Raw genomic sequence first — 58,281 nt, 5'->3', positions numbered from 1 at the left:
GGCAGACCCTGGTTTTCATCAGCTCTTGGTTATATTGCAGGATGACCCCAGTACACACCCAGTCCTGGACTTTCCCCCAGAAATGTATGTCCTGCCCTGTCCAGCCTTCTCCCAGACAGTCCAAAAATATGAGGTTTGTTATACCTTTATGTGAATAATATACACCAAATTATCATGATAAATGAAGTTACCCAGACACTTTAACTTAAACGCAGTGTGTTTGATAAAACAATAAACAAGTTTATTAACCACAAAGAGAGAGATTTTAAGTGAGTACAAGTAATACAGCATAAAAGTTAGCAATGGTTACAAAAAATAAAGATAAAACACTTACTACTGTCTAACAAACAATATTAGATTCAAGCAAAATTTCTCACTACATGCTTCCAGCAAGATTACTGACCAAACTGTTCAGATCAGGAATCCAATGGCTATTTCCTTTTGTCTTCCTGGGTGCAAAGAACATGACAGGCAGGGAGAGAGAGATGGGGCTCCTTGGGGTGTTTGCCCTTCCTTTTTATAGTTTCAGTACTCCTTTTGAAAATCATTTTCAGCTGAGAACCAGGAGACAAAGAGTCAATGTAAAAGGATATTCCCTGCTGGCTTTTTTCACTTGTTTGAGCTTTCTTTGTTTTCCATTCCCGCTTGATGACTCTATTTACAGCTTAAATGCAAATTAAGGGAAGCACATATTTCTTTGTTTAGAAAAGACCTATTTGCTGACTTCTCTATAGGCAGGGCTGTGGGGTTTGGAATATATTAATTACATCATACAAGGAAATCTTATAACTTCATCCACATAGCTACACATTTTATCAGGACAATACTGACCAGCAAATTATGAGTTTTCAAATGATACCCTAACAAGGCATACCTTGTACAATGATTATTACAATAGAGTGTAGGGTGTGAATATAGGGGTGTATTTTGTCACAATGTCAAACAGCTTGTATGTATTCTCTTGGATCACCGTTGTCCCAATGTCAAGGTATCTGTTATCCTCAAGAGCAGCTCCTATAAGACCATAAAATCGGACAGCTGGTGTCAGGGCTTTAGTGACAGCCTCATCCAGGAACATGGAGGATTCTTTAGGTGGGGAGGGAAATTGGCGTGTCCCTTGAGCCAACTCTGCTTTCTCACTGGGAGGCTCCTCCAGCTCCAGTGATGGTGCTCTGCCTATCAGTGATGACAGCAATTGAGCTCTTCTCTTCTGTTTTTGTTTATTTGTTTTGAAACACAGACCACAGTTCTGGGAACCAGGACTATATGGTTCTATGCCCAGCTATTTCTGGCTTGCTGTATGGTCTTTGGCAAGTCACAAACACCAGAATAATAAAAACACATAAATCATAACATCTGATTACAAAGAAGAATAAATCACAAAGGGCCTGATTCTGTTCCCATTGAAATTAAAGGCAAAACTGCCACTCATGTCAGTGCAAGCAGGATCAAGACCCAAAATATATTTTAATTGTCTTAAACATAATTAAAAGTAAATCAGGAAGCCACTATCTTGACAATTTAATTATCCAAATCTATCCAGACAGATGGATAGAAAATAAAGATTTTAAATTAATTTAACAGTAGGTTTTAAAAAAAGTTAAATTAATTCAATTATTTTTCAAATTGCAGAACTCACACCAGCTTTGAAACTTTGATTTCCAATGTTTTCTAATGGGAAAACCAGTTCTTTCAGTTACATATTACTCTACATCAAAAGGGTGGATGAACCACTGAACTGTGAAGAATCATTAAAATGACAGCCCTTACTACATAAAAACAGACATACTGGGTCAGACTAATGGTCCATCTAGCCCAGTATCCGCTCTTCCAACTGTGGCCAATGCCAGACCCTTCAGAGGGAATGAACAGAACAGGTAATCATCAAGTGATCCATCCCGTTGCCCATTCCCAGCTTCTGGCAAACACTTCAGAGCATGGTTTTGCACCTCCTGCCCATCCTGTCCAATAGCCATTGTTGGACCTATCCTCCATAAACGTATCTAGTTCTTTTCTGAACCCTGTTATAGTCTTGGCCTTCACAACATCCTCTGGCAATGAGTTCCACAGATTGACTGTGTATTGTGTGAAGAAATACTTCCTTTTGTTTATTTTAAACCTGCTGCCTATTAATTGCACCACACCAGTCATGATTTTCTAGATCTCTATCATATCCCCCCTTAGTCATCTCTTTTCCAAGCTGAAAAGTCCCAGTCTTATTAATTTCTCCTATATTCCTAATAATTTTTGTTGCCTATTTCTGTACCTTTTCCAATTCCAATATATCTTTATCGAGATGGGGCGACCAGATCTGCATGCAGTATTCAAGATGTGGGCAAACCACAGATTTATATACAGGCAATATGATATTTTCTGTCTTATTATCTATCCCTTTTCAATGATTCTCAACATTGTTAGCTTTTTTGACCACCGCTGCACATTACTGAAAGAAACTACTGTATGACACATATATAATGGAAAAACTCAGTAATGGAGAAACTCAGGCAGTGACAGGTGCTAAAATTCTACAAACTTTTATATAGATATATAAGCCTTGATCTTATAAACACTTTTGCACATGCTTCAATTTAAGCATGATTAGTCCTACTGAAGTTAATATGACTACTCGTGCTTAAAGTAAAGTAAGCGCATAATATTTGTAGGATTGGAGCCATAAATCAGTGTCTCAATTGTAAGTATGTGTGTGTGTGAACATAACAAATAGATGGAGATGATATGCATTTAAGGAATTGCAGAGCCAAGTGATAAATATGTAATCAATAGTATATGCAACAGAGGGTCCTGTGGCACCTTTAAGACTAACACAAGTATTGGGAGCATAAGCTTTCGTGGGTAAGAACCTCACTTCTTCAGATGCAAGTCTATGCGTAACTGTATGGAGGACATATATTCGCCAAAAAATCTGAGTTATTTTGAACAAGTAAACATCTAAAAAAGATCATTTTTCACTTTTTTTTCAGCAATATGATCCATGCATCATGCGTTATCTACAGTAATATTTTGTACTTACACAGCACTTAAGCTTCACAACACCCTTGTGAGGTAGATAAATTTGATTATTTCCATGTTACAGATGGGGAAAATGCAGGCACAAAAAGATGGAATGACTGACTCATGGACAAACAGCAAGTTAGTAGTTAAGCCATGGGTCGCACCTAGGAGTTTTGACTCTCATTCCTACACTACCACCACCCACATTTGCTCCACTGAAACTGATTAGAATAAAGCCTATGATGGTGACAAGGGTTTAAGCCAGGGGGTAGGCAACCTATGGCACACATGCCAAAGGTGGCAAGCGAGCTGATTTTCAGTGGCACTCACACTGCCTGGGTCCTGGCCACCAGTCCGGGGGGCTCTGCATTTTAATTTAATTTTAAATGAAGCTTCTTAAACATTTTAAAAACCTTATTTACTTTACATACAACAATAGTTTAGTTATATATTATAGACTTATAGAAAGAGACCATTTAAAAACGTTAAAATGTATTACTGGCACACAAAACCTTAAATTAGAGTGAATAAATGAAAATTCGACACACCACTTCTGAAAGGTTGCCGACCTCTGGTTTAAACAATCTGAAGCAGATGGACTTTTTATTTTTTAATATACCAAAGACTACCCATGTCACCAAGAGGTGACTTTGCATAAAAGATATTGTATCTTACCTTTTTATCCTAAAAACACCAGGTCACATGAGCCTTTTATCCCAACCTGCTGTCAAGATGAGATGTAAACTCTTAGGAAACCTTGTATCTGTCGGATTATTTGCCAAGCAAAGCAAAGGCCTACAGTCACAACTTGATGACATTGCTCTGATTGACTATGGACAAAATACATTAGTGCATATTGTATCAATCTTACAAAGCGGGATGGGGATAAATTAGATGACACTGAGGACTTGTCTACAATGAACATTTAATTTGAAGAAAGTTGGGGTGTGAATCTGCCCCACACTAGCTTGCTGCAGACTGTGTGGATCCTGATGATGTAGATTAATAATTTGTTAGTTTGCTTTAATTTAAAGTTCTCTTTGAAATGAGACTAGGTCAAAGAAAACTAACAAACTGTTAATGTGCATCAGTAGGGTCCACACAGTCTGCAGCAAACTAGTGTGGGGTAGATTCACACCCAGCCCGCTGCAAACTAATCGTTCATGCAGACAAGCCACCAGCCTTTTTTATTCTTCCTCTGACTCTAAAATTGATTGTAAGATTATATCCAATCCTGCTGCCCAGAGACCACGTATCCCACACTTCTGAATGGAGGATACCTGGTACTCATCACTGTGTTGCCAGTTGCCCCTGAAAAATGGGCAGATATGGGAATAATAGCAGCTTTGAATTCAATCTCCCAAATAGATTGGAAATAATTTACACTTTAATCCCTGAATGCAAAAGAATAGAGTGAGAGGGCAATAAGTGAATAATCCCCAGAGCCAGGATCTATCTATATCTATATTAAAGCACACAACCACCTGTTTTGGACATGATGGGTTATAGGTTATGCGTGATTTCTTAGTTTAATACTGAATGGCTGGACAGGCGTAACACTTTATAACCACATGGATTTTCTCTTGTAAATTACCATTTTATTCATAAATTTACTCAAATGTTTGTTCGGTAGTTTTACAGAACATGTTAAGAGAAGTATACCACAGCTCAATTCCACTCAATCTTGTATATTATTATAATTAATACCAATTTACTTTTTTGGTGGTTGGAGCAGTTTAGATATGATGACACCAATTTGTAAACCTATATACCAGAAACATATCATATTAGTTAAACTCCAACACCAAGAATATTCAAGACGCATTATGCAAGTGGTATGGTAAGCCTTTCTCCTGAAATGCTACTGAGCAGGATAGATATGTTGCAAGGGATCTCTCTCCCCAGGCTATTACTGCCAGTAAGCATTGTTGGAATGAAGCTGCTGGTGGAACTAATAGTGAGTGTTGACTAATCTTTTCTGTTACTTAAATATCCTTGGAATTTTGCTGGTGTGTGTCATTTACTGTGATTTTGTGGAGGGAATCCATTTTCCAAAATAGCTCATATTTCCCTTATGAAAATGTAGTATAATTTTAATAAACCTGCTATACTTGTATTATGCTATGTGTTTATAAGAGTAATTTATTCTATTTCCTTCAATATAATTTCCCTTAAAACTATTTTCTCTAAATTGTAATTGTCCATGTACTTCCCCAAGCAGTTACAAATACAGTTATTATTAAAGATAAGAATGTATGCTTTGGAAGGAGCTCAGATTAATGTGTTGATCTCAGATGAACTAGGAACTGCGAATGATATAACTCTGAAAGTGCCTCTTGTAAAGATTTCTTTACAGCGGTCTCAAATGATTTCTGATTTGCTAGCTCTTAAACATGCTTTAGATTTTGTTTTTTCTTCTTTGAAAATGTGAGGTAGAAAAATGAAAAAAATCATTTTTTTCATGGCCTGAAATCAATATACTATTTAATTAAATCCTGTGAACCCTAATGCAGATTTTATAATGTGAACTATATAATATTTGACCTGGTTACATGAAGAAAGCTACACCACTGTATATATCATGCCTTTTGTGTGTGTTTCCTTTTAAAAAAATCCACAAAAGGATTGTCCTTATGCACTGAGTGACAGGATCATTATTTAAATACTTGCATGTACTGTATACCTTTGCCTAGTTTAATTTCCATCACCACTAGTCATTGAGATATAGCACCTCCAAATTAATAGGGTGTTTTCCATTAATAGAGATCTCATAATCTTTTCCTGTTTACTTATATGCGTTGTAACATTGTTTTCTGATATAACAATTGTAATTATGCCTGCAAAAGAAGCTATACTCTTTTATTGCACAATGAGGCAATTAATTATTTACTTTACATAGCACTCCTGCTTACTTAATATACCAGTTTAATACTATAGCAGCATCTCCAGCCCTAAAAAATTCCATGCACTGTATTAACAAACTAATTAGCCTGCTTGGTTCACATACAATATTCTACATTAGGGTGGCATAAATATAAACTGTTCACTTAGGCCTAAACTCTAATGTCATAGGCAAAACTGGAATAAAGAGCTTTGGCTGCAGCTATGTGAAGGTTGGGGGTGAGAAATCATCAATCCCAAGCTCTATGAAGTCAGGCTGTAGCTGCTCTTACAGCCAATGGCATGGTCAATGCACATTCTGAAGTGGTTGTATAAAATCATAGAATATCAGGGTTGGAAGGGACCTCAGGAGGTCATCTAGTCTAACTCCCCCTGCTCAAAGCAGGACCAATCCTCAGATAGATTTTTACTCCAGTTCCCTAACTGGCCCCCTCAAGGACTAAACTCACAACCCTGGGTTTAGCAGGCTAAGGTTCAAACCACTGAGCTATCCCTCCCCCTCCAATGGGTCTATGCTTTGAATGAACTCACTGGCCACACCACATTTCCCCTGGCTAGTGAGCCACTGAAACAATCTTATAATGCTTGTATGGCATCAATGCTGCTTGAGCTCCCTTGGCAGGTTTTCAGTCAATTAATCAATCAATAACATACAATGGGATAACCATTTTTATCTGGATTTGTACAGTGCATGGCATGGCAATGTACCTGACTAGGACCTCTGCGCACCATGGTAATACACCATTATAATATAAATGTTAATAATAAAATTTTGTGTTTATAATGGATACTCACACACCAAAAGTGACTTCAACCACAGAAAAGTGATGCCATGTAGTGTAACTATACTTCTCAAAATGGTACTTTTATAAATCTTCTGCATTTGTGAGCTGTAGAATGTAATTGTATCCTAGATTATTAGGAGTTGTAGGCCATGTTATATGCAATTTTCACTATTTTATGCAATTTTCCTTTTATGTCAATTAAGTTTGACATTTGGTGCATGATCTTGACGTCACAACACTATGGCCATTTTTAATATACCTATTCCTCAAATGGATGCATCCACTCCTTTTGTAGTAATTGGCTGATAAATCTCACCTAATGCAGTTACACCCAGTGCTTGCACAGAGCTGGAACTGATTTTGTAAAAGTAATAACACACTTCAAGCCGTGAGCCAACACACAAGAATGGCCAGGCTCTTCTGGTGTCAGCTGTCAGGTCAATCCGCGTGTCATTCTCCTGCCCCACACACAACCCTGGACGTGGTGCACAGCTGGTAAGTGTAATCACATGGTCATCCCTCGTGTTTCACTGCCTGCTCGGTGCACACAGTCACATCTGCGCACAATAATTATTCACCATCCCCTGCCAGTTTCATTACAAACTCACCCTCTGTCTTTCGCAACAACAAACGAACCGGGCGCCTTTCAATGAGCGCCTTGCGAACACGAATCCTCCCTGCTGGGTGCCCGTTCGCCCCCCCCCCGTACAACGAGCGCTCCCAGGAACACGCTCTCCCGCTGCTCCTGCCCAGCCTGCAGCACAGGTCGCTGCCTGGTTTCCGAGGGGGGCGGGGCTGGGTGTCCATGCGCGCCAATGACGAACTGAAGCAAACGCAAAGGCAGGGGCCCCACAGGCTCCCTGACGAGAGCGGTGGGCTCGACTCGCTCTCTGGGATTTGGGCTCCTTCCCGCCCTCCAAGAGGCTCCCCGCTGCCACCAGCCTCTCGCCCCTGCCCCGGGGCCCCTTGTCCACCCGCGCCAGACCTGCACCCACGTGGGATCGCTCGCCCCCCAGTACTTCAAATTCAGCCCGTCCGCACAGAGCCTACTGCGCTGCGCCGCGCCCTCCCGCCTCGCCCTTTTAAGCAGCCGTGCCCCACACGGCTCTTTTAAGAGGTAAGCGCATGCGTGCGGGGAGTGAGCGGAGCGGGCAAAGTCCTTGGTTTAATAAGCTGGCTGCTGATCTCGTGCCTAGACGGGTGCGCACGAGACTCGGACCCGGTGAGTGTTGGCACCCCCGGGCTGCCGGCGCGCGGGCGCTGGGGAGGAGGCTTTTCAGTACCTAACTGACCCCAGCCACGAGTTCCAGTAACCGTCTGTCAGCGCGCGCAGTCGCGCACGTGCGCTGGGCTGGGAGGAGAGAGGAGGCGGGGTCGGCGCCTGTCCGTCTCCGCACCATTCTTCGGTCCATAAACTGCGCTCGTGTCCGAGCCCCCGCCGCAGAGCCCGGGCCAGGTGAAGCGGGCTCGGAGCCGGGCGTGGGGGAGGGGGTGGTGTTTCACTCGGAAATTACCGTTGAGAGGAACGGCCTGACAGTGCAGGGACGGTCCCCGCGGGCCTGGCTGCGCTGCACGTGACAAGGTGGCAGCGCCTTGGTTGGGGTGTAAAGTGACGACGTCCCGTCCCGTGGGAGGGGTCAGAGTCCAATCGCGGTACAGGGTGAAGCCCTGGTGTGGCTCGGTGCCCTCTGGGTTGTGTGTTTGTCATGGGCTGTGGGTGTAGTGCAGTTACCAGGGAAGAGGGGCCCTACTCACTTCTTTCTCTTTATATTGAATAAATGCTGCTGCGAACTTGCATAACAGTGCCACAGTGCACAGCCCTGTGCCCAGGCCTCTGTAGGACTGAGGCCAACAGCTACTGTCTTGTAAAGAATGAACTGAGATAGTTCTACCCTGATTGCAAACATAGCCACCATCATAGCTGTTCAAGTCAGAAGGCACTGTCCTGATAATCTTCTCTCACACATGCTGGTCTCTATTACACAGGTATAAATCCAAACTGAGGGTGGGATCCACAAAGGGACTTAGATGTTGCAACAGTGAGCATCAGGCCACCTAGCAAACCACAAGAATAACACTGCAACCCACAGAGCTGAGTTGTGTGCACCATACAATTACTCCTGGGGAATTTGGTGCCAAAAAAAACCAAAAATTCTGCACACATTTTAAAATTCTGCAAATGTTATTTGTCAAAATAACACTCATGGAAGGGGTGGAGTGGGGGTGGGCCCAGGGACAGAGTGTGGGTTGAGCACCCACATGAAAGAGGGGAAGTAGGCACCTATGCCTCAGAACCCAGGGATCGTAGCCACCAACTTCCCTGCTTTTTCCTGGGTTCTTGACTCCTGCCCTGCCCCCCCACTCCACCCCTTCCATGAGGCCCCACCCCATGCTCTGCCCCCATTCCAACCCCTTCCCCAAATCCCCACCCCAATTCTGCCCCCTCCCTGCCCATATTCCAATGCCTGCCCCAAATCCCTACCTCCTCTCCTGAGTGCACCACGTTCCCGCTCCTTCCTCCCTCCCCAAGCTTGTTAATGCTGCCAAACTGCTGTTTGGTGGCCGCTGGGAGGTAGGCGGAGGAGCGGGGACACGGCGTGCTTTGGGGGGGAGGGAGAGGTGTCCAGACAGCAGGTGTGAAAAATCGGGACAGGGGATGGGGGGTAATAGGAACCTATATAAGAAAAATACCCCAAAATCGGGACTGTCCCTATAAAATCGGGACATCTGGTCACCCTAGGTGAGGGGAGCTTTGCTTCCAGTGGGTGCACCCACTAATTTTTCCCTGTGGATGCTCCAGCCCCAGAGCACCCACAGAATCGGGACCTATGCCAGGGATCCAGAATGGGAAACAGCCTGATGCTCTGTCCTAGGCTTGTGAGGAGTTTCCTGCAGGCCACCATCTCTTTCCCTCAGGGCATGTGGGGAATTGCAGCTGCCTGGAATCCTCTAGCTCCCTCCCCCTCCCCTCGGCAGTGTCTTCTATGTGTGAGGTGGGCTCTGCCAGGTCCAGTGGCTCCTAGTGGTGGCCAGCAGCACGGCAGCCCATTTCGGGGGCAGGGGGAGACATTTTGTGCAAAAAACATTGTTTTCTGAAAAGTTATGTATTTCGCAGTGGCGCAGAATTCCTCCAGGAGTAATACAATAAATGGGGAGACATAGCCTAAGAATGTGATCCACAAAACCAGCATGCTAGGCTGAGAGCTGCCTGAGCCAGCCATGGGAAGGTAGGCCCCACTCTTCTCTTGTAGATAGGCACCTAACTCTGCTAATGATTTATAAACAGGAGCTCACCACCTAGAGTCAGCTGGCTTTAAGAGCCTGTCTTGCTCTACACAAAATGGGAGGGGGAGGAGGTACTCATAACTTTTAGCACAGTGGTTAGAGCAATCATCTGGGACATAGAAACCTTAGGTTCAATTCCTCCTCCTCTACCAGAGGAGGAGAAGGGATTTGAACAGGGGTCTCCCTACAGAGTCATTCTTAAACTCTTGCTGGGCCAGAGATAGTATGTGTGAGAATGATTCTATAGTCCAGTGGTAAGGGCACCCAACTAGGAGGTGGGAGACCCTGGGTCCAGTCATCTTACTCCAGTCATTCTATTATTACTCATCCTAGTGCCAACAGCTTCAACAGGAGAGACTGAGGGAACCCCACATCAAAATATGCCATTGCTCAGTAAATACTTTCTCCCCCCTCTCTGCCAGAAAGGATGGAATTGAACCTGGATTTCCCATGTCCCAGGCAAGTGCTCTAACTACTGTGGTAAAAGTTATAAAGTAGGTAGTAACACCTCCTCTTCTGGCCATTCAATGACAGACCTGTGGGTGGCTATCTTACAACCGAAAAACTTTAAAAACAGACTCCAACGAGAGACTGCTGAGCTGGAATTGATATGCAAACTAGATACAATCAACTCAGGATTGAATAAGGACTGGGAATGGCTGAGCCATTACAAACATTGAATCTATCTCCCCTTGTAAGTATTCTCACACTTCTTATCAAACTGTCTGTACTGGGCTAGCTTGATTATCACTTCAAAGGTTTTTTTCTCTTACTTAATTGGCCTCTCAGAATTGGTAAGACAACTCCCACCTGTTCATGCTCTCTGTATGTGTGTATATATATCTCCTCAATATATGTTCCACTCTATATGCATCCAAAGAAGTGGGCTGTAGTCCATGAAAGCTTATGCTCTAATAAATTTGTTAGTCTCTAAGGTGCCACAAGTACTCCTGTTCTTTTTGCGGATACAGACTAACATGGCTGCTACTCTGAAACCTATCTTCCTCCAGTTTGTGAATCAGTCTGGGGCTTAGGTGGAGATAGGCAACTGAACTGCTAGAGAGAGGCAGCAGTGCCCATGCTGAGGTGCCTAGGTAACTTTTACTTAGAAAACTTAGGTGCCAAGTGAGTTTAGGCGCCTACCTGGTTTGGTGGAAGTTTTGTGAATTGCAGTTTGAGCCAAAATTGCGAGTTAGGCACCTAAACCCCAAATGGAGGTATGTCTACACAGGCAGCAGCAGTCTGTGGCAGCGAACATCTGTACCTGGGTCAACAGACTTGGGCTCATGGTGCCCATGCTGTGGTGCTAAAAATAGCTGTGTAGATAGCGCTTTTAATTTGTCTCAGGCTTGAGCTCTTGCTGTGAAGCCTACCCCTTCCCTAGGCTTTCGATCCCAAGCTCCAACCCAAGCTACAACATCTACACAGCTCTGTTTAGCACGGTAACTCAAGATTGAGTTTGTTGTCTCGGGCTTGGAGGCTTGCTGCTACGGGCTGTATAGATGTACTTTAGGCATCTAAATCTGGGGCTTAGCTGCATACATACTTTTATGGATCTGGGCCTTAGTCCAGCCCACAGTGTCCTTCCCCCAACCAAGTGCTCAAAGAGGGGACCCTCTGCACGTGGATCTCTAAGCTCCTCTGCAGAAAGTACTCCATCATCTCTGCAGCTCTGCCCCAGTTGAATGTTCCCTCTAATTTTTTCCATGTATGTGCAGAAAATTTTTTGTTATGTGCAACAAGGTATGTGCGGATGTGTGCCACCAGTAAAAACAAAAACAAACAAACAAACAAACAAAAAAAGATATTTTTAAAAAGTTACCATAGGGATAATTACTCCAGCCAGGACAGGTTAGGCATTTTAGAATTCACTACTCAAAGAATTAAATTTAAGTGTAAGAGAAATAAAAATTATGAAATGCATAGACCAGTCAAAACACTAAAATAACACACTTTGAAAGAATTAAATTACAGAGGATATATGTGCATTATGGGAAGTACCAAGAAATAACCACAACAATAATACAAGTATGTGTTGGGAGGTGAGTGTGAAAGAGACAGAGACTGTGTGACACAGAGACTGTGTGCGCGCTGGCTGCTGGGGAAGTTTCTGAGAGACTCTGTGCGCTGTCTCTTTAAGGCACTCATTGAAAGCTCTCCTGCTCTGTCCTGAGCCCTGTCTCCCTTCCCCCGCCCTGCGGAGATGGGGTACATGGGCAGGGGGGAGAAAGAGAGAGGGGTTGGTGTGTGTGTGTGTGTGTGTGTGTGTGTGTGAGAGAGAGAGAGAGAGAGAGAGAGAGACTGTGTGAGCTGGCTGCTGGGTAAGTCTCAGAGACTGTGTGCTGTCTCTTTAAGAAAGGCACTCACCGCCCAGAGGCGCCAGTCATTCAGACCACAGAAGTGCTGAGTCCTGAGCCAGGCTGCTCCCTTTCCTCTGCTCTGGGGAGATGGGGTACAGAGGTGCGGGGAGGGAGACACCCTGACATCAGCGCTCCTCTGCCTTCCCCCACTCTGCACAGCCAGCAGGAGGGTCCCAGGAGCCGCTGCAGAAGCAACGTGGCTGCAAAGCGGTAGGAGGGAGAGTCACCTGAACACTGGTGTACGTGTGCGCTCTGCTAATCAACTGGGCAGCACTTGAATCTCACCTGGGTGGCCGCCCAACTGCACAGTTTAGAGGGAACAAAGTACCCCGCCCTCCTGCCTGTAGGGCCTATGCAAGGAGATTTCCTTCCTCTGTGTCCCTTCTGTGAATTTTTCCATAGGAGGTGTTGCGCCAGGCCTATGCTGTTTAAGCCTGTTTTTTTTAATAGGTTTAAAAATTTTATTAAGATGATGTTAAAAAAAAATAGTGAACAGAGTTTGTGCATAGAAGTTTCTGGTTATCAGGGAATAACATACAGATTATCAAGGGTGCAAAGTTTGGTTTAAGATAAGGTGGAATGAGGAATACATAATCTGCAATATCCCCGATTGTGGGTAAAAGGTTGATGGGTCAAAGTACAGACATTGAGATATGAGGGTATGAAGTTCATAAAGTGGCTATGTTTGGGTGTGGATAATAATGAGTGGATATGATGATGAGGATGAGCTAATATGTGGCCCAGTCCTACAAACTCTTATTCACATCAGTTGTCCCATTGATTTCAGTAGGGCTACTCAGGTGAGTTAGAATTTGTAGGATTAGACTGTGGCTTAAAATGTAAGACCTTAATTTCAGTCAGAAAACACCAAACAATTTTCTGCTTATCATTTGTAAAATAAATACATACATACATAATTTTTGGAGATTATTTAGTGAGTGTTTCTCAATATATATTTTACTACACACACAAACTATATTAAAAGAATATCACTAAGGTTGCAAAGTCAAGCTCTCAGAAATGAGGAAATGCCAGAATGAAGATTGCCTGTGCAACTTCAGTTCAGCCTCCTTGTGTCAAATTACAGTATTTAACTGCATGATTACATACTGTTTTCCCCCCGCCTCATTTAGTGCCAAGGACAGATTGTACTCTGGGGATGAATAAGGGTTGTGGAATGAAGAATACTGTTGTCTGTAGGACCCCTGCCTCAGCTGTTGCAGAAGTTGGAAGGTGTGCACATATTGCAGATACTGGGATGGGTAGGCATAGGCCCATCCAAAATTTAAGGCCCCCTGCCTCAAATGAGGGGGAGGAACTCCTCCTGGTCTGATTGATGGGCATCTTGCCAGTGCCAGGAGAAATGCAGTTAGAACCTCAGCAGGTTCTGGAGGAGCTGGAAGAGGGGCTGCAGCCTGACGCTCTCTACACAGATGTATGCCAGGGTCTCTCTTGGTGCAAAAGGGGCAAGTGTCAGGAGACTCTGTGAACCACGCCAACCACATACCCGTGCTCACAGCTCCACAGAGGAGCTGCCAGCTGAATTCCCCGGAAGGCTGAGGAACTAATGTAGAATACAGGCTGGGCCACTGGGGCGCCCAGCCTTCTGCAGGTGGCAATAGCTGCTGCCACTTGGTGTTGGCGCAGGACACAAGAGCAAGGACATGGAGCGTGAAGCATGGACAAGTATAGATGTTTTTGGGCACAGTTCAGCGATGGACTAGCTGAATGGCATTCAGCCTACTTGGGTGATGCATTGGAGGTCTCTAGCAGACTAGTGGGGTTGGAAGATGTGTTGCAAATGAGGCAAGGGGTGCCAGAATGAGAAGAGATGGTCTTATGGTTAAGGCACTTGAATATTGGCCTTGAGAATTAGATTCTATCCCTGTCTCTGCCAAAGTGTTCCTGTGTGTTGCTGGGCAAGTCACTGGGCAAGTCACTTAAACCAGACTTTTCACTGGTGGTCACTAATTGTGTGTCCTCAATTTTTTTATTGTGTGATATTTGAGACCCTGGGGTCTGATCTGAAGAAGTGCTGAGCACTGAGCTGCAACTGAAGATTTGGGAGCTGTGCGTTGAACATATAAAGTGGTTTATAATGTTAAATATTCTGAAGAAAAAAAACAGGTCCCAGTTGTCTCAAGTTTGGCACTCAAAATTAGTGGATTAATTTTGACTTTAATCTCTGTGGCTCAGGCAATCTTAATTCTGGCATTTCCTAACATTTGAGTTCTTGCCTTTGCAATCTTAATAACATTCTTTTAAATATGGTTTTTGTTGCAATTTATTAGGTTTTTAAAAAAGCAAACTGAACAAATAGAAATTCCATCATGTAGCATCATATTGACACCTACATGGTTTATCAGCAGGGTTGGAACCGTAGATCCACACACGGACATTTGTCACTTGAGCTAACTGAATAACTGATAGCAGTAGTAGGTTGTCATCCTCTATGTACACCAGTACTAGATGAAGATGAGACACACACTTTGCTAGTGGGTTGCCACAGATATTTGCTGATAGCAAAGGAATGAGGCTCAGGAATCCTGGATTCCATTCCAGGCTCTGGAGGGATGTGTGCTGTAGTGTGCACACAGACTCTTCTGCCCATTTCACCAAAACTTGACCCCTTCTGCTTTGTCCTCCTGAACCTGTCTATGTCCCATTCCTTTTTCTTCCCCACCCTGGCTCCTCATCCCAGTTCTATTCTCATCTAGCCAGTCCTAGTCTCCGCCTCAAAACACACCATCTGAATTGCAGTTCCTTGTGCATCTCCCTGAGGCTCCTTGTCACAGTTTATTCCTCCCAACTTGGTCTGGCTCTTGTCCCATCTACATTCAGATCAGGCACCCTCCTTCTCCTTGCTGCCTAAGCCCAGCTGGGAGAAGCTTTAAGAGCACAGAAGAGACAGGTTCCGACTCTCAGTTCTTGTGCCCAGTTCTGGCTCTGGCACTGCCTGCAGCAGCCCAGAGTAGCAATTGCAGGGAATGCTCTGCTCAGCTCCAGTAGGAAGCATGCTTAGAGCAGGCAGAATCTTTGGAGACTTTAGCTGTAAAAGTCTAGCATGTCTCCAATAAGCATGTGCATACTGCAATTTTTTTCAAAAACTTATAACTTGGCCAAATTTGGGTAGATTTCCCCAAGAACAGCAAAAGGCATATATCTAATATAAAGGCCCATCCTCTGCCAAATTTCAAGTCCCTGCTCCAAAGCAGGAGGCACTAGCAGAGTCACAAAGAAAGAGTTGCCAGAACTTTTTAACATGGGAAACATGCTTCCCCAGTCTTTTTCTTGGAAACAGCTGAACCTTTTTGGCTGAAACTTTCCAGAAAAAATCAGCTTGAGACAGACACCTAGCATATAAAATTTCAACCCTAGTGGTTAAAGTTTGGCAAAATTATAAGCAATTGAAAGCACCATCTTATAATGGGAAGTGTTGGGAAACCTTAATAATAAATGGTGCTACCAATACAGAAATGAAAACAAAAAAGCATCGACTTTTTTTCCAAAATAAAGCCCACAACATTGTCGTCTTCACTAATGTATTTTAGTCCTTTAAAATCCAGGTAACATTTTTGAAAGGGTTGTTGTATGCCTGTTTGTAAAAGTGGGAAGAGACATGGGGAAAAGTAAAAGTAGGACAGAGAACATAGTTGAGACTCCTCTGGGAATATTGCTGTGACACTCTCTAATGCTGCTGCTGCTGCAGCATGACTCAAATGATCCTGGCATTCAGTCATGGCTGTTTAACCTTGCCGTAATTTATACTCTGAATGTGATAAAAGAACATTCTCAATTAATACACTCAGTCCATTATTATTTGAAAAGTCTAATGTATTAAAGAGTGTAGCATCTTATCCTAAAGAACTGAACCAATTCAATTTTCCTTAGAAATGGCATTCATATTGACATAACACATGTATTCAAGGCAGTAATGTAAATACTGCTCTTTTTTTTTTTTTCACCTTTTAAAGAAAAATATTTTTCCTTTCAGTCCCTCCAAAAGACTCCCATAATCCAATGATGCTAAAACGTGTGATCCTATTTTTTTCTTATGAAGTTTCTATTGCTTTTTAATGTTGGAAGATATTGGTGCTTCATGTTACATTGTGATATTAATGTGTCCAGCATTTTTAACTTGTGTAATGGTTTATTGGCTTGCAGCCTGGAATAAGTGCAGTTGTACTGAGAAATAAATGTCCATCTCCATAATTATCTTTTACTGTGACAGCTGCCATAGAGTGACACTTCAGTCACCAGCTTCCCCCTTACTCTCTCACCACCCACTCACTGTATCAGGGAAGGTCTCCAAATGGCATTGCTGTACAAGTTTATCAACCACAGATCAGTAAGCTCAACTCAGATATTAACAGTATTCCTGTCCCCCAAGAACTTCAGACCTTCAAATAAGTAATCTAAGATTTTACTCCTTAGATGCATCCGTCTCTTTCTCTCATCTTCCTGTGCACTACTGTGAATGTGCTGTTTTCCTGTGTTTTAATATTTTTGTTTGTTAATCAGTGATTTTAAAAAATGCATTGATGCTAAGATGGTAAGAATATGTTTAAATAACTTCAACACTTACTAACACACTGGAATTTCCAGATGGGGCTGAATATTTTGAGGTCTGTACTTACTGCGTGCCACAATACAGAGCAGGTGTTGGGGAGGGTAGAAATACATATATATTTAAGAATTACTAATTGGCCCTTGTTAATACTCTTTCCATTCTCATAATACAATTGCGTAGTGACTTCAGAATTACAAAGATTGTCAAAAGTGTGCACACAAAAACTTAATTTCTCTCTCACTTAGGTCCATATTAAAATAACTACATGATGCCTGTGGATGAAATCCATTACACCTACATAAAACCAGTGTATTTAGGCTTTAAGTGGGTGGAGGTGAAATCCATTCCTTATACTCAAAACCCAGAGCTGTTGAGTGGGGCTGCTGCAGGGACTCCCATGGCTGCTATTTCAGCCTATGGGCTATGAAAGTGACAGCCCTTCATACTAGTTGCATGGGATGTTTAGGCCACTGGATCGGTATAAATGTTGACCCCTTGACTCCTCCTTAGTTCATCCCCATTGAAGTCCTTCATAAAGGTTTATATGCAGTAGTAACATGGAGAACTATTCTGTGGTGCATGGGAACTGTGCATTTACTCTACCTGCAGACACCCGTTTTCCAATTCTATCTAGAGATTAAATGGTGCAGAGAGCCACATCAAGGCAAGTCTGTGGCAGAGTATGGAGTTGAACTGAGCTCTCCCAAGTTCCAGGCTAGTACCCTTGCCACTGGGCTACTGTTCTTCTTCATAGTTTACATCTATATGTTTAGTTAAGAAACTCTGTGGATATTTGAATATTTATGCACCTTCTCATAAATGCTAATCTCTGTACTTTTAAATGTTAAGATTTTAACTGTAACATTATTTGGTAAACTAGCAGCCATAACAAAAGTTACAAAGATTTTATGTGTTATTAACTATACTATGCTAACTTGGTTTTGTTGTGGAGAGCTGTGTGGGTTACCATATACAGTGTAATTATTCATAGATATGACTTGGGTATAATACCAGCGGCTGATAAATCAATATACAAACATTTTAAATAATCTGTAACATTTATGGTGGCAGATCAGCCACCTCCTTCTCCACCCTCAGAGCAGCGAACTGGCTTTAGGGGATGGATCAGTGGTGACCCACAGAGAAAACAAAGGATCAAAAAAGAGGCTTGAAGAGGAGAGACTCTACGGGGGGCCCATAACAACAAGCTCACTAAGCTGGTGTTTAAGAATTCCACATTTCATAGTTTTGCACCACTTGGGAATTGAAATCTCAGAAGAAAACCAGATCTCATGTACTTTTATTCTCATAAACAGCATTTGAAAATATAATGGCAAATAAACATAAATATTACACCTCATGCATATGTCAAATGTAGATAGGCAGCTATGCATTTGGATTTTTTCTTTTTGAGAAGAAGGGAGAGAGACCTGCATATGTTCATTCCTACCCCACTTAGGAGAGGAGATGTGCATATTCTTGTTATGCTCATTCCCACCCCATTTATTTATATATAATACACATACGCACACTTACTTTACTTTTTGTATTTTGTAACATTCAAGAATAAAGACGAACTAGCACTCTAAACTAAACAGATGTGTCCAGAAAGAAAAAATCATCACTAAATCTGATTAGTTGTTCTTATCAACAAAATAAACATTGTGACAGAGATATCAGCTATCATGTTTTATTTTTTAATGTCCTTGATGCTTATGGAGGTTAACGTTTATGGAGCTCAGCTGAGCAAGAAGTATGTATGAAATCCAGGTGTTAGCAATAGGAACATTATTATTTTATTCTTAATCCTAGAAGTCCATGAGATTGTAATTTTCTCTTTATTAATTAAGCTTATATCACATTGATCACTATGGCATTTTCAGTAGCAAAGACTCAATCAGTGTTGGACACAAATTTCCGGTCCTCAATTTTATTCACCTGTTGAAATACAGGGGGAAACCACTCAGGAAAACAGTTCTAGTGGTGTAAAACTCTTCCTCATCCCTGACCCTTCTCAGAAGAAAATGTGCTGCTAACGCAAAAGACCTGATATTTCTTTTCTCCTCTTCATGGAGAGCAATACTTGAGATGCCGTATATTGCTGTCTCTTATCTCATATTGAAAAACATATCTTAAATGGCAGTCTTTAGTGCAATGTAATTATTTTTTATTTATTGCTGTAACTGACATGTCTACCTTTTACTTGACTGTGTCAGACCTACATACATCCCTTCACCTTAGGTTGTTCAATGTAATCAGCTGTCTAATCTTATTTTTCTATATTTAGCTAAATGTTTGTGTTGGGGTGTATGTTTACCGTCCCTTAACATGGATATAATCCATGCTGAAATTAGAATAGGTACCTCGATGCTTTTCATTTTTTTAATAGGGACACTAATATGAGATTATTAAAACAGGGTTTGTGGTTGTTGGATTTTTTTAAATAAATCTAATTTGTTTTTCACTTTTACTGCTGTTTAATTGTCCAAACTGAATGAATGAAGGGTAAAAAGTAAAGCAGACTAAGCTGTTTTACTTCCTGATTTCACATACTGTTATAGTGGTGTTTGGATTTGTGTTGCAATTACTGCAGAGGAATATTTAAATATAAACAAAACCTGTTTCTGTTTTTACAGATTATATTTTATAAAACTTATTTGCAACCCCTATATTTTGTGTCCAAACTACCTGACATTGAGTTGAGTGGGATGATGCACATATGTAATGTGTGTTGGCAGGATTGAGACCTTTAGTTGTCTCCTAAAGCCTTTCCAGAAGGTGCCATTGGGCTACGGGGTGAAATCTTGGCTCTATCAAAGTAGATGACAAAATTCCACTAACTTAAATGGGGTCAGACCTTCACAGCTAATTTTTTTTTTTTTTTAAACTCGCTTTGCTGCTGAAATTTGAATTCATTTTAACAATAGTTTTCTATGGAATGTCAGTTCATGTCAAGAAAAAACAGCTGTGCTGAAAGAGAGTTTTTTTCTAACATATCTGGTATACCTGTCAGCAGAGACAGCTGAAACAGCAGAGACAGAGAAGCATGGGTTTCATTTATAAGTTTAAAGGAACTGGGAGTGAAATCATTACCCTATTGAAGTCAATAATTTTAAAAATAAGTTAATCATTCATTTTGGGTAAATTGTTCTCATTTAGCTCTTTTCCTGCTTCTTTCACACTCTGTATTCCTTAATCAGTTTCCCATCATCATCCTGGCTAACAAAATAGTTGCAGAGCAAATGTGAAGGATGGCAGGCTTCTCCTACCTCAGGAAGCAGAAGATATGCAGCTGTCTGTAGTCAGTTGTGACTTCAACCACAGCCACTGTTTATGAGACCACTTAAATGTTATAATCTCCATTGGACCCACATGTGGAATTTAAATTGTTTTTCTCTGGGTTTCAAATTACTGAATACTTCACCCCCAAAATGTTTCTCAGTATGAAAGTTCTATAAATTTGACATGCATCTCAAACAGCTTTTGCTTTGCAGGGTCACTGACGTACAGTGTGGAATTCCTGCTAAAGTGGTAATGATTATACAAAGAGTGGTGTTGAACTCACGTCCTGGTATGTATTTATTTCCAAGAAAAGATCAGTGTATTTTGTATAATTGCATAATACTCCTAAATGGGGAGGGAAATGGAGGAAAGTAACATGAGATATTTACAGAAAGTAATGTGCAATAGAAAAAGTGGTTTATGATAGATGTGTAGATATTGAGCCTGTATATGCAGTCTTCAAACTTTTAGGCAAGATCATAGAGTTAGGTGTAATATTAGTGACTCAGGGTACATCTACACTACAGCGGGGAGTCGATTTAAGATACGCAATTTCAGCTACGTGAATAGCGTAGCTGAATTCGACATATTGCAGCCGACTTATCCCGTTGTGAGGACGGCAGCAAAATCGACTTCTGCGGCTTTTTGTCGGCGGCGCTTACTACCACGTCCGCTGGTGGAGTTAGAGCGCCGATTCGGGGATCGATTGTCGCGTCCCGTCGGGACGCGATAAATCGATCCCCGAGAGGTCGATTTCTACCCGCCGATTCAGGCGGGTAGTATAGACCAGACCTTAGTGGCAATAGCCAAAGGCACACTATCATTTACAGCTTTTTAGCTTTAAAATTTGTTCTCATTTTACTCTGCTGTTTGTAATTGACTCTGAGATGATTGAAAATAATATGCTTCTCTGCTGACTTTTGTCCTTTTCTTTTGACAAACTTTGAATCTTGGCTTCCTCCCATGTTTCTAAGGAGCTTGAAATTTACATGGCTTTTGTTGTTGTTCGTTGTTTACTTCTTTGCTTATGCACTTGCATCACTCTAGATGTCAGAACAACTCTTGGAATAGTGTTTATTAGTTTGCTGCTGCAGAACCAGTTAAAATGTTGACGTTTTTGGATATTTCTCAGTTTGGAAATAGTTTTTGCAGTTAAAAACGACAGTGGTATCTCCTGTAGATAGGTGTTTCTCTAAAGTGAGTGAAGGATCAATCAGTGACCTAAATTTGTGCAGTTAATGCTAAAAATGGCCCCAATTCTTAGATCTGGCTAAGGTGCACTTAGCACAGACCCTGGAGAGAAGCTCTCCAATCCAGGGAATTACCACAGCATCTGGACTTCTCTAATTTAAGCACAGTTGCTTATGGCCCCAAAGGGCTGTTGTGGCAATGAGGAATATCTAAAACATACTGGCACTCTGGCCACACCATCTTTTCCTCTGGCAAGACTACTGCCTCAAGGCAGGTCACAAAGGGAAGTGGTATAGAGTCCATCTGGCCAGATCCACCAGATTTCTGGAAGTGGCACAGAGAGGCTGTATCAGACCAGAGAAACTGGCCCAATGCCACTGCTGTGTTTTTGAGTGAGGGGCTAATCAGAACCTTGTCACTACGCAAGTATGTCATCGTCTTTGGAAAATAAGAACAACTCAATTTATATGAGCCAAGTTTGGATTCGATCTCTGCTTCATTTTTCTAACCTGCCCTGATAAAACTTTATAGCTCTCTCTGGGGCTGTTCAGAACTTAGGAGTGGTGTTGGTTTGCTAACCTGGTTATCCAGACTGTGATACAGTGACGTGAACTTATACATTATGTGTTTAAATATAAGCATGAATAAATTCTGTCCGAAATTATATGTATACTTCTCAATTATAATTTCATATGTCTTTTAATAAACTATGTTAAATGAATAAAATTAGTGAGTGTGTTTGGGTATTGGGTATTGGTTTTTGTTTGTTTTTTAATTTTTCTCACTTACTTTTGACACTTCCTAATTTCAGAATGAAAAGTATAAAAACAGCATAATTCTCTCGTTACACAGGTGCAATTCAGTAGTATTGCATGTGTGTAACTTAGAGCAAAATTAGGCACCATGGATCTGATTCCTTTCTCACTTACACCAGTGCAAGTCAGGAAAAATTCCATTGCCATAAGTGGAGTTATACTGGTGTAAAGCTAGTGTGAGAGCAGAATTGGGATCAACATTTTTGAAGCATCTCAAATCTAGCTGTCCTTACTTAAGAGCACTGAAATTGTCCTCTGCAGACATTGACATTCACATCCCACTTGAGTGAATGGGGTTGGGGAAAGGAGTGAATTTACCTTTTCTGCGGTTTGTGTGTGGCTGAAGACCATTCTGCAAGGCAAACTGACGGTTATCAAGACTATCTTTGCAACAAAAAAAACCTTAGACATGTTCTTTTTGTTTTGCTTCCTATAGAAACTTAGACTAATTTGGAAAATTGATCTAAGGATAAAATGACTAAGAATAATTCATTTATTAAGGAGGTTAATTTTTTAGCCTCCAATTGGTTAAATGTACCTTCTGTGCAAAGTCATATGCTACATTTTAAAAAATATTCTTGTTAGCCTTTTTGAATGCTAATATGAGACAATGCAAAGCTACATGTGAGCATCATAGTTCAGTCCAAAAGAACTATGGCCGTGATCCTGCAAACACTAACGCATGGGTACTCGAACATAAGAAGTGCTGTATTGCATCACAGCAATGGTCCATCTATCCCAGTATCCTGTCTTCCAAGTGTGAAGTTAAGCGCATGCGTGCATAAGGGTTAGGGTTCTAACCACCCTGTAAGATGAAGCTGTAAGTCAGTTTCTCCCATGCTGAAAAGACCCTTGGAAACATTTACAGGGATTACAGAAAACCTCTTTTATTTCTTTTGTTTCAGATAAATAAATAATCAAGACATACTATGCAAGAATGCTATGTCAAACTGGAATTTTGTGAATTTTAGTCCACTTAATTGTTTGTTATTTACTAAAAAAGGAAGCAGAACATTTAAATAAAAGGCCTCAATTTTTTAAAAATAAAGTTAGATCAAAGGTTTTATCACTGATTTATTTGGAGGTTTTTTTTTTTTGCTTCACTTTAAAATAATTCTAGGTAAAAATGGTGTGCCAGTGGCAGAAAACTTCCGAATGGAAGCGGCCTCCCTACCAGATAAAATCACAGATGGACAGGTACAAGCTCGAACCCTCTACCTCTCTGTGGACCCTTACATGGTAAGTGAAAGAATTGAGGCAATGTCAGATGATTTTCTAAAAATGATTTTACCTCTGTGCCAACCATGATGTTTAGTGTGAACTACACAAACTATGAGCCAAACTTATCCCTGATATAACTCCATTCACTTCTGTGGAATTATATTAGGGGGGAATTTGGCATTAATGTGCCTGTGGCTTATATAGGTTTTTATATATAAGAATGGGGTCATATATATAAATATAAATAAGATATCCAGTCATGGGGTGGGGCAGAAGCAAAAATCAAAATTCCCTGATACTCATAAAAAGCAGTCAGCTAGGCCCAGACCCTCAGAGGTATTTAGGTGCTGAACTCCATGGGAATACAGTGCCTAAATACCTTTGAAGATCTGGGCATTATTTCCAAGCACAAAAATAGTTCACTTAAATTCTATTTAGTTATCCAGTCTTTACTTACATATATGGGGCCAGGTGCTTGTCTGCTCTGAATGGTGTAGGAGGGAGCAAAGAAGAAACAAACAGTCTGTGGAGGGGCCAGTGAGGCTGTCTCATGCTCCCTCACCGTTCTACCAATACCTGCAAAAGCCCTTCCCTATGAACAATATATAGTTGGGAGTGCTGTGGATTTGGGGGTGGAACTAGGCAGAGCCACCCTTAGCAATTTTTGCATGGGCCTGTAAAATAAAATTTTCAAGCTTCATGAAGAAAAGGACTAGACATACACTTTTTTAGAATATAAAGGAAGGATGAGACAACCCTGACATTTCTAGATTCCCCTAATCATAGAGGGCCCACGGTCATGGGCTTCAGAAGCACCACAGTTTTGCTCTGAAACTGAGCAGCAGCTCTAGACAGAATAGTCCCTTGTTAATTTGGCAGAAATTCTAATAGAAAATTCAGCAGAGTTACTACTGACAGACCACCACAGAATCTAGCACAACTATCTGGGCCTTGGGATTCACTCCAGCCTGCACTCTAGGCCTAGGGTGTGGGACAGCAAGAGGCCATGACAGCAACCTGAAGGTCAATCCTACATCTGTGTCATTAAAGGAGGTAGCAGCAGCACCATCACCCACCCAACTAGCTCCCAGAAGAGGCAGATGAGGAATGATGTGGAGGAAGGAGAGATGGGAGGGAAGTGTGAAAGGTGGGGGCATTCCTTTCCCCCAAGATCCCAGCTGCCTTTCCAGCAGCAATTTATGATTCAACATCCACTTTCAATGCTCAATTTCTATTGAAAAAAATAAATAAATGTAGGGTCGATAGGGCAGCTGAACTCAAGTGGCCCAGATGTTTTCACTGAAGGAAGAAGTAGGAAATCCTATTCAAAACGTTACCATGACATTTCATATTAAACCCATAGTATCTTAAACCAACCATTCTGGTGTCTGGGTTGGCGGCCTACTAATAACGATTTGCATGGTTACGTGAGAGTAGGGTTGCCAACCCTCCAGGATTCTCTTGGAGTCTCCAAGAATTAAAGATTAATCTTTAATTAAAGATTGTCATGCGATGAAACCTCTAGGAATACGTCCAACCAAAATTGGCAGTCCTACATAGGAGACCCAGCTTTGATTATTGATCCTTGGCTCTTATTCCCTGGGATAACAGGAGCTATGATTATGCAAGAGAAGTATTCTTGGCCTCTTGTAGTGGAGGAGTATCCCATGTTTCTCTCTAAAGTTCTCTTCATCCAATTAAGTAGTGTTGATTGGATTTGAAGACAATCTCATCAAGTCCCCATTGACTAGAAGTTTGTGTGTGGTGCGGTGCATTTAGGGTGTGTGTTTGTGGTGACACTATTGAGAAAAATAAAATTTCCTCCCTTTGTATCTAAGTGAATGAATGAAAGGAGAAATAAATAATTAAGAAGGTGAAAGTGGAGTACTTACTGAAAGATTTTGGAGTAGCCCTTTGTGCTTTGTTATGAAATGCATCCCACCCATGTTACGGAACATGTAAAGGAAGCTCATGTACATCATCATGCAAGAATCTCCTCATTAGAGCCTTGTCTTTTAGCGCTGCCGCATGAATGAAGACACAGGTTCTGATTACCTCCTGCCCTGGCAGTTGTCTGAAGTGGCTGATGGTGGGGGCATTGGGGTTGTGGAGGAGAGCAAACATGCTAACTTTGCTAAAGGAGACATTGTAACTTCTTTCAACTGGCCCTGGCAGACAAAGGTCATTCTGGATGGAAGACTCCTCCAAAAGGTAACATACTGAACTATAGAAAATTAAGTTAGTGTACACACAATTTTTCTCCATTTTAAAAAAATCTTTTGTTTGCATGTGACAATTGATTGTTATTTTAGAGATATGTCAAGGACAAAGCAGTGCTAATAAAGCAACCAGTTATTACAAAGCAGATCAAATTAAGTTTGGCAAAGTCTACATTAATTTCTCTTTTCCTTGTAAGAAGCAATTAGGAATTCCTTTTCCTGCCACTAAACAATCCAATGTTGATGAAATTGTTAAATTCATCAGCATTTTCTCTGAGGCTGCTGTTAAGGTTTCTCCATTAATCATGCAAACCCCAAATAGAACTTTTGACACCTGATCACCAACATATCTTACTACTATGCTCTTAACACATTTTGTATTAAATGCAAAAAGCATACATTAGTGAAACCTTGTAAAATCTCCAGCACACTCACAAAGGTAAGGCTATTCAAAAATCACAGTTCTGTAATGGCTATAACTTGGCCCCTCTGCACACAGAGTATTTAATATGTATTGCATTTTCACTATAGACCAGGGGTAGGCAACCTATGGCACATGTGCCGAAGGCGGCACGCGAGCTGATTTTCAGTGGCACTCACACTGCCCAGGTCCTGGCCTCTGGTCTGGGGGGCTCTGCATTTTAATTTAAATGAAACTTTTTAAACATTTTAAAAACCTTATTTACTTTACATACAACAATAGTTTGGCTATATATTACAGACTTATAGAAAGAGACCTTCTAAAAACGTTAAAATGTGTTACTGGCACACGAAACCTTAAATTAGAGTGAATAAATGAAGACTCGGCACACCACTTCTGAAAGGTTGCTGACCCCTGCTATAGACAGAAAACTTCTGCAATTTGAGGTAGAACTTTGCTTTCTGGAAACTTTTATTTTAGGACTAATGGTGTCATTGACTCAACTCCTAGATATGGCAACCCTGCTGTAGCATCCGTCAGGCCATTGTGGGTGTAGTTCAACATTGTTAACTATTTTCTGTCTCCGAACCGGTATTTGACCATGGCGTAATTTTACATCTTACCATCTAATTGCTAAAAATCCTTAAGTCTCTTGTGAGTGACTTTTTGTTAAAAGCATTTTGGGAAAAAACAAACAAACCCTATTTGTTTCACTTTTTTGTAAACTTGTTATTGAAGTATTATAGTAGATCTGACAGCTGGTATATAGCAGGCTTCTGAATACTGGTTTATACTTTTGTCTGAACTAAACAGCCTGGGTTATTTTGTACTTGTGTTTATTTAAAATGTGGTCATCCTAAAATTTGCAGTCAACAATAATATTAATCCAAAATCTCACTTTAAATTTTTTTTTCTCGTGTAGCTAGATCCACAACTTGTTGATGGACACCTCTCCTACTTTCTTGGTGCAGCTGGCATTACTGGGCTGACCTCCTTTCTAGGAATAAAAGAGAAGGGACATGTGACTCAGGGTGCCAATCAGACAATGGTTGTCAGTGGGGCTGCTGGTGCCTGTGGTTCTCTGGCTGGTCAGGTAAACAGGTTTAAGATTTGCAAGAGAATGAGCTATTACTTCTAAGTTCTGTCTTGTGAGATGTGCCTTCTTGTAACTCCACTGATTTCACTGGAGTTACACCCACCTGCTTATTTCATCTGTGAATTTGGCTCACCAGTGGGGATCATGCTGAGTGTATTTAAGTGTTGAACTTCAGATTCTTGAAACTGGGAGGGGAAAAGTTGAGTATGATGATTACTTTGTCACTGGCTTGAAAGTAAACAAACTGATTTATATGCATAGTAGTCTGCCCCCAATTTCTAATTGCCTACCTGTTTACTTAATACACTAATTTTCATATAGAAAAATATTTTACTAGATTTTTATAGTGTTTAGTTGTCAGTCTTATGGACTTTGGAACGTTATGATAAGGTACACTCTCACCAAAAGTTGAGGTAGGTACTGGCTGCCACTTCCAGCAGCTCCTATTGGCCTGGAGCAGTGAACCGTGGCCACTGGGAGCCGCGATCGGCCGAACCTGTGGACGCGGCAGGTAAACAAACTGGCCCGGCCCGCCAGGGGCTTTCCCTGCATAATCGGCGGAACAAGTTTGGGAACCACTGTACTAGAGTATTGATGTGTTCATCCGTGCATTAGGATGATATGGCCAGTGAAAAGCATAGTAAATACTTTCATATGTTGCTTTGGATAACATTACATAAGACTTGCCAATCTGGGTCAGACCAATGGTCCATCTACTCCGGTATCCTGCCTTTTGACAGTGGCTGAAGCCTAATGCTTCAGAGAGAATGAACAGAACAGGACAATTATTGAATGATCCATCCCCTGTTGTCCAGTCCCAGTATCTGGCAATCAGAGGCTTAGGGACACCGAGAGCATGGAGTTGTCCCTGACCATCCTGGTTAACAGCCATTGAGGACCTATCCTTTCCTATCCATTCTTTATATTTTATTGGTATGCAGTTCTCTAAAAAGGTAGTATTATTGTTTATCCTCCCAAGCTTTCTAGAGTAAAGTGTATATACACAGCATTCAACAAGTAGACTTAAAACAAGTCAAATTCAAACACGAACTGTCACACCACAACATTTGAACAAATACATCAAATTAGAGTATATTTACATTTTGATTTTCCAGTCTTTTTACTGGAGACCCAATCACTGGAGGGGAAATAGTGCTTGACATTTGGCAGTCTTAAATTGTATTCAGCCTCTAAAGTACTGGTGTCTGTAATTCTGCTGGTTAAAATTCAAGTGATTACAGGGTACTGAAATGTGGGCAGATTGATGGCCTCACTGTTTTGTTTATGGTGTTTCTGCAGATTGGCCGCCTAGAGGGCTGCTCTAGAGTGGTAGGAATCTGTGGTACAGATGAGAAGTGCTCCATTTTGGTCTCAGAAATGGGATTTGATGCGGCTATCAATTACAAGAAGGGGAATGTGGCAGAGCAGCTGCATGAACTCTGCCCAGCTGGCGTGGATGTTTACTTTGATAATGTTGGTGGAGACATCAGTGATGCAGTTATAAATCAGGTACCTATACCAGCTGTCCTGTTTATACCTCCTCCCTCTCCCAAATTCTTCATGCATCTTTTGGAATGAGTGTAATATAAACCAGCCTGCTGAAAGATAGGAAAATCTTCCCTTCCCACATATACCTGACATACTGAATGTGATTGAGTCAAACTGTCCAAACATCAGAGACATAAGCCTATCATGCTGAACTAGCCTGATGGCCTAGCAGTAGCAATTTTGCATTGTGATGCAGGAGTCCTGAGTTTGATTTCTACTTCTGGTGTCTTAATCCCCTAACCAGCAGGGACAAGGGAGTACCTTAGCAACAATGCCTGTCTGAGAGGGCGATTACCGTTGTTTTTCAACTTTGATCATCTCTGGCTTGTTAAGGAGTAACATTGCTGGGCTCTAGTGAGGGACCTAACCAATCCTCTTTGGTAGTAGCACCAGAGTTGGAGGTGGGAAGGGGAGAAAATAGGGACACTTGTCAAGACCTGAGTGAGACAGTCAATGAAACTCTTCTCTCAGGAAAACTCTTATCATGATAATCCAGATCATCAGCTGAATGAGGTTTACGCAGTTTGAGAAATCGGTTATTGTTTGCCCACCTCCTGAAAACATCATTTGGAGTTCCTGGGAAGGGGGAAAACGGATTATTCATTCTTACTCGAGCTTTACTAGAAGAACCTTTCAGAGTATTTGGGCAATCTGAATGCTGCTGGGGTCAATCAAGGAAATAGTTGGAGAGAGTTAATTACAGTTGTTAAATCACTCCTTATACTCACTGTTCCCTCACTGCATATTATGCATTTCCAGGAATCGGTGACTCCTGTCAGCCCTTGAGAGCAGGAACCCTCTGGGATTTGGTGGGCCAGCAGCAGGAGTCAAAGATCTCATTTTTGTTGAGGCTATTCTACTGCTGGGCTAGAGAGCAGGAAAGCTTCTTTTTTTTTTTTTTTTTTTTTTAATTAGTTTAAAACTTGGAATGTGGCAAGGGGGTGTAATATTCTGCACTTCACATGCATAAGTGGTTGAGGGACTCATATTTTCATGAGTGAGAGACTACATTGACACCATCTGCCTTACTCCTGTTTCACAAATTAAAAGAATAGAGTAGAAAACTCACACTTATTAATGGTATAAGACTGCAGAACAGATACATGGAATGGTTTTTATTTTTCATTACACAGCTGGGTATGGGGGGGAAGGGATAGCTTAGTGGTTTGAGCATTGGTTTGCTAAACCCAGGGTTGAGTTCAATCCTTGAGGGGGCCATTTAGGGATCTGGGGCAAAAATCTGTCTGGAGATTGGCCCTGCTTTGAGCAGGGGGGTTGGACTAGATGACCTCCTGAGGTCCCTTCCAACCCTGATATTCTAAGATTTGCAGTGTTCCTCCTTCCACAGTAAATATCCTCACTCAGTAAAATAACAATCCCTCATATTTGTTACCCAGTTAACACCTGGTTGAATTGTACATGTACAGAGGGGTCTTATCCTCCCACTACTGCACTGTTTTTAAACCACCTGCTACACCATTACAAACTGAATGACCACATGTATACAATTCTTCTCCCAATGTCTTCTTCTAAGGAAAATGACTTTGAGAAATATACTTGTTGCATGATTACCACATATAGTCTAATGAACTTCTAATAAGCTTGTGTCTTTTTGAGGGCAAAGAAAGTAGTATTTCTCATTTTGTGTTGTCTCAAACAGATGAATCAGAACAGCCATATCATCCTATGTGGACAGATTTCCCAGTATAATAAAGATGTGCCTTATCCTCCCCCACTGCCTCCTGCAGTAGAAGAAATACAGAAAGCAAGGAATATCACAAGGTATATTTCTCCTTCCCCACCAGCTTCATGGTGCATTGAACACAGAAATTTACATGTGTTGAATTTACATTATCAGTATATTTGATCTCAGGAGAGGGACTCTGGATCCATTGTAGGCATTTTTATGGTAACACTGTGGATTACTGAAAAAAGAGGGAAGGACCTGGTGATTTTGTGTTTTACAGCTGTTTGTATTATAAACATTTGGTGAGGAGGCCACTAAATGGGCAGAGGGGACACTGAGAATTGTGACTTCAAGTGGTACTAACACTGCAGAATTAAAAGCATTTTAATTGGCTGATATATGCCTCACCTGTGGTCACTTGCTTTATTCTTTGGCTGTCTGTCAGTCTTTTTAATATGAGGAAGGTTCTGTTACCAAATGTTCTGTAGCAAGTGTCTTGTCTCTGATTGTAGTTGTGCGTGAGGAGAGAAAATTAAGTAGAATCCTTCTTGGAAGGTATTGTGGTCACTGCATCTTCCACTTTTTAAGCTACTCTTTTTAGTACTAATTTTCTTTATTAGGGAAGAGGATTTCAAATATGACACAATATATATAGGAAAAAGATTCATGAATGTAAATTAATGTGGGGTCTCGGTTAGGCTTACACTAAAATAAGGCAGCAAAGACCAAACTCTACTAGTGCTCAAGGTCCCTCTATACCCACCCGATAATCACAGGAAATTAATAGTGTTTGATATGCCTATCTGATCCTAGAGGATGGTCCTTGCTAGGACCATCCGAACAGATGACTAATGCATCAGGTCTAACTTTTTCAGTCTTTTGTTGACCACTTCCAATCCTTTAATGGATCACCTCCCATCTTATCCCACTAAATCTCCACATTCCTTGGAGCATTCTACACCTGAATGAGCTTCAGAAATAAATAGTGTATATATTGGTTTGAGATCCACTGCTCTCACCTTAAGCATTAATCACAGTTGTATCCTGCACTGAAGTCAGCGCTTTAATGTGGCTGTGTAATCGCGGCACCAGCGCTGGGAGAGAGCTTTTTTGTTTGCTGGTTTTCACTTGGGATGACCAAAAAAAAAAAAGGGTAGAAAATTACCTGCATTTTACAGTCACATATTAAGCTGATCTCTCTAGTACAGGGGTAGGCAAATGTCTGAGTATGGAAATTGTATGGCAAGCAATGAATGCTCACGAAATTGGGCGTTGGGGTGCGGGAGGAGGTGAGGGCTCTGGCTGGGGATGTGGGTTCTGGGGTGGGGCTGGATATGAGGGGTTGGGGGTGCAGGAGGGTGCTCCGGGCTGGGACCGAGGGGGTCAGGGGTGCAGGCTCCGGGCGGTGCTTACCTGAAGCAGCTCCTGGAAGCAGTGGCATGTCCCCCCTATGCCTCCTACGCAGAGGCACTGCCAGGTGGGTCTGCGTGCTTCCCCGTCCGCAGGCGCTGTCCCTGCAGCTCCCATTGGCCTCAATTCCCAGCTAATGGGAGCTGTGGGGGTGGTGCTTAGGACAGGGGCAGCATGCAGAATCCCCTGGCTGCCCCTGTGTGTAGGAGCTAGAGGGGGGACATGCCGTTGCTTCCAGGAGCCGCTTCAGGTGAGTGGGAGCTTGGGGCCGGATTAAAACATCTGAAGGGCCTGATGAGGCCCCCGGGCCATAATTGGCCCACCTCTGCTCTAGTAGCACTCCTTGGCTGCTAGTCCTCCTTTCAATACTGTTTGAAATACAGGCAGGATTACTTGTCTGAGAACACATTGTTTCATCTAAAGCTTCCATTGTACAGAATTGTATGAGCAAGCTTGCCCAGCAGCTGCCTGCACTACATCTAACTATAGCTAATGCTACTAATCTTCTGTTACATTTGCCCACAAAACTGAAAAGATTTCAAAGGCTTTTGAAATATATTGACCAGCCACTCTAGTTATTAAATCATCATCCATTCTTTTCTTTCACAGGGAGAGGTTTCTGGTATTAAACTATATGGACAAACACGAAGCTAGTATTCTACAGCTCTGTCAGTGGATCAAAGAGGGGAAACTGAAGGTAGGAACTGAACTTGTGTATTTTATTTATAGGCATGAGCCTTCTTTCAGGAAGACTAATTTCTTTGCCCATATCAAAATCACTTTGACTGCGGTGCCTCACTTTGGAGAGTGAAATGATAAACACTTGAAGACTTTTTTTATAGCAGCATTGTTTTAGAAAGGGCAGTATAGCTACTTAGAATTTAGTTTTACAGCAATAGAACTGGGTCCTTTAGAAGCACACATAACTGATACCTAGATTCTACCATTCTCAGAGAAAGCCAAATCCTGTTTTTTTGACATGAGGTTCCTAATCCAGACTTGAAAAGTCACTCTTTAGTACTTTATGGGTGGGTAAGTGCCCTGTGTCCAGCTCTTTTCTCCTGAAGCCTACTGATGTTATGTGGTCCCCCAACTGATCTGCTCATCCTCCCTGAACTTCGCATCCATGTACACCCAGAGCTGCAGTAATATTTTATCTTTCATTTAAAGGGTTTATTAACCTACAGGTTTAAAACAATCTACTTGAACAATGTAGCTACTTTCATCTTGACCAAAGGGCAAGGTCCAAAAGGGAGCACCTTCCTCTGTGGAGTAAAAAGATGCCTTTAAAATCTTTGGTCAGTGCTATAGCAATTTTATGGCCCCTTTCAGATAGACACTGATTTTAGAGGGAAAACTAACCAGACCTATTCTTATTGACAGGTCAAAGAGACTGTGGTAAAAGGCCTGGAAAACATTGGCGGTAAGATGTTGCATCATTTTCTAGCATAATCTTTGCTGAAATATAGTTACAACACAACTTTCTCTCTCCTTTCCTCTTCCCCCAGTTCAGATGTTTGTCCCTCTCCTAGAATATGGTTTTAAAATTATTTGCCTAAACAAGGTCAAAATGTCACTTCAAGAGAGGTAAAATAGCCTGCAGCCAGTGGCTAAAAACCACAAGAAACAGTAAAAACAAAACAAAAAAGGGGCTTTGTACACCCAAGCTATAAAGCTAAAGAGCCAGCTCATTCAAAACTTGTGTTTTGAAAACAAGCCTTCTTACAGCAGGTAAGTAATGCTTAAGTAATGCTTTAGTCCTGCAGGGTCAGAGGAAAACCCTTGGGAACAAAACATTAGCTACATCATACAGGTTGGGTTTAATTTCGAACCATTAGCTTACTGCACTTCATGGATTTGTTTTAAAGGGACTTGGCTAACTGGACAGCCATATTTCATATTCGGTTTACTCAGGCTTTGCTTTTTATGTAAAGTTTTCGTGTTTATTTCTGAAGCAATAAATATTTGATAAGCTGCCTCTTCACCCCATGGCCAAAGTTTTAAATAAAAGCCTTTGCTGTAGGCTCGCCAGGTATATGCCCTCCTCTTGTGTCTGCAGTGCATGTTGTCTGCATGGCATATCCTAACAACAGTGCATACAGTAATTAATAAATTAGTTTTAACATTTAAAATGACTGATCAGACCTTTGTTTACAACAATAGCAGTTAATTTTTAAAGTCTTATTATGGTGTTTCAACTTCCTGTGTTGTGGGGGAATTTATGTTTTAAGTCCAAAATTTGATTTCTCTTTACATTGTTATAATCCAGTAAAGGAGGCTTTCAGGATCTTTTTAAAAAAAATTTACTACATGCATAAATGTTTAATTGGTATTATCCTAATAACGTGTATTATTCTTATTCTCTTATAGGGGCTTTCCAGTCCATGATGACCGGAGGCAACACTGGAAAACAGATAGTGTTAATTTCTGAATAAAAATCTTTGCCTCTTCATGTGAATGTGGCCCACCAGGAAAAATAAACTTGACTGCTGAACAAGCATTATTTTATTTAAATTAATCTTCCCTTTTGTTACAGCAGGCACCAACAACTAAAATCCCCCTAAACTTGGATAGCAGAGATTTTTGGACACAAGAATTCATTTGAAAAACTCTTCCACTGAGGCTACGTCTTCACTACCCGCCTGAATCGGCGGGTAGAAATTGATCTCTCGGGGATCAAATTATCGCGTCTCGTCGGGACGCAACAATCAATCCCCGAATCGATGCTTGTTACTCCACCAGTGCAGGTAGGAGTAAGCGCCATCGACGGGGGAGCCGCGGAGGTCGATTTGCCGCCGTCCTCACAGCGGGGTAAGTCGGCTCGGATATGTCTAATTCAGCTATGCTATTCGCCTAGCTGAATTTGCGTATCTTAAATCGACCCTCCCCTCCCTCCCCCCCGTAGTGAAGACGTAGCCTGAGAAACTTAAATTTGTATCTGAAGCCAGGCTGTATAGTACCTGAAATACTTCCATTTCATAGCCTGAAACACTCTTCCGCTGGTCCATTTAGTCCATTTCCTTACATAGTGGCATTTTACATCATGCCTACAAGTCAAGACAAGAGAGCATTATTATATGTATCCTAATTTATCCACACAAAGTGCTGGCCTTTAGTTTGCACACAATTGTGAGTTTCATCAGGGATAAATGCAGCTTTAGATTTAATCTTATGCTTCATCTTTTTTAACTTCTATTTGTTTTTCAGGATTAAAAGAGGGAAAAAATAAAAGGCTTCTTATCAGAGTTCTATATCTCGTCTTTCAATATGCAGATCTGCAAACTCTATCATTCAGCAATGCTGCCGGCTGTCATAGGGCTGCTTAGACCTAGGAGAAATGTTAATCAAGGGAGAAGTTGCCTGGCAACGAATTCACCAGTTAGGGGTCTCTGTTCGCCTGAGGAGGCTGATCAGGAGGTCATCTGATAGAGGTGCTGGAAGATTATAAAAAGCAGAAGCTGTTCAGTTTGTTCTCTCTCTTAAGCCTTCTTCCATCAGTATAAGTTGAGGGAAACTTCTGCAGGAGCCAGAAAAGGTGAGGAGAGAGCACTCTACCTGCTTGAACACAGATGGTCTCCCAGTGACAGGGTGAGCTAGAGTAAGGGGAAATGCATGTAGGATTTATTTATTTTTCATATAGATCTGTGTAATTCTCATGCAATTAAAGAGCAATAATCGATTAGAACTCTAAGTAAGGTGCCTGTATGCTATATGCTGCACCTACCAAATGCCTCTTGAGAGAACTGTCACCCACAAGGCTTACACCTTCGGTGGGATTCTGGGGCCAGGTGTGTTTAAGCTACTGGGGTATTTTGGAGGGATCAGGACTGGATCTGGGTGCCTAGGCAACTGTATTGAGAGGCTCTATTTCCATAAGGGGGTAACAAAGCGAATTGGTGCCCAGAAAATGTGACAGAGAGGCCAGGGGAGGAAACTGTGCTACAATCTGGTGAGTCCTAGGGAAGCTTAAAACACTCAAAGATCAATAGGCTTTGATTTCCTCTCACAGCAGTCTGATGCATGGCTGGCAGGGGGAGCCCAACCGGATCTATAACACTGCTATTAATCCTTAAATGTATAATCTTTTTTTGCTGTACCAGTCACACTAAAGATAGCTTGTGGGTTAGATAGCAGTAGCTGACAATGAGGGATCGGGTTTTCTATGGTGTTCATCTCTATAGTATCTAACCACCTTCCAAACACTAACAAATGTTTCCCTTATAAAAATCCTGTGCTAAACAACTGGGATACAGATGAACAGTAGACACTCAGAGATTCTGATTTATCCAAGATCATGTAGGAAGTTGGTGGTGGAGCTAGGAATGGAATGTAGAATCATAGAATATCAGGGTTGGAGGGGACCTCAGGAGGTCATCTAGTCCAACCCCCTGCTCAAAGCAGGACCAATTCCCAACTAAATCATCCCAGCCAGGGCTTTGTCAAGCCTGACCTTAAAAACTCCTAAGGAAGGAGATTCCACCACCTCCCTAGGTAACCCATTCCAGTGCTTCACCACCCTCCTAGTGAAAAAGTTTTTCCTAGTAGATCTCCTGCATCCTAGTACCTGTACCACAAGGCTGTCCTTCCTTGGAATAGATGTGAGGAGCAAGTCATTATGGCACCAGGATCACCCTAGATCAGGTGTCGGCAACCTTTCTGAAGTGATGTGCCGAGTCTTCATTTATTCACTCTAATTTAAGGTTTTGCGTGCCATTAATACATTTTAATGTTTTTAGAAGGTCTCTTTCTATAAGTCTATAATATATAACTAAACTATTGTATGTAAAGTAAATAAGGTTTTAAAAATGTTTAAGACGCTTCATTTAAAATTAAATTAAAATGCAGAGCCCACCGGACCGGTGACCAGGACCCAGGCAGTGTGAGTGCCACTGAAAATCAGCTCACGTGCCTTGCCTACCCCTGCCCTAGATTCACACATGGAGGGGAACTTCTGTATGTGCACCTACTCATTTACCCTCCCCTCTCCCCTACATGGAAGGAGTTCAGCTGCTCCCACAGCGCCATTCCCCAGGATCCCACTGCAGTTTGGGGATCCATTCAGGGGAAAGGAGCAGAGGTAGGAGGAAAAAACACATAAATACTATCCCTGCCAAGGTTCTTCAGGCTAGGTGGTATAATTGTAAGCAACACCCAAAAGTTGCTGCAGATCCTCCTCCTCAGAGCTACGAGCCCCTACTTCCTGGCAAATGAGATCCCAACTTGCATCATAGGTTTGCAGTAAGGATATGGGACCTTCTAACGGGAAAGAAAAGTCTTATGGGCCAGGAATGTCCCATGTTTTATCTGTGGTTGTAACGTCGTGGCCTCAGTGGGAAGATGTACAGATCCTAAACTACACTTTAGAAATAACTGCTAGGAATTTCATATTGTCAGTATTGCCCAGTCAAATCCATCTATCCTTCATTCTGCATCACAAAAATGAAGGGTGAACTTGACCCCGTAACACTGACAATTTGAAATTTCTAACAGCGCATCCTAAAGACCACTGTTCAAGAGACAGGCCTGTACAAGGTTTCCAAAACCTAGTACATTTATTCTAAATAGGCCTTAGAAGTCTCAGTTAAAAAAAATCGTTAGAATTCACTATAATATCCATTTGCCAGCCAAACCAGTTATTAGTGTTGCAAAAAAAACAACAACTTACAATACCATTTTTAATTTGAAAGCCAGAGAGGAAGTGCAAAACAATAACAAATTTGTAAATAGAGAATCACAAATAGAAATTGAAAATGAAAACATTTGGGTTGAATGGTTAGGCACAGACCTAGAAGCCTTCTCCTACCTGGTCAGATTTAACAGTGCCACAGATCTTAAAAAAACAGGGCAGCAAAGCAGGTAACTTATGCAGTTCTTGTGTCTTGCAGATAGCCAGCTCCATTTCCCAGTGATGCTGTAGCAACCTGCATGGATGGAAGAGCCCAGAGTGCAGGAGGAAAGAGTTTGGAAGAGGGCAGGAGGCACCAGGAAGTGAGCCTGTGTGCACATAGTTGGAATACTGGAATGCAGTTACAGCCCCTCAGCAAATAGTTTTTAATAAAGGGATAATTTAGTTTTAGAAACATGGAGAAACAAGTTATTGCCCCGCATGTGGTTCATGAAATAGACGTGTGAAACTTCCAAAGGGGCACAAATTGGCTTTAATGTACAATATATCTTGGTGAATAGGAGTCTTGATTCTTATGGCCAGGACTCAAATCAAATGCCCTAATCCTATATAAATGTGACAGAATGACACCTCAGTCGTCAAGTGCTGACCACCAGTAAGAGAAATACCAGCATGTCCCTGCGGGGAAACTGATAGCAGCTGAGGCTAAATAGTTAATGGTCCTGAAAATTGCACCAATACTGCATTTTTGTGCAAGAGATTTTAATAAATGCTACTAGTCTAATTTACTTTGCTAGTGAGTTAAAATACCCAGTATCAGTTTTTAAATGGAAGTGGAAGGCTGTCTTACTTGGTCATTTCTATCTAAGAATTTAGTTTGATATGTTACTGAGTGACTTCTACTTTTTTTTTTAGCCATGAGATTTTCCCATTTCTCCCTCTTCTTAAGGATTTGCTTGGTTTTCCACGTATCTTCTAAGGTCCCATATATCAAGTAGCTTGCCCTATAAATGAGAATTTTACATGTCTCTCTTCAGACCCCATTAGCATTGCTCCTAATTTAGCAAAAGGCTTTGCTGCAAAGTTCTTCTTTCTCCTTAAGGTTGAAGATGGGCTGCCTTCATGGGATTGAGGACACACACCCCCCCCCCCCCCCCCGTCACCAGTCATTAGATACCCTAATTTATTCAAAATTCATATTTTATTCAAAAAAGACTTCTCCTAAGGAAACTGTCCTTTACATTTCTGTGGTGTAATTGTAGGAGAGAGACTACAATCATAATAAAACCCCAATTGAAATGCCATGAATGTCTTCTCATTCCTTTTTTCTGCTTCAGAAGTGGAAGGCAAAAATTAATTGTAGCAAAATTACCTTTTTCCGGTTCCCAGAGCTGGATTTGTTTGTCCAAAGTACAAGGCTTGTATTTATGAACTGTGTTTGCCTTAAGACTGTTTCCACAGAGTGAGCTGTTTATCTGGCACTGTGTGAGCTGACACATCTTGCAGCAATAACATTCCTCTGGGAGTCATTTTTTCACATGTGAGATAAAACATAATACAGAAAATCCCCAGTACTACTTGCTTCCCAGCAGCTGCTTAGTAATCTACCTAAGTCACCACCCTATCAATAGGTGATGAAACGAGGGGTGATCCAATGTGAGATCATGCTGCAGTATTGATCCTTTCCCTTCTAAAAAGAAGTTTGGATGCAGCAATATTTCTGCAGTCTGCTAGCCTATAAAGATGCTATCAGACACAAATGGCTAAAGAAGGAAAAACCAAAGAAATGGAAGATTGAAGGAAATCTCAACAGGGTGCCCCAGTTGTATATGGGAGCCTGATAAAGAAACACATTTACATATATGAAGCCTGGTTCTCTCTCTCTCTTGTTTTTAAACAGTACAAGGGAAAAATGTTTAAAGAAAGTGTCCTACATTACAAGCGATTAATACAAATCCAGATGTCTTTATTTTAATTGCATATGACTTACTCTATGGGTTTGCAGTATTGTTGTAGCCATGTTGGTCTACATCTTTTATTGGTCCAACTTTGGTTGGTGAAAGAGACAAGCTTGTAAGCTTCACAGAGCTCTTCTGCAGGTCTCTAACTTACACTAACTATGTGATTCTTCAGCAGCCTATCTTTGCATAGCCCAACATGGGTCTCAGTTAATAAAGGATGACTTAGCACAGATACATAGGACAAATGCAGGACTCAGAGTTAATAACGGCAAAGGGATGAGGATTTCGTCCATGTTGGTTTAACTTAGACTGTGGATGGTGGTCTCTAAGCTCCCACATGAGGGCAGATATAAATTCAAAGTAGTCCTCAAGTCTGTTCACTATACCTGTCTGAGGGTATGAGAGTGATTAGGTTTGGGTTTGTTCGTGCACTCCGTTCCTCCTGTATGTTAGCTCCTTCCTCCTCAGCCCTATTGGTGGCTCTGTAGTGCCAGACAACATGGGTTCATGACTGGAACAGGAACCCTGCAGCCTACACAGAGAAACTGCTCCTGCAGCAGGTATTAGCATTTGCCACAAGAGCAAAGATGGAAGGTGACTGGTTTTCAAAGAGCTGCCTAGTACTTTATTCCATACTTAATATTTAAAGTAAGGGGAAGGGCAAATGCAAGGTTATATAGTTTACCCATTCCTAAATTGCTCTCCTCCATCTCCATTGCCATACTTCTCACCTTAGTCAGGGTCTCTTCAAGTTGGGAAGTGGTGCTTTATACGGTCCATAAACAGAAAAAGAACAGGAGGGGGAATAGGGAATAAACCTACAAAAAAAACTATTATTGTTTTAACACACAAATAGCATCACACTGCCCAGAAGAAAGGTGACACGGGCCGCTGTAAATTCCATAACTAGGAACTATTTAGCTAAAGGCTACTAGAAAACCTTGCCTTAGCCCATGGGTGGGCAAACTTTGTGGGCTGAGGGCCACATCGGGGAATAGAAATTGTATGGTAGGCCATGAATGCTCACAAAATTGGGGTTGGAGTACAGAAGGAGGTGAGGGCTCTGGTTGGGGATCTGGGTTGCAGATGAGGAGTTTGGGGTGTAGGAGGGTGCTCTGGGCTGGGATCAAGGAGTTTGGAGAGCAAGAGGGAGCAGGGCTGGGGCAGGGGGTTGGGGCATGGGGAGAGGCTCAGGGGTGCAGGCTCTGATTGGCGCTTATGTCAAGCGGCTCCTTGAAGCAGTAGCATGTTCCTTCTCCAGCTCCTATGCATGGAGCGGCCCCCAACCCTGCTAGAGTGCTGGAGCAGGGCCATGCGGCTGCTTCCAGGAGCCACGTGGTGCGGCCCCCAACCCAGTACCCCGACTCGAGCGCCAGGGAGGGCCCGAGCCTCATGGTGCAGCCCCTGACCTGGCGTGGGACAAGCCTAAGACCCTGCTCCCCAGCAGAAGCTTGGGGGCTGGCTTAAAACAGCCCGCGGGCTGTAGTTTGCCCACCCCTGCCCTAGCCAGTTGAGGACAGTCACAGCTGAGTGGGTTCCTCCTCTCCCATGAACTTGAGTACTGAGATGGGGAGGCCTCTTTGTGTTTCTATCAGTGAGTTTCCCTCCTGTGAACTGCACAATAACAACACCAGCTCTTCCTAAACCCTTAGCATCTTCCAAAGTCTGCAGCGATAGAGCAAGGGCTTCGTAGGCGCCCTTGACTCAGCCTCAGCATCCCTTTCAAAGGGCTTGATTCTGCCACCTTTTCACAGGGGCTTTGAGTGTGCTATTCAAGGCATATTAGGTGGCAGAATTGGGCGCATAGCAGCCCTCCCTTTTCATCCTACGTGCAGAGTCCTTGTTTCACCGATGTCCTCCTTCCCTATGTTTTTTTTAAATTTACATCCAAGTTACACATGGCAGAGATGGCCATTGTTCCCAAGCTTTTTGAGAGCATGCACCATTTCAAAGGCTCAGCCATGTAAAACTAAACCCAGTTTTCACTGGAATGCTAAAAGGTCCTTCTCAATGAGGGCTATCTCCATTTTGAATTTCAACTTTCACATCCTCCTCCCTGTCTCCCCCTCCACTTACTTCAGATGCAGACTTTCTGCTGACTTTTTTTTTTTAATTACATACATTCTGAACTGAACTACTTCTGCTCAAATTTTCAAAAGAAATCTCTTCTTTATACTGAGACCAACTAAGGAAAATTTCAGTCGGAAAAGTGAAGATTCTGGAAATCTACAAGAAACTGAAAATAGTGTGTGTTAGAATGGAAGCAGTTCTGAAGCCTTAACTATAGCCCTAAATACACAAATACTGCTATAAGAGAGATTAGGACATAAAGAGAATTGAGTATGTGTGACTGGGATACATGATCACCTCATGGATTTTTTTTTAACCAGATGTAACAGCTATACTATAATGCTATACATAATTCATATGGGTTCCAGGTGTCCAGTTTTTGACTGAAACGCCTGGTTGAAAAGGGACCCTGGTGACTCTGGTCATCACTGCTGACCGGGCTGCTAAAAGTCTGGTCAGTGGCACAGGAGGGCTAAGCCAGGCTCCCTGACTGCCCTGGCTCCACATTGCTCCAGAAAGCAGCTAGCATGTTCCTGCAGCCCCTAGGCGCAGGGGCAGCTAGGGAAGCTCTGCGCGCTGTCCCTGCCCTGAGCACTGGCTCTGCAGCTCCCATTGGCTGCGGTTCCCAGACAATGGGAGCTGTGGGTGCCGCACCTGTGGGTGTGGGCAGCATGCAGAGCCCCCTGGTCCCTCCACCCAGGAGCCGGACATGCCGGCCACTTCCGGGAGCCACCTGAGGTAAGCGCTGCCTGGCCAGAGCCTGCACCCCTGCATTCCCTCTTGCACTCCAAAACCCCCCTCATGCCGGCCCCACCCCCAACCAGAGCCTGTACTCTCTCCCACACCCCACCTCCGTGCTCCAGCCCCAACCCCCTCCCGCACCCAAACTCCCTCCCGGAGTCCGCACCCCCCGCCCTCCAGTCCCTCCCACACTCCAACTCCCTGCCCCAGCCTGGAGGACCCTCCTGTACCCCAAATCCCTTATCCCCGGCCCCACCCCAAAGCCCACATCCCCAGCTGGAGCCTTCCTAAACATTCCTTAGTGTTGGCATAGGAGGCTGTGTCTACTCAGCTTGATCAAGGACTGAACTAGCAGGTGTCTCAGGCTGAAGTGCATTGTCTAAGATAGCTGGATAGTTCATACTATGATAGGACCAGCCTTTACTACTCTCCAAGAAAAGAAATAATGAGACGACTCAGCAATATGTTGCAAAGCAGGAAAGGACTTTGCTCCATTAGGGCAAAATGGAATTCCTCCTGAAGTCAATAGGAATCATTTACATTTCATGGGGGCTAAATAGGGCCTTTTCACAGTAGTGGTGAAATCATGACCCCTCTGAAATCAATGACAAAACTCCCATTAACTTAAGCAGGCACCAGTTGTTTTGTGAGAGTGTGCCATGCAAAGAGTACCCAGAAAGGGCCTTTCCCTCCTAGTAGAACACCAGAGTTATGAACTGACCAGTCGATCACACACCTCATTTGGAACTGAAAGTACACAATCAGGCAGTAGCAGAGACACTCCCTCCTCCCCCTCCCCCAAAAGCAAATACAGTGAAGTTTCAAAGCAGTATTAAATCAATGTTCAGTTGTAAACTTTTGAAAGAAAAACCATAACATTTTGTTCAGAGTTATGAACATTTCAGAGTTACAAACAATCTCCATTCCCGAGGTGTTCGTAACTCTGAGGTTCTACTGTACGTTGTGCCATCTGATCTGCTACTTTTATGTAAAGGTTTGTTCACTGAAGAGAGTGGACAATACAGATGACAACTGGTGAAAATTCAAGAAAATTCTGCCCTGCATTTGGCAGTTAGGCCTTTTCTACACACTAAGGTTGTACTACCTGAACTACACCAGTACAGTTCAAGCTGTACAAGCCATAGTGTGGATGCAATTATATCAATATAAAGATGCCCTGTTCAGATATTCCTATACAGGAAGCGGAATAAGTTATGCTAGTAGAAAGCACTTTTCTATGGATAAAATGAGCCTACAGTAGGGGTTGTACCCATTTAACTATTAGAGTGCAAAAAAGCACATACCCCCCACAGCCAAAATAGTTAAACATGCATAGAAAATATGCATAGACCAACCCTTATTCTTATGAAGGGGCGTTTATATTATATTAAAAGATACAGAGTCAACTTGAAAGACACTAACATCTGAAAACGTTGCATCACCTAAGATTACGGAGGCTACTTAGTGAGGAGGAAAATTCTCCATTCAGAGTTTTTGTGCATTTGATGGAATCTATAGTCCACTGACTAACAGAAAAGCCCCTTCATAAACAAATGGGAGCAGAAAAACCACTATACACACTTTTTAAAAAGCCCTTTTAAAAAAAAATTCAGACAATACTATTTAAAAGGTGCTCTCATAAAAAGGATTTTTTTTTAAAAGATCAGTCACTTCGAATTAACATTTTAATCCACAGATCCAAATGCAAGTTAGTGATTACAAAGGGCCAGGCTACCGCCATTCCTCCCTCCTCCACAGTTATTTTTTAAAAATCATAGAATACTGCAATTGAAACATTCACAGGGAAAAATGAGTTTGTCACAGCATGGTATTGATGCCTGCTGGCAATGTGTTAAGACTTAACAGCATGTTTCCATGGTCTGTTTTTTGCTTTGCTCTCTTCCAGTACTTCTGTCCCCTCCTAATGAACAGCTTGGTAAGGATGTTCTTGATTTCAAAAGACTGTTGTATTCTCATGCCTGCCCCAAAACAGCCAAACAATATTATGTTGAAGGAAAAAAGAACTGTTTTACCAATAATGAATGCCAGAAAAAATTTCTTTTGCGCAAGAAAAAAATAAAACCCGTGTAATTCATGAACTGAAGAAAAATCTGTATCATATGCAATGAGGACTGTGTGATCTTATATTGAGCCTGAAGAATGATCAAATGTCTTACAGCAAAATGCCAGGTCCTCCACTCAAGAGAAATGTAGGCTGGTAACAATGATCAAAAGAGCTTAACTCTGAAATGAACTAATTCGCATGGGCAACTTGGGAGGAGGAGGGGCCTGTTAACATTGGGACATCTCACTACAGTCCACTGTGGTTGATTTGCTCCTTTTTCTAGCTAAGATGCTCTTCTTTGTAGGCTGGCTGACTTGTATAACACACAGTAGCCTTTGTATGGATGCCAGTGGGCACAGGTCCACCTACGGAGTTGGTGATGTTCTCTGACAGAGGAATTTCATTAACATTAATATGCACATCATTTATTGTTTTGCTATGGAATATCACATTTCTTATTATTTGTATTGTTGTGGCACAGAGGGGGCTCCAGTCATGGATCCTGGCCATGGATCACAGCTAGGCACTGTATAAACACATCAGAAAAATATGGTCCCTGCCTCAAATAGCTGATAGGCCAATAAGTTCAGTGCAGTATGTGATACTCTTCAATCTCCATGGTAAATTATTGTGATTTTGTTTTAGTAAACCAATTCTCCAGCTTTAGATTTAAGGCAAAATTCATTGTATTCTGATTTTTATATCCTCAGGCATATTTTGCATCTTTAAGATTCAGTACACTATCAGTTACATTCTCCTTAATTTGTACTTCCAGTTGGCTTCTAATTTAGTTGTCAACTTTCTTACAGCTAACTCATATTCAGTCAACGCTTCCAAGAACTTTCAGCCTCAAAAAATGGACTTTTAAGGAACCTTTTTTCAAACTGAGCATTTTAAATTGAACCACTGTATGAACTCTTGCAAGGGGAGTAAATACATTTCTAGTAAGATAGCAATGGACAAGGTGGCGGGGGTAGGAGAATAGCCATAATCCAGATTTCCTGACAGTATCAAGTTTTACTTTTTCGGTCAGGCAATTTAAAACAAACAAACAAACAAAAAAAAGACCCACATCATATCTATTCAGGGGCAGGTGCCAGAGGTGTTTCCTATTCTGAGTCATGGTCCAGGTTTTTAGAATGTGCTCATCACTATGGTATCAGGATAGTGGTGGACCCAGTAGAGCTCATGCCACTTTCCCTCAAAATTCCTTATATCGCTACTCATGTAGGTATTTAATTCACCCTGTCAGCTGCTTTTCTCAGCATCTGATTCTTATCTGGATGTCTTGAACTTGGGATATCAGAGCTATGGAATTCACCTCGGAGTACATAATTCTTTATCACTCAGCAGCACCCCTGCTGGAGTGGCACTTCCAACCAACCAACCCTCAGGAGCTGAAAAGTGAACCAGACACTGGAATATTGAATCCATAAAGGTTTTATTGAGTTGTAATGAAAATAAAAGCAAGGTCAACTCAGAGCAGGGTCTTGCCACAGGATATAGAGCAGAAATGTCATACCACCACTTCCTGTTCTCCCTAATCTGATAATAAAAGTATTAGTTGTGCGGCTTTGCACAATGAGTAAAAAGATCATTAGATTTTCATTATTCCTCATGGTAGGTAGGTTTTGTTTCTGCACCTGTAAACTTTCTTAATTTTGGTGGCTGATTTACATAGCAGCACTGGTGAGCTGTGGTAAACTGTGGAAAGTATGCTGTGGTAAACTGTGGAAAGTATGCTGTAAACTGTGTGCAAAACACCACGTTCCACATGTACAACTGATTCTTCAGATTTCTTTATATTACCTTCTCCCTCCCCTCGGTAGTGCCAATCATTGAGAAAAACATTAAGTGACAGAAAAGTGTCAAGTTTTAGAAATAACCATTCCGTGTTTTTTTAAAAAAAGTGTTTTTCCCCAAATTCTATTAATTATTTTTCTATACATTCTACTTCATTTACTCCTTTTTTTTTTGGTTTGAATTAGGAGATTCTTTAGAGAACACAAGCAAAAAACCTCACACCACCTGTGTAGATGAGATCTGTGCTCTTACTAGTTAGCATATTCAAGTTACTTAAATTTTGCATCTCACAACAGCCCCATGTAAGTATTCTCTCTACTTTAAAGATAGGGAAAAGTGACATGAAGAAGCACAGTGGCTGTCCAAAGACATAAACAAAGGGTCTGTCTACACTTCGAGCTGGGGATATCATTCTAAGCTTGTGGAGACACACCGTGCTAGCTCAATGAGAGCTCGCATGCTTAAAATCAGAGAGGGTAGCCCCTGCCACTGCTCACACTACTGCAGCTACGTTCTATTTTTAAGTGCGCTAGCTCAATAAGAGAGAGCACTAGAATGGCTCCTTGAGCTGGGAATGACATCTCCAGGTGGAAGTGTAGACACATATCCAAAGAGTCAGAGCTGAGATTAGCATTAGGGACTTCCCAAGTCTAATCCTGTACCTACACTATTCTTTCTGATTCCGGGAGGGATGGAGGAAGAAAGGGATAGTCTATAAATATGAAACACTTCATGGTTTTTATCCATAAATCTCAAAGTGTATTATATCCACCAGCTGGAGAAACTGAACAGTAAAGTTCAACAACTTACCCTGGATCACACAGCAGGTCACATAACCAGTTTCCTGACTCCCACTCCTGTGCCTAGTCATTGACCCACACTGCTCCACTTAGATCTTTCATCCCTGAAGAATCCTACCTCCGTTGTTCCCTGCTGTGATTCCCCACTCTGACCATCACAGAGCCTACCTTTAACACCAATCAACACTGCTCTTTCATTAGACAGGTGTTGGGTCACTGTTGGGAGAGAAAAGGCAAAGACAGAGCACACTGCCTCTCTTTAGCACTGTCTGAAGAAGAATAGAGCAGGACTTAGACACACACATTACAATTAGATTTTGAGTTGCTGATATACATTACAGCATTATATACATCAATAAGTGTTTTTAGCACAAACCATAGTGACACCTAGTGTGAAGGCCACGATTGCAGACCTTTGTTATGGTCAATACTGTCTTTAATGACATCCAATCACACTGAGTGGTTTTGTATGCCCATGTGTAAACACTGAAATAAATAAATAGCAGCACAGTTCCAATAACGCATTATAAAGATCCACTCCTGAATTTTTTCCAATGTTATAAAATTAGGAATTTAATCAATTAAAACATTGTTTTCATTCAGTAATCAGGAAATAATTCCATCTGTCAAACACACAGGTCCATTCTGTACCACAGAAAACCCCATTACCACAAAGTTCTGAAGCAATTCAGGGACAGCTTCAGATTTTACCATTTAATTGCTTGGGCTATACTGAAATGCCGCCATACAAACCTGCAGTTCACAGCTTAACTCAAAAGAACTTTGAATACCTTCATCAGGCATCAAGAGCTCTGACAGTTTTTCATTTCCACTATGTAAGTTCTCAGCTCAGAAGAGCTCAGTGTCCAGGATTTATGGATCAGAACTAGAGTCAGCACCACCAACCAGGTCTTCATTGGGGAGAGGAAGAAAGCCAGAGTTCCATAGGTCCGTTGCAGGAAGTAACAGGAATAGATTTGCCAGGCCAGCAGGAGCAGCATGGTTAGGTGGATTGTCACAGCCAGGAAGTGCCTGACATGACGGACATGAGAGCAGAAGCTATGCCCCTGGCATCGTAGCAACAGGCACCAGCACAGGTAAGCCATCAAAGGCAAGTTAAAAAATACCACCTGGAAAGACAAGCAGAGAGAAATGAGAATTTAAATGTGTCAGGAATGTTATACTGAGCAAGTCAGACCGTGGGAAGATACAGGAGGGCACAATAACTATCCCATGGACTGGTCTAGTAGCCAGCAATAGTGTTCCAGAGGGTATAATTCCTGGAGTTAGATTCTTCCACAGAGACTGTTCGTGACAGGGAATATTGGGAAGGCATTAAACTCAGACTGGTGAAAGTATGAGTTTCTCTATTTAACAGTGAAACCTACTGACCAATTTGAAGGGTTTGCAAAAAAATCTTAACCACTCAGTCCTCCTTGGCTGGAGAAAGGCTCGGGTGTGATGCATTGCAGCAAGAGGAAGTGGAAAATCCTTTGCTTCCAACTGGTGTACAGAAGAGTCAAAGGAAAATTAAACAGAGGGAAGGAAAAGAAAGAAAAGGTTGAGAGAGAGATGCAGCATTGCTTTTCCTTTCTGCTCCCTCCCTAAGGCAGAGAAGAGGTAGCGTGAATTAATGATTGCTAACAGGAAGCCAAGATTTACTGATGATATTTAAGAAGGAAAACAAAGGAGCATCAATAAGTCAAAACTTCACAAGGGAGTGGACAAAAATTGATAGAACTCCTCAATGAATGTTCCCCCCTTTTAACATTTGGAGTTTTTTCTTGCCAGTTCTAAACCTTGTTCCTTCCTCCACTTTATCTGGCATGAATGATTTGGATGTGTTACGTGTGTTGAAATATCACCTCTATAATACAGCTAACTAACACTAAGGCAGTGGCAGCTACTCTACTAGATACCAGTTAAAACTGCATTCTGCGTCACATCCACTCTCCCTAGAACCCAGAAGTGTGCATACCCCCATGCACATTTCATCTGAAAATTTTAATCTGTTGTCTATGATTCCTGTTGTCCAACTACACTTTGAAACAGAGCAACAGGTCCACTGGTCTTCCAAATGGAACCAGAAGCCTGTTGAAGGATTCTGTTTTCTTCTGTGGATGAAAGAGGGCAAGGAAGAGGAAGCTGAAGGGAAGAAAAAAGGATTGTAAATTAACCAATGGCCAAAGACTGAAAAAAAAAATAGAATTTAAAAATTAAAAAGAAAGCAAATAAAGTTGAGTTTCTGGAAAAACACTTGGGTAGATGTTCTGTTGAGTTTTGTAGAGGGAAACCCATTCATTTGCATACTATGCTGCCAAGCAGATCTTTTCTATAGTGTTTTTAGTCCCTAAGAAGTTATGTTGTCAGAGGAGGGAAAGGTGAGCTTTCAAATGCCCTTCTAGAAATTCTAATGGCTAGCTGTATTCTGTGTCATGCATGAGTTTCAGCACTGACACACATTGAAAAAAGAGATGCTGGAGTTTTAAGAGTCCCCCTTCGGCAAATACTTGAGGGCAAGGGCAGGTGGGCAAAATTGGGGATCTGGTGTGACAGTTTCTAGGACTCTGATACTGTAAAGGGGAAGGGAGGAAGGAAAATACTTAACTCTAATGAAAGAAATCCTACCTCACACCTGAAGCATAGAAATTTTTTTTTCTAATAATCAGGAAAGGAGGAGCAGCACTGATATAATTAGCTAAACAAACCAACTAGGAAACAATGAACCTTGCTGGCAAAATAGAGGAAATAACAGCACCAACACATTAAGGATGTTTTCCTAAAAGATATGCTCTAGGAATTATTTTGGGGAAGTTCTATGGTCTGTGTTAAAAAGCCTTCTATCTATCCTTAATCTGACATCCAGGTTATAATGCCACCTCTCCTGCAGTATCTCAAATGGCCTCCACATTTGTCAGGTAGAAAGCTCCAGGGTTAGCTCACATTTTTAACTCTTTGACTCCAGGACAACAGATTTCCTGACAGATATCACACTGTCAATAAAGATATGCCCTATAAAACACCTATGTTGAATTGGCTATACAGACAAAGAACAGGAACTACTAAATGTGCTCCATTTAACTTACCAAATTCCACTTAAACCTTGGTCTCAGTTTGAAAGATCAGAGTCTTGACCACCATAATGTCACTTCTCCCATTTGCCACAACCCTCCTCCTCCACTATTTCTAAAATTCAAAGATCTTGAACAAATCTCACAGTTTAAAGCAGCTTGCCAATGTTCATATCTAAATTCTCACCTGTAAAATTCCAACCACGAATGTCAAGCTGCCTTGCAGGAAATGTCCACCAACAATTACCCCAAAGGAAAAACAGATGCCCATCTGGCCATCTATCACCTCGCCAATAAACCAAGGTCCTGTAGGGGAGGAAATAAATTCAATAGCAATAGTAAATACAATAAGAGATGACTTACTCCACCAGCCCAAAGCATAAGCTAGTATTAGGAAAACTACTTGTTTGTCTAGTGAATCACTTTAGAATAAACACCATGTATTGAGCCTGATAAACATTCCTGGGTGAAACTAACAAAGCATAGTGCATCATCAACTGATGCCACCTGACACCCTACAATGAAAATATTTTTATATAAAACGAATCTCTAACAATTCTGATATCACAGAGAAAATTTTGCTGCAGGTAGAAATGGTGTATCCATAGAAACTATCCTTCTGAAACACAGATCTTTCACCAGGGTTACAGTGTGTTTATGCACTAGTCTTTCACATCTTGATTTAAATCTGGCTTCGGTTACAAATGAAAGTGAGCTTGGCACACTCAGTTTTAGTGGATGTTTATTTGTGTTACAAAAGTCACCATATAATTTGGTACCATGTTCTTAGGGAAAGACCAGACTAAGTAAGCAGGGTGTTTCGAGGTCAAAGTTGAGGTGCCTTCGTAAGCTATACTGTGAAATAGATATGCCATATGCTCACACTTTGCCAAGCCATTTATTATTTAAAAGAATAAGTGAGCCCTGAGTTAAACAAAGTGAATTTGTTTTAAATGTTCACAGAATAATTTTAGACGGCAAAGTCATGACATTCTAAGTTTGGAATATATTGTACAAGAATTTTTAAAATCACAACACAACTTTGTAACCCACCTAACTTTTTTATTTTATATATAATCTAAAATTTTTATTGAGAAACCTCTGAACACCTCTGCACATTTTAAAAATTACAATTTACATCCTCTAGTATTCTAAGCTACATACCCAGAGCTGTATACAAACTCAGTATCAGAACAGAGTAATAGAAGGTGTTTGTTTTGCTCAAGACGTGAAGCGAAAAGGAGGTCAGCATTACTAATCCTGGGGGTCCTGAATGAAGGAAGCAGTTGAGAAAAATTATTAATTCAGAGCATAAAGGATACATATAAAAAGTGTCTGTTTAAAACAAATCTACACATTGTTTAAACAGAATATATAAAATAAGAAAAATAAATTAACAGAATATTGAGTAAGTTTTGAGCACCAAAATAAATAAACAGGCAGCTTCTCTAAGAACATAAGAATGATCATAGTGGGTTGGACCAATGGTCCAGCTAGCCCAGTATCCTGTCTTCTGACAGTGGTCAGTGCCAGATGCTTCAGATGGAATGAACAGAACAGGCAATTATGAGTGATCCATCTCTTGTCATCCAGTCTCAGCTTCTGGCAGTTGGAGGTGTAGGGACACCAAGAGCACGTGGTTGTTGTCCCCATCCTGGCTAATAACTATTGGTGGACCTATTCTTCATTAATTTATCTAATTCTTTTTTTAATCCAGTTATATTTTTGGCCTTCACAATATACCCTGGCAATTAGCTCCACAGGTTAACTATACATTGTGTGAAGAAATACTTCTTTTTCTTCGTTTTAAACCTGCCGCCTATTAATATCAATAGGTAACCCCTAGTTTTTGTGTTATGTGAAGGTGTAAATAACACTTCCCTAATCACTTTCTCCATACAATCCATGATTTTACAGACCTCTATCATATCCCCCCCTTCAGTCACCTCTTTTCCAAGCTGAACAGTCCCACCCTTTTAAATCTCCTTGTATGGAAGCTGTTACATACCCCAAATCATTTTTGTTTCCCTTTTCTGTACCTTTTCCAATTCCAGTATTTATTTATTTTTTTTTGGGGGGGGGGCAACCCAAACTGCATGTAGTATCCAAAGTGTGGGCATACCATGGATTTATATAGTGGCATTATGATATTTTCTGTTCTATTATCTATCCTTTTCCTAAAGATTCCTAACATTGTTAGCTTTTTTGACTGCCCCTGCACATTAAGCAGGTATTTTCAGAGAACTATCCATGATGACTCCAAGATCTCTTTCTTGAGTGATAACAGCTAATTTAGATCCCATCATTTTGTATGTATAGTTGGGATTATTTTTTCTAATGTGCATTACTTTTCACATATCGACACTGAATTTCATCTGCCATTTTGTTACGTAGTCACCCGATCTTCTGAAATCCCTTTGTAACTTTTCACAGTCTGCTTTGGACTTAACTATCTTGAGTAATTTTGTATCATCTGCAAATTTTGCCATCTCTCTGTTAACACACTTTTCCAGGTCATTTATGAATATGTTGAACAGCACATGCCCCAGTACAGATCCTTGCAGGACCCTGCTATTTACCACTCTCCACTATGAAAATGGACCATTCACTTGTACCCTTTGTTTCCTATCTTTTAACCAGTTACTGATCCATGAGAGGACTTTCCCTCTTATCCCATTACTGCTTAGTTTGCTTAGGAGCCTGTGATGAGGGACCTTGTCAAAGGCTTTCTGAAAGTCCAAGAACGTTATATCAATTGGATCACCTTTGTTCATATGCTTGTTGACCCCCTCAAAGAATTCTAATAGATTGGTGAGGCATGATTTCCCTTTATAAAAGCCATATTGACTCTTCCTCCAATGTATTGTGTTTATCTGTGTGTCTGATAATTCTGTTCTTTCTGTAGTTTCAACCAATTTGCCTGGTCCTGAAGTTAGGTTCACTGGCCTGTAATTGCCAGAATCGCCTCTAAAGCCTATTTAAAAAAAATCGGCATTACATTAGCTATCCTCCAGTCATCTGTGCAGAGGCTGATTTAAGTGACAGATTATATACCAGGTAACAGTTCCGCAATTTCACATACGAGTTCCTTCAGAACACTTGGGTGAATACCATTTGGTCCTGGACTTATTACTGTTAGTTTATCACTTTGTTCTAAAACAGGTGGGCAAACTAAGGTCCGCGGGCTGGATCCGGCCTGCCAGACATTTTAATCCCATCCTTGAGCTCCCGCTGGGGAGTGGATCTGGGGCTTGCCCCACTCTGATATGCCAGCCAGACAGCAGGGTCGGGGGCCGCACCACACGGTTCCCAGAAGCAGCAGCATGTCCCCCCTCCAGCTCCTATGCGTAGGGGCAGTCGGCTGGCTCTGCTCTGCACGCTGCCCCCGCCCCAATTGCCGTCTCTGCAGCTCCCATTGGCCGGGAACCGCAGCCAATGGGAGCTGTGGGGGCGGCACCTGCGGACGGGGCAGCAAGCAAAGCCCCCTGGCCGCGCCTCCGCGTAGGAGCTAGAGGGGGGACATGCCGCTGCTTCCAGGAGCCGCTTGAGGTAAGTGCTGCCCAGAGCCGGCACCCCTGAGCCACTCCTCCCCCAGCCCCAACCCCTTGTCCCAACCCTGATCCCCCTCCTGCCCTCTGAACCCCTCGGTCCCAGCCTGGAGCCCCCTCCTACACCCCAAATCCCCCAGCCTCACCCCAGAGCCTGCACCTCCAGCCGGAGCCCTCCCCTCACACACACACCTTACCTGCCCTGCCCTAGCCCGGAGCCCCCTCCTGCACCCTGAACTCCTCGTTTCTGGCCCCACCCCAGAGCCCCACCCCCCCAGCCAGAGCCCTCACCCCCTCCCAAACCCGAACCCCAATTTTGTGAGCATTCATGGCCTGCCATACAATTTCTATAGCCAGATGTGGCCCTTGGGCCAAAAAATTTGCCCACCCCTGTTCTAAAACCTCCTCTATTGACACCCCAATCTGGGAGAATTCCTCAGATTTGTCACCTAATGGGTCGCCAGGGCTGAACTTGCTAGGGTCCGGGGCTAAAGCCAAAGCCTGAGACCCACTGCCTGGGACCGAAGCCCAAGCCCTGGGCGGTGGGGCTTAAGTTAAAGGCCGTCGGCCTGGGGCTGCAGCCTTTTGGCTTCGGCTTTGCTCCTCCTCCTCCTCCCACCCCAAGGGTGTTGGGGCTTGAGTGGGTTCAGGCTTCGGTACCCTCTCCTGGGGTCCTGTAGTAATTTTTATTGTCAGAAGGGGGTCGTGGTGCAATGAAGTTTGAGAATCCCTTGACTAGACCATATTTTATTTGACATATCAGAGGTTCTCCGAGCCCTCTTGGAAACAAAATGGCAGCTTCAAGGGACTGAATCAAGCTGAGAGGCGCTACATGCAAAGCTTGCACAGTGAACAGTAGTATAATTATTATTAGGGTTTTTTTTTTTTTGCTGTCTTGATGGCACAGGATAAAATAGTGAATAGAGGGTGGGAAAAAAATCAAAATCCTCTTAAAAAATACAGACAAAACACTGGCTCTTACCTTTGAGTGTTGGCTTTCTAAGGTACCTGAAAATAAGAAGCAAGGTGATCTGAGCAAGAACAGTCAGCCCAAACAGTACTTGAGCCTGAAAACAAGCACAATTATTCCAATAAATCAAAACTTTAAATGGTAGCTATCTTCTTAGTACAGCTGTGTGAAAGTAAGAAAAATAAATGGTTTAATTAAAACAGGTATTTTGAGATTCCTGGTGCCATCACATTTAAAAGTAACAATGAGACTTCAGAAACAGGGGAACTTGAGAAAAGTCAGTAAATTCAGGTTAGTTCTGGTTTCTATCAGAAATACTTTCATAGTGAAACAACACTGACTGTGGTAATACATTTATAATAATTTGCAAATTAGTATAGCTGTTGTAAGAACTACCAGTAATTAAGTTTCCGTATCAAAGCAAAATGGAAGAGGAATTTTGCAGTCAGTTTCATTGGGTTTCCAAGTTATTGGTATCACACACATGCCTTGCTTTCATCAATAAACACAAAAATCAAAATTACATTAAAATATACTTCACATAGGAAGACACTTATCACCATATACATTTTCAGATTGCTGTGCTGATGAAAACTACAGTTTTCTTTTAAGTGACTATGGTGAACATCAGAGTTACAAATTTAGAGAACTAATATCAGAGTTTTGAGAAAGTCACAGGTGCAACATAAAGCTTCCTTCATACAATTCTATTAATACACATTAATTATAAGATTCCATCCTCCTGTTTATTCCAGTTCTGGTCCTTTGTAAGGGTGAAATCCTGTACCTGTTGAAATCAATGGGATTTTCCACTTTAATGGGCCCAGGATTTCATGTTTGGTCTTTAGCTTTGCTAAAGCCAAGCACCACATGAGCAGATGATGTACAAGTTCTTCCTATAATCCTGTTAGTGCACCTCTGTAGTAATCTATTTTCACTACTCTTCTTTAAATTTAGTTTGGCCTTCACTTTTATGCACTTGGTGGCTTCATTTTTGTATAACTGCTCGTACAAAATACATACCTAATTCATGCACAAAACATGCATGTGTGCAAAATGGACAGCTGTGGATGCAAATGTGAGGTTTTTTTGCATGTCTAAGCAGTGCATGTTCATCTCTGATTGGTGCAATGTGGGAGCTGAAGTCTGAAAAGCTCTGTGAAGGTTCTTATATGGCCGCATCACTGTAATATCTGACCAACTCAAACATTAAATAATTTATTCTCAACGTGAGGTAGAAAAATGTCTCCGAAAGTCTCTAGAGAAGGAAAGCACGTATGACAGCTATTTTGGCTGAAAGCACCCACCAGGATGTAGTGGTCTGTAAGGAGAATGAGAGATGACAAGAAGCCAAATCTAAGAGAGAGGTTTTCATTCACAGCAAATGTATGACCTTGAGTGCTGCTCTTCCCAATGGCATCCTGGTTGGGAATAAAACAGAGAAGTAATCAGATGTAAATTGTGCCAAACAAGTGTCTTTCAAACCACTTTCCAGAATAATTCAAAATTTCAGGTTAAGGCTCCTGGCTAGGATTGCTAACTTCTTTGGAAAGATCTGATTAGTATGCACGCAGATTGCTGTACTAAATACATATTATTGCACAGGTATATTCTTTTTAGGTGAATTATGACAATGTAGTTTTATGTTGCAAGTAAATGTTTGGCCAGGAGTTTATAATCAGGAACTGTTGCATTGGAAAGGGACCCTTTAGAGACTCAGCAACTTGTGGAAGGGGGCTACCTTCAGCCATCAGTTGTGTTTTTTTTGCACACTCAACCCTGAAGACCCTCACCTCTGAAACAAGTCTGGGAGCCATGTTGTGTTCCATTTTTGATATTTTCTTTAACTAAACTGTAATTGCTGCACTCTCAACTATAAACCAGAGTATGGTAATGCATTTTCTTCCCAGTACTGCTAGTATATTTATTCAACCTAATTCCATGAGTTTTGTTTGTACATTTGTAGCACTGAGAACCTGTCTCCCAGGACATAATAAATAGGATATTTATCAAATTGTCAGGAGTATGTAGTATGTTTTATAATACAAGTGTGATCACAAAGATTTAAACTTTGAACAGTCCCATAAACTTGTGAATATTAAATATTAGACAAATTAGAAAAAATGAATGAGTATTCACATTTTCTCCAGCTAAATAATCAGAGTTAACACCTGACCTCTCTGCTCCTCCACTGGGATATTAGCTTTTCAGAGTATTCAGTTAGTGGATGTGTTAGTGATGTATGACTGGAGAGGACTGGAAGTTCATTTTTATTCAGCCCCATCCTATTAAAATGGTGGTAAATGCATATATTCGCACACTGTACTACTGGTAGATAGCCAGTCCCACTCAACCCTACTTACATGTTATCTCGTTTTTGTGCTGCTGCATGTGTGTGATGGGGCACAGGTCCCACACTGGCAAGGAGGAGGGTAAATGAAGGCTTGTTGACCCACTTGGCCCCACACAACTACACTTGCAGCAGATATCAGCTGTGGAGTTGGGAGTTAAAAGGAGAAGGCCCAGCTCAGTTCACAACTGGCCAGGAAGAATAGAGTTTGGCTTGTCCCATGCTGAGGGAAGCTTGGTTTCAGCCAAGAGTCCGAGGCAGCTTGCTGCCTGGGCGAATCTCCTGGTTGATGAGACAACAAGGCCCAAGGAGACTGACCAAAAGGACAGAATGCCTGAAGAGAAGTCCTGCGTAGAAGGGTGAGGTCCTGCTGACGACTCATCAGGTGGTTTTGAGTTTGTAGCATTTCTTTATTTTTGGATGCAAGTATTGTGGAAAGGGTGAGGCTCAAGTGTGTTTGTCTTAGTTGAAGGGCTAAAGCACCATTGCAGTGGACGTCATGAGAGATAGCAACCAACTGTTGGAGGTCCTGTGACAGAGTAGTGCTCTATAGTGCCACAAGGGGGTACAGTGGAAATGACCCCTGTAACAATGGTGGTTTTCCCGCTTAATTTGAGAAGAATCAGTTCTGAAATGTTAATGCTTTCTTTAGGAAGAAAAAATAAAAGGTTAAGAACAAGCTAGGATGCCCAACATTAACAGTACAGCAAGTTGACCACAGAAAATCCTTACTGTCCTTATCTTGCTGTGTTACAAAGAGAGAAAGTTACATATATAGATGAGTACACTTATCCAAACCCATTAAAATTTCAGAATCTGAAGTATGACTCCCTTAAAGAAGAGAGTTTTTTCCCCTACAGAAATGCTGTCTGGCTAGGCTATGCATGGTCATGGTGAGACAGAAACTGACTTTCTCAATACTATTGATTTCTATGCATAAACGTATACAAAGATGGAAGAGTTTGTTCAGTTTCTATTAGAGCTTCTTAAAAGGCACAGTACTAAACTACAGCTGCCAAAAGGAGAACTGTTCCTCACAATGTTATATTCAAACAACATAATGTCAATAACGATTTGGTGTTCTGTGATATAAAAAACATGTTAGGTGTTAGCCTTTGACAAATTTTTAGATCAATTCCAAACAAACAAACAATTTACTACAACTTCATCTCCAAGGCCCTCCAGATTTGGATCCTTGCCCTTAGTAGGCAAGGAACTGCCTCTTTCTTAACTGTCTAAAAATTTGCTTGAAGAAACATCACATTAACATACACCTCTACCTCGATATAACGCTGAACTCGGGAGCCAAAAAATCTGACCGTGTTATAGGTGAAACTGCGTTATATTGAACTTGCTTTGATCCACCGGAGTGCACAGCCCCGCCCCCCCAGAGCACTGCTTTACTGCGTTATATCTGAACTCGTATTATATCGGGTCGCGTTATATGGGGGTAGAGGTGTATGTTAATGTGAT

The 58,281-nt window shown here is 41.8% G+C and overlaps 2 protein-coding genes across 10 annotated transcripts in view; one reads left to right on the top strand and one right to left on the bottom strand.

Annotated features, from left to right (window-relative positions):
- The first annotated feature begins 7,535 nt into the window (after positions 1-7,535).
- On the top strand, positions 7,536-35,029 carry PTGR2 (prostaglandin reductase 2). 9 transcript variants are annotated; one of them, XM_034769208.1, is made up of 11 exons: positions 7,822-7,920; positions 20,408-20,484; positions 23,322-23,440; positions 25,442-25,633; positions 26,985-27,155; positions 28,458-28,667; positions 30,367-30,488; positions 32,413-32,500; positions 33,187-33,226; positions 34,174-34,256; positions 35,011-35,029. In XM_034769208.1, exons 2-10 carry the CDS (start codon positions 20,448-20,450, stop codon positions 34,236-34,238), a joined length of 1,044 nt encoding a protein of 347 aa, XP_034625099.1. In that variant the 5' UTR covers positions 7,822-7,920; positions 20,408-20,447; the 3' UTR covers positions 34,239-34,256; positions 35,011-35,029. The 9 variants fall into 9 exon arrangements, with proteins under 9 accessions (XP_034625106.1, XP_034625099.1, XP_034625101.1 ...); XM_034769210.1 differs by lacking the exon at positions 35,011-35,029 and adding an exon at positions 34,343-34,501; XM_034769211.1 differs by lacking the exon at positions 35,011-35,029 and adding an exon at positions 34,340-34,498.
- A 10,661-nt stretch (positions 35,030-45,690) lies between these two features.
- TMEM62 (transmembrane protein 62) overlaps positions 45,691-58,281 on the bottom strand; it is a gene marked incomplete in the record, with an annotated part of 44,788 nt that continues 32,197 nt past the window's right edge. Inside the window, 5 exon segments of the mRNA XM_034769204.1 lie at positions 45,691-47,999; positions 50,128-50,246; positions 51,105-51,209; positions 54,471-54,555; positions 55,766-55,879. Coding sequence (XP_034625095.1) covers positions 47,673-47,999; positions 50,128-50,246; positions 51,105-51,209; positions 54,471-54,555; positions 55,766-55,879 — 750 coding nt within the window.

The sequence above is a fragment of the Trachemys scripta genome, chromosome 4 (assembly GCF_013100865.1).
Source record: "Trachemys scripta elegans isolate TJP31775 chromosome 4, CAS_Tse_1.0, whole genome shotgun sequence".
NCBI lineage: Eukaryota > Metazoa > Chordata > Testudines > Emydidae > Trachemys > Trachemys scripta.
Note: the sequence above shows the minus strand (reverse complement) of the source record. Positions and strands in the feature narration are given on the sequence as shown.

Bases quoted from the DNA above. Each gene is read 5' to 3' on its own strand.
- PTGR2 (XM_034769208.1), top strand. From the start codon at position 20,448: ATGATTATACAAAGAGTGGTGTTGAACTCACGTCCTG. The intron at 27,156-28,457 runs GTAAACAGGTTT...GTGTTTCTGCAG, and splicing joins GTGGTTCTCTGGCTGGTCAG to ATTGGCCGCCTAGAGGGCTG. The intron at 28,668-30,366 runs GTACCTATACCA...TGTCTCAAACAG, and splicing joins GTGATGCAGTTATAAATCAG to ATGAATCAGAACAGCCATAT.